Raw genomic sequence first — 72,089 nt, 5'->3', positions numbered from 1 at the left:
TCAGGGGGTTCCCACTTTATCTGGATGGTAGTCCACTGCCTTTGCGAATTGTTATTTGCCACATAGTGATATTCCATTGCCCTGGCAATCACATTGTGAACTGGTATGTGGTACTTTTTGTTGTTGAACAGATTATTGTTCCTTGTTAGCCCATTAATATCTTTTAGTTACCATTATCTATCCAAACTTCTCTTTTTCTTAATTTGACCCAAGACACGAATTTATTTCAATAGTATTTTCAAACGTCCATATATGGTATAAGTACTTTTCTTAAAAGTTGTCTATTATCATTGTTTTTGTCCCACTTAGTTAAGCTTGAACATACTTGATGACTTGATGTTAGTTATCAAGTAATTGCTAACAAATCATTATCGAACAAATTTGGTTGCAATCTTTCCTATTTGTATTTTTGGTAGGATGTGAATAATTCTCAAGCTTAGACATTTGATCTTGAAGTTTCAAACTTCAGATATACGTGCCTGGCGTTGGAGATTGTCAAGCCAAACTTCGCACGTAGATGTTTGAAGTTCCGACCGCACATGTAATGTCAACTTCAAATATTTAGATTTGAAGTTAAGCTGACTGTCGCCAACTTTAGACCCGCGATTTTCAATTTCAAAAGTAGAACTCTTTTTGTCAAAAACGAGTGGATAAAGCATACAACCACAAACAAGGGATGTTTAGTCTCAAAACAGATTCCTTTCTTTTTTTCTTAATGTTACAAGTAGATTGCTTGCATCAATAAACACATAATTGATCATGGCTGAAGTTAGGAATTAAATAATGGCCAAGAGATTCCACTACAGCAAAGTAGAAGTAATGACGCATTGAGATAAAGATACAAAGCAACTGTGCTATACACAATTGGTTCAACATTGCAAGAAGCAAATGTATTCCTCAAGTACCTCTACGTTCTACACGACGTTTCAGAATGATGAAAACCAAAATACAGGATACAAACCAAAGACTTGAACCAAGAATTGTTCAATGACAGTGCAACGGAAGAAAACAGTAAATCAAAAATTAGGAAAATGGTTAATGGGGTACAATGAAACATGCAAATAAAAAGGCTAAGCTACCGAGGGAAAAGGTCAGGTCTTCTTTCATGCTATGAATAATATAGCCAAAGATGCAACTCACCTGCATGTGAAAAATAAAAAAAAAATCAGTAAAGTTGAAATATTTCACTCAATCCTATTAGTGATCAAAATTAAATACTCTCGCCGTTTCAATTTATGTGAACTTATTTCTTTTTTAGTCCGTGCCAAAGAGAATGACTCATTTCCTTATTTGGAAACAAATTACCTTTACACAATATTTTATAGCCACACAAAATATATGTGTCTCATTTACACCACAAGATCCAAAGTCTTCTCTCTTTTCTTAAATTCCGTGCCCAGTCAAATGGGTTCACATAAATTGAAACGGAAGGAGTATGATATTAGTTGTATCAATTGAAATTTTGATAATTATGACCTACTAGTAAGCAAATATTACAACAAGGGTTAACCAAGTGATCTTGAAAAGCTTTTCAAGTTTTAGGGCAAAATTCACTAGGCTCCTCCTGGAAACTGTTGTAACTTGAACATAGTTTGAACCATTAATCCTATAGGGATTGTTAAGTGTCTCACACTGGGAGGCAAGTCAATTCTCTTACAGGTGATATCCTAAATTAAAGGTGGATTATAATCTCAACCACAAAATACTTCTTATCCTAGCAAGATGAATCTTCTGCTTTTCCAAAACATCGCAATGCGTTGACAACACAACACAAATGAATAAATGCCATCTCTTTTAACGTCTTACATATGCATCTTAACGTCAACAAAGAACTGACTTCCTTTCTGTAGACATGTGATTTTTGACCCTCCCCAAGATTTTTCATATTTTAGCACGTAAATATTTAATTTAGGCCCAATATAGCTATTTCAACTCATTTTTACTCTTTTACTTTATTTTACTACAAGAAAATAAAAATTACAAAAAATATTTTTATTTTATGTACCTTTCATAAAGTAAAAAAAATATACAAAAAATAGTACCTTAATTTTATCTTTATATAATCTTGAAAATACAAAAATATATAATAGTTTCATGTTAGCTTTTGCATTATGTAGTATTTTTATCTTATTTTAAAAGGAGTCGATTAAGGTGTTGGACCATAATTTTAAGAGTTTTAGAACCCAGTTCTTGGCTCAATTCGGATTAGTCCATTAAACCTAGGGACCCTTCTAGACTCTTCTTTGGAATAAAAACAAACAAAAAAGACCCTAAGGACCTAATACACAAAAGACCTAGGGACTAATAGGCAAAATACACAAAAATATACCTAAACCTAGACTCTACCTATAAAGTAATGCTGAAAAGGACTGGAAAAAACTGCGCAGCCTTTCACAAGAGCCCCACCCCTCGTCATCGTCTTCTTCGACCTCCCCCCCCACTGGTCTTCGTCTTCCTCATGTTAGGTTGAAGCAGCAACCTAACGCCTAGAAGAAACCCAACCCATCGTTCACCTTCTTCTTCTGAAAAAACCAGTGAACCAAAAACTCCCTTGAACAAAATTTCAGCCGATAAACACACACGAAACACACACTCGACCCCTCATCTCTTCAACGACCAACAGTAGAAAATTCCATTCCCTCTACTGTTTCCTTCTCGCCACAATTCCAGGATTTAGGAGCTTCCATTTTCAGAGAAACTAAAGCAAAGTAGGTGAAATAAGTTCTCTTAATCCATGAGTTCGTTGAGGTTGCTGGTGTGGTCTCCGTCTTGTATCGATTTTTGGCTTCAATTTGGTCGATAACTTGCATTCGCAATTCGTTTGTGGTTGATTCGGTTTAATTGAAAGCTTTGTTCGCAAAGGTCCATTCCTTGCTCCTTTTAACTTAATATTGTGTATGAGGTCTTGTTTACATAATCTGTGATTTTACTCCTCGTTGAAACTCCTTGTTCACGATGTGCTTTGCTATGAATTGTTTGATTTTGGCTCAAGACCGTCACTGAAATGGGTTTTGGAATTACGCTTTGTTAATCTTTCACTTGAAGTTGAGTGATCAAAAATGCTAGTGAAATGTTAGCTTCTAAAATCATCAAGAAAACATTAAGATGGAACTATATTCTGTTAGCAAGTCGATCATTTTCTATGGCGACGAGCGAAGCTGACAAATTTTTTGCCTCTAATCAATATGAGAAGCTAACATGAAGACAATTTTCTATTTGGTTTGTGAAAATAAGAATAGGCCATGGATTTGTTCTTGAAACATTAGTATGGGTTCAATCTAATAAATACAATGTGGCCTATTTTCCGTAATAGATCTCTGTTTAAGTCACATTTTAGTGTTTATTATCAATTAATCTCAGGCTTTAGAAGTCTAGTAATTTATTTAGTTGTAAAATGTTTTAAGATAGATATTTTGTTAATATTTCAAATAGCACTTCCAAGAACTTCTTATCCTTAATTTGGATCTTCAATAATCTCAAAGCTTAGGAAGAATCATGAACACCGTAGTGTGCCTCTGGCGCATTATAATAATTATCATGGCTACGGGTATGGTTCCCGTGACGTAGTTGTGATGCTTGATTCCTAAATTCAGGTGCGCATTTATGTGACCCAAATCCAAATCTCAACAACGTTAGATAAAATGTGTCGTGGACCGCGGGTGCATTTATGTGACGTGGTTCAAGACATGTTTTTAATAATGTTGAAATCCTCCTAAAATAAAACAATTAAATTAAAGCGGGTATAAAATTAAAAATTGCACCATAGGCTAAGCATGTATTAAAATCAAGTAAATAAGCCAATTATAACAGTTGAGCGACCGTGCTAGAACCACAGAACTCGGGAATGCCTAACACCTTCTCCCGGGTTAACAGAATTCCTTACCCAGATTTCTGTGTTCGCGGACTGTAATACAGTGTCAATCTTCTCCTCGACTCGGGATTTTGAACAGGTGACTTGGGACACCATAAAATTATCCCAAGTGGCGACTCTAAATTTTAAATAATAAATAAATCCCGTTTCGATTATCACTTTAAGTTGGAAAAAACTCCCTTTATACCCTTTCCACGGGTGTAGATAAAAAGGAGGTGTGACACTTTCCCTCTTAAGTTTATTCTTATTGTTAAATATAGTAGGCTACTGGAAATAAAGGTCATGATTCATAACCAACCTCCCAACATCAAATATTGTGGTCAAGTTAAGCAATTTGGAGGCAGCATTTACTCAGTTATAACTATGTAATTAGTTGTATGTCTTACATTTTGTCTATTTCTCAGAACTCATAAGTTATCTTAGACTTTTTTTATAGTGGTGATGTCCGAGCCAGCTCGATCATACCTTGACTATTCTGTAGGGTACTTGCTATCTCTAGTGGGTAACTCTGCCACCAATGCAAGCAGATGGAACGAAATCATCAAGCATTCTTTGAACCCTGGTCTACCATGGTTTTCGTCCGACTTCATCGACCACTAGAACATACTTTTGTGTGCTTATAGTTATATTTGACTTGACTATAATCTATACTATTTGTTTTAATAACAATGGAGTTTGGACTAACTTGCGAACACCTCGACTACAATCTATGCAAATTATAAAGGATTACCAATAGTGTTTTGGTGTAACTCAATTGGTCAATCATAGAGCCTCTAATAAATTTTCTTTTAAACAATGCAATTTAAGGGACCTTTTACAGAAGTACAGAACAGTGGTTATATCCTTCTAATTCCAGTTTCCAACTTTATCCCTACTTATATTTTTGTTATGTCAAATGCATTTTTTCGACTCATCAAAGTTAAACCACACATCATTAATGCGCCTAACCCCAGTGAGTGCTTAGCAAGCCGATTATTAATCACTTAAATGAATTACTTCTCACAGTTGTGACTTGATTTTTAAAAAAAATGATAAGGTTGTGACTTCAAAAAACAAGATCAGAGGATTGTAAGTTCACCAACAACCTCCAGATCTGCATTTAGTTTCATTTGAAAAACCAACACACATATCACATTTACTCTCTCAGCCTACAACTGAAGATAAATACATATTTAGAGAGAAAGACTTTCTGAAATTCCCCCCCCCCCCCCCAAATGTTTATGTAGAAACCCTCAAATTTAACCATTCTGCTGTCCTGAAAATATCAAAAAGTGAATCTCCTCTTCATAATGAACTAAAAACTTTCCAAGCAAGAATTGATGATTTTTAAATTTATGGCATATCAAAAGGAAGTTATATCAAAAAAGTTTTGAGCCTCTTCAACCTAAACCTGATCAGCTACTATCTTGCAAGACCCATATAGATACACCTTCTCTAACTCACCAAAATCAAAATCATTCCACCATACAAAGGGGCACAAACCTTGTGCTTTTACTGTCACTTTAATTAAATGTTCTAGTTCTATAAACCAAGCGCTACCATTTTGCTACAAATCGTAGATACAGATCTAAAAGGAAATCGCTAGTTCCAGAGGAGATGCTGGACAAGAAACAATTCTTTCCATCTCTAAGAATCTCCACTTCACTGTGCAATAGAAACTAGTATTATGATTTCCTTGGAGTTACTGATCTGGAAGACCAAAGACCTCTAAAAGCTGTGGCAGCGCATCATAAGTAGGTTGCAGTCTTGATGTTTCCTTAGCATTCACAAGTAACAAATGAACTTGCAAAAATACTATGGAGAACCACGCAACTCACAGGTGAAGCTTCAACATTCACCATATTCTCTCTTTACTAAAATGCATAACCTTAAAAGATTCAAGTAAAAGCCATTTAAAGTTATTGTTCTTCTTTTTTTAAAAAAAAAAAAAAAATTGTGGTTCCCTTAACGTCCACATACAACATATTAAATTTCATATGTATTAAGGAGAACGTCACTCTAGCTTCATATAACTAAGCCACATGAGTTGCAGGTGAGTTGCAGGACAACCATGCAGCTCATAGTTGTTCTCTCAATGTTGCAGGTGAGTTGAAGGATGAAACCTCCTCACACGCTAAATTTTCCCTCTTCACTAATATGTAAAACTTCAAAAAAAAAAAAAAACAGATGCATACTATCTAAAGTTGTTCTCTCAATGTTCACGCACAACAAAAGAAGCTGCATATGTATTAAGGAGAACGTCATTCAAGGTTCATTTCGCAACATCACATGAGCAGAAGGATAACGATGCAACTCTTAAGATGAAGCTCATCTCTCCATTTTCCAACTTGACTAAAATGAATAACCTCGAGAGATCCAAATTGATGCTTATCATTAAAAAGTTAGCCATATTCTCATTCGCTCCAAACACACAAGAAGGCTATTATCCCAAGATCACCCATCTATCCACCTCTTTCATTTTAAACAATGCCCAATATTAGAAAGGAATACTTAAGGAATTAACTAATAAGTTTGGTTCCATACTTAAGGAATCAACTACTAACTTTGGCTCCCAAAGATTTTTGACATAGAATATGTTTCGACATGAAATATTAATACTAAATAAAGTGGCCATTGACAATCAATCCTATAAGGGGGAAGATGGATATAGGAGGGAAAAAAGGGGGGGGGGGTTACGTTATACAACTTGCACCTCATAGTTCAAAAGACCTATGATCAAGAGAAGTTTAGTTCAGGCTCATCTAGTTGTCACACTCTTCTTTCAGGATACGGGTAGTCTCGGAGCTAGATTACGTGCTTCTTGACTATTCTACCGAGTACATGCATCCTCTAGCCAGCACAAGTACGTTAACACTTATTTCCTCTATTTTTTTGCTTTCCGGATATGAAAGTGCGGAGTAGGTACCAGCACAACAACAAAGGTCCTAATTATGCGATTGAAGATATCATTTATGTTTTGTATTTCTTCAGAAACAATAATGTGAAGCACGAACCTTATCGAGTACATTAAGTGTTGATTTCACACAAACTGGTATACATAACCCACGCAAACAACATGAATAATAAGCTTAAACAAAATATTGGAACAAACTCTGCAAGTATAAAACTTTCAGGGGGGTTTTCATCAAATGCTAAAAGATAGAAGGACTCACATGCAAAAATCACTTGGCAACCATCCTAGCAATGAAATCCTCATACCGGATCTTCCCATCGGATCCAACATCAACTTCTCGGATCCACTCATCAAATTCCGCAGGTTCAAGCTTCTCCCCGATACTAGTTAAAATATGCTTTAGATCCGAAACGACGACGAAACCAGTGCCGTCTTTATCAAGGACCTTGAACGCGTCGCGCAATTGGCGATCAAATGGCTCCGGTTTGAGGTGTTTTGACATGAGATCTAAAAATCGGTTGAAATCGAACGGCGCGGTGAGTTTTTCCTCGGCGATTATTGATTTGAGTTGGGCTTGGGTCGGGTTACCACCGAGTGATCTCATTAGGATCCCTAGCTCCGATGGAGCGATTTTGCCGTCGCCGTCGGTGTCAAAGAGAGTGAATGCCTCCTTCATGGAGGATATTTGATCGTTGCTCAGATCTTTCACCATGGCTAGTTGCCTTCTCTCTCTTTCTCTTTGCTTTTCTCCTATGTTTCTCTTTCTCTGTGGATTTTGACGAAATGGGGATTCAAATTTGAGGGGCGTTTCACTTATTTTTGAAAGCTCATATGCATGTTGGTACGGTGTATTGGGGAAAATAATAATATATGTATTAGCTTGGTATTATTAATTCCTATTTGATATATTATTTTTCAATCTATGTATAACCAGTTTAGTTATATATTAGTTATACAACCTAAATATCAGTAATCCTATACATAGTAAATTATAATATTAGCAATACCATGATTTTTAATACATAAATAAGCATGTATAAAGACATAACTGTCATTTCAAAACTTTTCTCATATTCTTTCTAATATTTTTGGAGGGTATTTTGTAAATAAATAGTTTTGAAAAAAATATGTTATGCATATTATTTTTAATACACCAAATTAAACAATCGTTAAGAAATAATCTCAGCATAACTAAATTTAGTATTAATAATACACCATATTCAATACTATTTTTATACACCCTATCAAATGATCCCTAAATAGTTATTTTAACTAAGAATTTTGAACAAGTTTAAATTATGAAAATGTTATCTCGTGCTTCACATTATTGATTTGTGTAAACTCAAATCTAAACTGGATGAATTTAAAAGAAAAAACTTGGATGCGTAAAAGTATGTTTATTTTGCCGAACATCTAGCTTGTTTTGCTAACTTGGCTGCAGACATAGAAAAACTTATAGAGGAGTTGGGTGCTACAGTGAAAGAACGTTAGGGTCAAAGGTAATTTTACACATTTTGTTAACGGTAGGCTGGATCTGGATGAAAAGTATACCGGGAAAAATCTAACCATGTTCCAAAATATTACTATACTCCACTTGAAGGAAATTAGCAGTGGCATGAATTTGGAGCGAGGGATGTGTAGGCATGTAAATTTTATTGGAATTAAACCCGTAAAATATTTTGACTATATGTTAAATTCAAGTTATATTAGTTCAAATAAAGTTATTGGGCTAATATAGTTGGATTAATTATAATGCCAATATATATAGATTAAATAAAGGTCTTAATCCATTGGGCTAACCTATTTAATTGGACTGCAAGTGATGAACCACTTTATTAAGCCCGAGATGACATCTTCCTAGAGGCCTAGTTTGGTGTCACGTGTCAAATGATGTGGCACGCCAAGTCAAACAGAAGAGCCAATATGATCATGCCACGTGTCAAAATGACAAGGCATGCCAAGTCAAATTAAAAGTCCAATGAAATCGCACCACATATGCAAGTGACATGTTCTGGCCAATCAAAAGCGGCATTATCACACTTCAATTTGATTGGTCGGAAAGACTTTGTTCTTATCATAATTCTTCCCTCCCACAACTATAAATAGGGGTCTTCATAACCTAGAAAAGACACCAGAAGTTATAACAAGAAGCAAGAGAGAGTTCGTGGATCAAACGCCGCAAATTTCTCTACAAGTTTCAAGCTTCAAGCAATCAAGTTCAAGTTCAAGAAATCAAGTTCAAGCTCAAGAACGAAGAACAAGTCAAGATTCAAGGAGTACGAGTTCAAATCAAAGTTCGTGCTAGTTGAATTCAAGATCATCATTCGTGACAACAAATATAGGTTCAAGATCAAGCTCAAAGGCCCTGGAATTTATATTGGAAAAGTAGAATCAGAGGAACCATAGAGATTGTAAACTTTACTACGATTGTTGTAATATTTTTCGGTCTTGATTTTATTTTCTTGACGCAATTTTTTGTCTACAAATTCTGGCATGCCCAGCGGGACCAATTCTGCCCTTCATCTCTACCTCTCATCTCAATTTCTCAATCACCAAAGTCCAAGAACGTCGAAATGGCTTCAAAGAAAATCAACTCCAGTTCAACTTTCACCAAGGCTGTTAATTCCAAGTTCTATGCTGATGTGGAAAACATCCTCGATGTTACCTTTGAAAGCTTTGGACCAGTTACGAGGAGCAAAGCAAGCTCGTTAGGACAACAAGCACCCCAAGTGTCGTCCGCATAAACCCCTATTTTCAGATCTTCATCTTCAAAATGAGCAAGATCTTCCACAAACGCACCTAAAGGAGGAAGCAATGTTGTTGAAAAGATCAAGAAAACTCTTATTCTACTTGACCTCTCCGGATCCAAGTGCTCTGCTGTGAAGAAAGATGATGATGCTTCAAGTGATGGATCCTCCCTCGCTTACACCATGCGTGAGCCATTCGAATCAATATGTATGACAATCCATGCTACTCCCCATCATCTACAACAATCATGTAAGCCATGGTGAAAAACACTTCATCTGTGGAAGAGCAGTTGGCAAACTTGACGGAAGCAATCACTGGCTTGACCAAGTGCATGCAAAATCAAGATGTTAGAATTGACAAGCTAACAGTCAATGTGGGAATCTTAATTGAAGAAAAATCCACCCATGCACCTGGCAAGCTCCTAGAAGTTCCAGAGATTGATTCTCCCCCAAGACGAGTAGCATCCGCGAAGGCTATCCATGTCTCATCTGAAGGGATGATTCCCATCGATCAACTGAAGGAGTTCATTGAAGGAACTATTAAGAACAAGTATGAAGTTGCTGCCAAGTCCTCCCTTACATACGCAAAGCCGTACACTACAAGGATTGATATGTTGAAGATGCCTGCTGGTTATCAACCTCCAAAGTTTCAATAATTTGATGGTAAATGCAATCCAAAGCAACATGTGGCGCACTTCGTTGAGACATGCAACGACATTGGGACTTATGGAGATTACCTCGTCAAGCAGTTTGTCTGCTCGCTAAAAGGAAATGCTTTTGATTGGTATAAAGACCTCGAGGCGGGATTTATTGATAGCTGGGATCAACTAGAGCAAGATTTTATAGCTTTTATAGCACATAGCACATTGTGAGCATGGTGGAACTCACAAATACTCGTCAACGGAAGGGTGAACCAGCTATCGACTTTATCAATCGTTGGAGGAATATAAGCCTCAACTGTAAAGACAAGCTTAGTAAAGCTTCTAGCATAGAGATGTGCATCCAAGGCATGCATTGGAGATTGCGCTACATCTTGCAAGGTATCAAGCCTAGCACATTTGAAGAACTTGCAACTCATACCCATGACATGGAATTGAGCATGTCCTCTGCTGGAAATGAAAGGTGCCCATCTATGGACCTCGTAAAGGGAACGACAAGTAAGAAGTCAGGAAGTGGGGCAAGTTCGTACCCAAGTCTGAAAGCAAAGAAGCCATGAATGTCAACACATCACCTGTGAAGTTTACGACGAAGGTGAGCAAGAAGCAGAGTATGAAATGCACTTCTTTTCAAGATAAGCCAAGTGGAAAGTTGACTCTAAAAGAAATGCGAGAGAAACAGTACCCATTTTTGGATTATGATGTGCCAACCATTTTTGAAAACTCCTCGAGTTAAATCTCATTGAGCTTCCGGAGATGAAGCGGCCAAATGAAGCTGGGAAAACTAGTGATCCAAATTACTACAAATATCATCGACTTGTGAGGCACCCTCCGGAGAAGTGCTTTGTCTTCAAGGACAAAGTTATGGACTTGGCTCGTGAAAAGAAGATCGTGCTTGAAGATGAGAAAGCAAGCACAAACCAAGTCTCTATCATATTTGGCTCATTCAATCCAGATGAATTATGTAGTTTTAAAAAACGTAAAGACGAAGAAATATTGGAGAACAACAAAATTGAAGACGATCAACCTGATGATGATGAAGGTTGGACATTGGTGACTCGTCGTAGGCGCCATAAAGGGAGCCCACGAAAAGGATCAATGGAACAACCAACAAGGAAAATGATGGTAAAAAGACCGAGGAGATGAAATCTAGTAAAGCATTTAAAGAAAGCAAAAGTGGAGGTGCACCACCCTCAAAATCCACGACATCCAGTGACTTTGGAGGAGTTTTTACCAAGTTGGTTCCGCACGAAGATTTCCCATGGTGGTATTGATCCTCTTGTTGCCATGCTGACAAAGGAGAAGAAAAGAGTGATGACCTACCATTGGCACCATCTTCGGTAAAGCTCATTGAGTCCACTTCTCAAGAAGTTAATTCTTGTGAGGAAAAAGTTATGTCCACGAATGACGATCTTCTACTGGGTAACACTCTTCACAACCGCCTATTATACCTAGTTGACTATATGTGTGATGAAAGAGTAAATCAAATTTTGGTTGACGGAGGATCCTCAGTGAACGTCTTGCTAGTTCACACTGTGAAAGAACTCGACATTCCCATAAACAAACTCTCGAAAAGTCGTGTGATGATTCAAGGATTCAACCAAGGGAGGCAAAGAGCCACATGCACAATTAGGTTGGGAATCACCATTGTAGATATGCAATCAAGTGTAAGGTTACATGTGATTGATGCAAAGACTTCATCAACGTCTTGCTTAGAAGGCCTTGGATACATGAGAATAAAGTAGTTCCATATACCTACCATCAATGTTTTAAATACTTTAAAGGTGAAGTCGAGAAGAAGATAGTTGCTAATGATGACCATTCACTGAGGTTGAGTCACACTTCGCCGATGCAAAGTTCTACTTGAAGAACCGCATTGTGAAGGAGCTAAAAGCTGATGATGTCATGAAAATCAAGAATGACGAGCCCACAACTAAAAGAGCTGAGGTGACTGCTGGTAGAGTCAAAGCTGTTACTAAGAAGGTACAACCTAACTCGAATAAATGTTATAGAGGGGATACTTCATCTTATGGCAAGACTGTAACTCATGCCCTCCAATATGTCCCTAAAAGGAAAAGGAAGAAAGATAAAGGCGATTCATCTAATCTCCAAATTAACATGCTAAAGGAGTTAACTCTTCCGTAAAACGAATTGAGGCAATAAAGTTGTCCTTAAAGCCACTTGCAGGGTTTGTGGCCTAAAATCATTTGCAGAATGTGGCACTCCCTATAAAGTGAACAGATGAAGTTTTGTTCCTAACGCTTACAAGATATTTGCAAAAGCTGGATACAATCCCAATTAGTCGTCAAATTTAGGGAAGCTCCTATTAGAAGTTGCGATGAGGTAACCACGTGAAGATTTGGGATACAAGCAACCCTCACCAGTGTACATCTCCATAAAAAGAGCGAGCAACAATTATATCACTGTAGAAGATGAATATGTCGCTTCTAACAAGCCTTTTATCTTTGATCGACTTGAAAAATCAATTGTGAGGACTTTCTTGTTTGAGATATTGGGTCCATTAAAGAAAGGGAATAAGTTCCAGAGAAATTATCGAAATACAAGAACACCCGCTTCGCCCAAAATTCAGAAGATCTCTAAGGATTTCCAAAGTCTGGTTCCTTCTAGTATGAGGTGACAAACAAAAGTCATGATTTCATGTGATGAGGTACTAAAGGTAAAGCCATACACTATGTTCTACACTAAAGAACGTGATGAAGATGAAGAAAGTGTGGTTTCTTCGTATCATGTTACTGCACAAGGCGAGCACAATGTTTTATCTCTAATGGAGGATGATGAAAAATTGGAGGATGTTTCACCGCGTTATCACATATCCTTCAACAACGGGGACTCTCAAGAAGATGAATATGCGAAAGATGCTCTATCTGAACTTGAAGAAGGGGTGAAAACAATATTTGATGCCTTAAAAGAAGTTAAACTTGGCACCGATGAAGAACCAAGACCTACCTACCTAAGCCTTTTACTAGAAGTTGATGAAGAAATCGCTTATATTGAGTTACTCAAGGAGTTCAGGGATGTCTTTGCTTGGAGTTACAAAGAGATGCCTAGCTTGTACCCAAAAGTAGCAGTCCATCACCTTGCAGTCAAGAATGGTGCTCGCCTTGTTAAACAAGCTCAAAGGCGCTTTAGGCCGGACTTGGTTCCCTTGATTGAAACCGAAGTTAACAAACTCGTCGAAGATGGATTTGTTCGTGAAGTTAAATACCTAACATGGGTTTCAAGTATTGTCCCTGTAAGGAAGAAAAATAGCCAAATTCGACTATGCATTGACTTTAGGGATCTCAACAATGTGTGTCCGAAAGATAAATTCCCGCTTCCTATTCCAGAGCTGATGATCGATGCTACTACCAGGAACGAGGCAATGTCATTTATAGACGATTCACCGGGCTATAACCAAATTCGCATGGCGCCAAAAGATGAAGAGCTTACTGCATTCCGTACCCCCCAAGGGTATTTATTGCTACAAGGTTATGCCTTTTGGCTTGAAGAACGCCGGTGCTACTTACCAAAGGGCTATGCAGAATATTGTTTATGATCTTCTCCACAAGAATGTCGAATGCTCTGTTGATGACTTGGAGGTAAAATCAAGAGAGAAAAGGACCACTTGAAAGTTTTGAGAATGGTGTTTGAGTTGCTCCGGAGGTACCAACTTAGGATGAATCCATTGAAATGTGCCTTTGGAGTTACTTTTGGAAAGTTTGTTGGTTTCATTGTCCGACATCGAGGGATCAAAATTGATCAATCCAAAGTGGATGCCATTTTGAAAATGCTTGAGCCTCGAGATATTCATGAATTGAAAAGTCTGCAAGGAAAGCTAGCATACCTTAGAACTCAAACCAAACTGGGAGGTGTCAACCATTTAGTCGCCTCATGAAGAAAGGCATTCCTTTCAAGTGGTACCAAGCTTGTAGCAATGCCTTTGAAAGTATCAAAACTTACTTGATGAAGCCTCCAATTTTGGCAGCCCCTATACTTGGAAAGTCGCTGATACTATATATTTTAGCACAAGAAAGGTCTGTTGGAGCGCTATTGGCCCGCGGAAATAATGAAGGAAAAGAAAACTCCCTTTATTACTTGAGCAGGATGATGACACCAAATTAGCTAAATTATTCGCCAATTGAAAAGTTATGTTTGGCGCTAGTCTTCTCAATCCAAAAGATGAAGCACTAGTTTCAAGCTCATATCGTTCATTTGATTTTTAGAGCAAATCCCATCAAGTTCGTCATGTCAAACTTTTCCTTCATGATCGACTAGAAAGGTGGTACCTCCAGTTTCAACAATTTGAAACTTTGTACATCCCTTAAAAGGCTATAAAAGGACAAGCGTTAGTGGACTTCTTGGCAGATCACCCTATACTTGATGATTGAAAGCTAATTGGCGAACTACCTGATGAGGACGCAATGGTCATTGAAGTTCAACCTCCATGGAAGATGTACTTTGATGGGGATGCACACGGTGGAGGAGCTGGTGTATTACTTGTCACTTCTCAAGGTGTAGTTCTGCCCACTCTTTTACGTTAATGTAACTCTGCCCTAACAACGTTGTTGAGTATCAAGCACTAATATTTGGGCTTGAAATGGTTGTCGAAATGATGTGGTTGTAATTGTGAGTCTTTGATGACTCTCAGTTGGTGATCAACCATCTTTTAGGAAGTTATGAGGTCAAGAAACCTGACCTACGCCCATATCATGATTATGCTAAAAAATTAATGGGGTGGGTCGGTGACGTGACTATTCAAGATGTGCCAAGGAAAGAAAACAAAAGGCTGATGCTTTAGCTGCCCTAGCTTCATCGTTAACCCTGCCTGATCAAGCGCAAGTTACTGTGTGCCAAAAATGGGTAGTACCGCCACCAAATAAGGCTGAAGGTGAAGAAAATAAACTCAAGCATCTTATCGCTGTTTCTGAAGCTGAGAAAGAAGAATGACGACCCCCATTATCGCCTACTTAAGCTATGAGATACTTCCAGAAAATCCAAGCAGAAGGACTAAAATCCGTCGTCGTGCACCTTGCATCCTTTACTACAAAGATACTCTATATAGAAGGTCATTCGAGGGAGTATCCCTGCGATGCTTAGGGGAAGAAGAGGCACTCTAAGCTATGCAAGAGGAACATTCTGGGGTATGTGGGTTACACCAGTCTGGACCAAAGCTCCACCTTCATATAAAAAAGATGGGATATCATTGGCCTTAAAAGATTGCTTGGACTACGCTCAAAGATGCAAAGCTTGCCAATTCCATGCAAATTTTATTCATCAGCCTCCTGAAGTGTTTCACCCGATGGTAGCATCCTGGCCATTTGACACCTGGGGATTGGATGTTGTTGGACCACTGCCAAAGTCCTCTGGTGGGCACTTATACATCTTGTCTACGACTGACTACTTCTCAAAATGGGTTGAAGCTGTTGCTCTTAAATAAGTAAAGAAGGAAAATGTTTCATGTTTCGTCAGAGTAAACATTACATATCGCTTTGGTATTCCTCATTACATAACAACGAATAATGGCAAGCCATTCGACAATAGGTTGATGAACAAGATTTGTGAACTCTTTGACTTCAAGCAACGTAACTCTTCTATGTACAATACTACCGCCAATGGACTAGCTGAGGCATTCAGCAAGACTGTATGCAACTTGTTAAAATAAGTCGTCTCCAAATCCAAATGAGATTGGCATGACCATATGGAAGAAGCTCTATGGGCATATAGGACAACTCACCGCACGCCAACACAAGCGACCCCTTATGCACTCGTTTATGGAGTTGAAGTCGCCTTGCTACTCGAGCGTCAAATATCTTCACTATGATAATCTATTCAAGAAGGGATCACTTATGAAGAAAATGCTCGACTTAGACTAGCACAGTTGGAGGCTCTTGATGAGAAGAGGTTGGAAGCTCAACAGAGTCTTGAATGTTATTAGGCTCGATTGTCTCGCGCCTTCAATAAAAGAGTTCGCCCAAGATCCTTTCAAGTAGGAGATCAAGTCCTTGCCATACGAAGACCCATTATTACTTTCCATAAACCTGTAGGGAAGTTCACTTCAAAATGGGATGGGCCATATGTCGTGCAAAAAGCTTATTAAAGTGGGGCTTACAAGCTGGTTGATGCAGATGGCATAAGAATCGGCCCTATAAATGGCAAGTTTTTGAAGAAGTATTATCCCTGGAGTTGCAACGCTCCTTGACGCATGAGCCTAAACTGCATGTTGCTATACTCCTAGCCCATGAGTGTATAAACTGTGTACGGCCAACACAAAAAAAAATTTGCTAGATTGAAAAACCTCGAAAGAGGCAGCCTAGGCAAAAGTTAGGACATAAAAATAATAATAAAAAGAATACTCACCCATTCTAAACTACAGTATGACTTTATCCTCTTCACCGAGGTACGTAGGTAGCTTAGAGTTTCATTCTAAGTTCAGTCGCATAAGTTCAAAACATACATATTGCCCCAATAGTTGTCCGAGTGAAGTATGAAGGAATGTAAAATCAAGCTAAAACACTATCCTCCTTTTGAACTTAGGATCTCATTTGATTTAAAGTGAGCAACCCTCCATGGTAAATTAGTATCTTCAATAGGATGATTTTAAGAGGCGTCAAAAGGGAACACAAGTATAAGAAGAAAGATTGCTTGACACAATGTTTCAAATTCAGTGAGACTTGGACCCAAGATATTCGTGAGAATGGAGCTCTTGAATTTTGATTGATGGAAAGTAAAAACGTCTTCCGATCTCGAGGCTTCCATACCAAGACGTGAAAGCTTTGGCGAACTCGTGCTAATTTAGAACTGTCGGCATATCAAAAACTAAAGTCAATTTCGAAATATTATCTGAAACTATCCTTAAGTCAATAAATTTTATATTTTGGATCTGTTTTAGTTTTCGAATTTTAATTTTTAAAAAATCAAACGGTTCATGATTTCGACGTACCTACATCAAGATACAAAACTTTTGGTTAAAATCAAGCAAATATGAAATCGTCAGCGTGTTAAAATTTTACGTTGACTTTGAAATATTATCTGAAACTATCCTTAATGTTTTAAATTTTATATTTTGGGTATGGTTTAGATTTTGAAGTTTAATTTCCAAAAAATTAAACGGTTCATGATTTCGACATTCTTACACTTAGATATGAATTTTTTTGGTGAGATTGTGTGAATATGAAACTATCAACGAGCCGGAGTCTAAAGTTGATTTCAAAATATTATCTGGGACGATTTTGAAGTTATTTGATTGAGAATTTTGGATATATTCTAGATTTTGAGGTCTAGTTTTCAAAAAATTAAACAATTCATAATTTTGATATTTCTACACTAAAATATAAATTTTTTGGTGAGACTGCACAAATATGGAATTGACAACATGGTGCAATATTAAGTTAAATTCAAAATATTATCTGGGATGATTATGAAGCTGTGTGATTGAGAATTTTTGATATGTTCTTGATTTTGAAGTCTACTTTTCAAAAAATCAAACGATTCATAATTTCAACGTTTCTACGCCAAGATATGAATTTTTTGGTGAGACTACGCAAATCTGGAGTTGACAACATAGTGCAATATAAAGTTTGTTTCAAAATATTGTGTGGGACGATTCTAAAGGTGCTTGATTACTGATATCGAATATGTGTTAGATTTTAAAGTATAGTTTCTACGAAATCAAATGGCTCATATTTTTGACGTTCTCACATTGAGATATATACTTCCTACTGCAAATTTACAAAGGTGATGAACAATATTATCTTTATAGAAAAAGGAGGATGTATATTCAAATACAGAGAACTTCGAGACATGAACCATAGCGATGTTTAAAAGAAATTCAAGTCCTATTTTGTGGATCTTAATACATCATGTAAAAAGCAAATATTGATATTGAAACGCAGGGGAAAAGGGAGGGGGCATCAATAAAACACGCAATATAAAGTAAAACAGATGGAATTTTCATTTCCAAGAATAGTCGCTAGTTAACCAAATGCTAAAAAAAGGCAAATAAAATACTCTATATAGGTTAATCTAAATACAACTTATAATTGACCAAGTCTTTAAGGGTGGCCTCTAAGTGTTGTTTCTTCGTTTCCACTTCGGCCAAGTCATCAGAAGTCACCAAGGAAACATCAAAACAACTACGGTACTCCTCTTCAGTAGATGAGACTCAAGATTCAATCTCTTCAACCTCTTTCTTGGTAGCATCTCGGATAACTCTTAATTGTTTCACCTTCTCCTTGGCCTCTTTGAGAGATTGACTAGTGACAGATAGTTCCTCGACCCTCTCCCCTTTTTCAATCAAGACAAGATTAAGATGTTCTTTGGCTTTTAAAAATGGCTCTGATTTTTCAACGTCCACAACCTTATCAGAAAGAGCTGATCGTGCCTGGTCATATGAAGTGGAAAGCTTAATAAAATCATCAATAGTTATTTTAGAGGAGAAATATCCACACCCTTTCCATCCATATACTCAAGAATCACTTGGATCTCGAATTGAACAGAAGAAGCATTGTCTGCAGTAAGGTCAGAGAGTTTGGTATGAATTTTAGCCCAGGCATTTAAGATGAAATCCTTGCGAATAATCAAGACAACCTTTCTTACGTCAAAGACAGACATCATTGGTGCTAATCATTGGTGAAAATTAGGCCCTAATATTTCTCCAAGACTAGAAATAGAAGTCACCTCTAGGTCCGACTTAGATATCGGAAGTAATTTCCTCGAGTCCAAATTCGCCACAGATTCACTACTACCCTCTGATTTGCTTTGGTGTGACGCTATCGAAATATGATCACCGTTTGGCTGCATATAAAAAAAGATAGATGGTTAGTGAAGTTACCTATATATTATAAGACAATATGAAAGTTTTAAGCATTACCTCTTTAATGACCGTCAAAGTCCTTGAAACACTGCCAATACTGTCAGTAATCTCTACTACACCCAAGCCAGTGTCTCCTTATTTGTTTGAATATGGCTTCACCCGCTTGAAGTTTTGATCGCCATGACTACTATCACTATCATTTTTGGATGGGCATTTGTTGGAGGTAGGGACAGTGGTGCCTAATGGAAAGGAACCCTCATGGACTTGATGAGCCTGAGAAGGTCCCTTCTTTTTTGAGCTTCCCTTGATGTCGAGTGGTGCAACCACTTTGGATTTCAAAGTATGAGGTTTGTCCTCCTTGTTATGCTCTTGAGGCATGATCTCTAAAGGCAAATCAGTGATTGGCCCAACAAAAGTCACCAAAAATTCTAAATGATCTTCAAGTAAGCTGCCATGTACTCTTGTCCACCAGTATCTGCACTGTGACGAAAGTAACTTTTTTGTCGTAGATATAGCGGGGGGAAAGGTCACCCTCGCGTTGGTGGAATTATGTGACACACAAATTTGCCAAAATCTGAGTCCTTATTCTAATGAGGCACGACAAAAGTCATTTCCAAAATACTAGGACTGCTATGATAAAATCCAAATTGACTGCTGAATCTATGTGGACTATATAGTTCAAGAATGAAAGAGTTCCCTCAACTCATAGGAAGATAATTAAAATAGATTCTCATAAAATAATTGATTTTCGGTTCCGATGCTTTATCATTATCCTCAAAATAGTAGGGTTCGGATGCCTCCGGCATGGTAGAAGTCCAAGATGCATTATCCGCTTGATGGATGCGTTTTCTTGGATTTGTATCATCCAAATACCTTGCAACGTCTTCCCCAGTATACGCCACCATCAATAGAACATATTATTCTTTTAGAAGCCCATAGTATGTCCTGAAGTAGTCAACAAACCAACCGTATACATAATGAATGGGAAAAGAGATTTGATATTCTCGAGATGCGAGGACTTGGAGATCTTGTTCAAACCATCGTAGATGCTAGCTAGAACTGGGATTGCAAGGTTGAATTTCCATCCATATGTCATCATGCTCTCCGTTTTAAAGGTCTCGGGTCGAATAAAATCGCCATTTTGAAAGGGAAATACAAACGCACATAACCAACAAGATAAGAATGCTGCCAGATACGTGCCTTCTCTCTTTTCATGTCGAACCCCAAGATTAGCAAACATCATCTCATCCGCGCTAGACCATGCAACTACTTCTGGTATAACTCCAGTGGGGTTGTGCGTTGACTTCAAACGGGTAGACTTTTTCTCCCTCCTTTCTGGAGCAGGTTTATATCTCAAGTCTCTCTTGCACCAAAATTCAATCCACTTGCTAAATAAGACCTTTGGAGCATGACTTTCCCCTTTTTGAAGATGGTTAAAGGCGGTAAACAGGTATCCACAAGATCGAGGAGTAAATCTTTCATTCTTCTCATTAACACCTGTGAGTTCGATAGCTTTGGGCACAACTTCTTCGTAGGGAGAACCTCCAATAGGTAAACCGCCAATTGTATGTAAATCCCAAAGAGATATAAATAGTTCTCTGGCTGATGTTAGTAAAGTATTTGTTGTGGGACACCAAGCTTCAAGAAACACTCGCAAGTTATTTGAATTTCGATCATATGTAAATAAAGAAACATAGACGACATCACAAATTTTTGCTGTCTCCAAAGCCCGTTGACTTCTTCCAAGTATGTCCTCAGTCCATTCCCAATATCTCGGGATATGATGATATTCACCATCAATTTTCAAAGTATCTCCCCAACGTATCTCCGTTTGAATCATACGCCGTCCCAGTCAAGGAAGGGTACTCGTGATATTGAGTTTTCGTTAGTAAAGAGTCTGAAGGGACCACATTTTGGTTGGCTTTTAGTTGTGCTCTAAATTCCAATCTACCATATGGAGGGAATTCTACATATGTGGCCACAATTTTGCATATCGACCAACTAGTGGAGCGTAAGTCAACAACTTGGTTATAACCACTCCATTTTTCGCATCAATTATGAGATACTTGTGCCTGGAGTATGGAGATGTGTAGTCTCTGAAGTGAACCATCTCTTCAAAACTGCATAAGTGAGAAAAAAAGGATTAGTAAATACTAAGTCAACGACAATTGACAAAAGGAGGAGAAGATTTTAGTTGTTTGTGCTTTAGGCAAATTTCTATATGCGATTAAGAATTTTTACTTCTATATGTTGTCATGGGGTTAATATTCTATATGTTGATATGTGATTAAGATCTTGCAGTGTTTATTGTTCTACTCACGGTATTTTCACTCCATATTCTGGAAAATGGCCTTGCGCCTTTTTTCCCGGTAGGTACTCTTAATCTCTAGAATAATGGTCTAAAGAAAAAGAGAGAGGAAGAAAACCAAAGTCAGACAAAAAATAAAAATAAAGTACAACGCACAGAGATTGAAAAGGTCGGAAAGCTTACTCTAAGGTCGAGGCCGGCTATACACTTCATTAGGGTAGCATCGTTCATTTTCTCAAGAGTTCAGCCCTCCACATCGGAGCAAAGAGGACCTAAGGAAGGGACCACGTTCTCTGTGTTCACCATAAGGTCCCGATCCTTAGGGATCACAATGGTCTGTGTGGACCCTTCCAACCTTACTTTAACTCGGGTAAACCTCTCACTCAGTATACAAACCTTATCGACATCAAGATCGGAGCCCGTCTGGTAGCCGTATTCGGCAACACCCTTACTTCTCCCATCAGTAGACGAGGTGGTAACATCAACCGATCGCGAGGATGACGGCTCATCTCGTTGCACAGTACTCGGAGCCTCCACAGATCGCCCACCAAATCCAACATCGGCATCATGGAGGGGCACGCTTTCTACGGCCTCTGCTAATGGCGGGACCTCAGAAGACAGATATGCATCATCTTCGAGCATGACGGTCGCTGACTCGGATCAACCCTTGTTTTATCCACGACTCGAACAATCCCATTGCCGACATCTGCTGATCTCCTTTTACGAGGGACCAAACCTTCCTCGCCTGGCGATGACTCCTCTTCTTCATCTATTAAATGACGTAAAAGGGAAGTAGGGTGTTCCGGTTCTAATTCAGTCAACGACTGAGATGACTTAGCTACAGTAGGAGGCGAAATGGAAGCAGATAATCGGGCAGGCCCAACCGTAACTACTACAGGAGCACATTCCGAAGCAGTTTTTCTCTTTTGAAATGTTGGAGGAGGAGCCCTCGGCCTCCTCGACGATATCGGGCTAAAAGAATGAAGAAAAGAAGAAATGTCATCATTCCCTACAAGGCGGTAACCAGTAAGCGACTAGGATGTCACAACAATATAAATGCAAACGGTCAAACTTACCGATCACGGAAGGCGCGGGCTCAAACTTCTTGAGGAAAGGTGGCCATTCACGAATCCCTGCTGTATAGGGGAGGATCTATCTGACCTAATCATAGATGTCTTCGACCAAGGAAGGGGGTTCAGTCTCGGCTACACAAAAAGAGAACGAGGTGTCAACATAACCGAAACTAGCAAAACCAATATTCTATCAAAAAAAGAGGAGACAAATATACTTACGAGCATAATTCCAAACCTCGGGAAACCCGCTTGTATTGGTCACCACGTCCTCGGTTTTGACAAAAAAGTAGTTGAGCCAAAAATGATGATTCGCCTTATTATCCATCTTCACCACTAAACATTTGCTTCCTCGCTGGCAAAGATGTAACATCGTCCCCTACGGAAATTAGGGGCAAAGAGATGCATTAAGTGGCGAAGCAACACCCTGACCCCGGATAACTCCGCATACTTTGTAAGCATGTGGATGAGTTTGTAGGTATATGGAGAAAGTTGGGCTGGGAAGATGTTGTAATACCGGCAAAACTCCTCAGCCAATGGGAGGATAGGAAAGGAGTAGCCGGCGTGGAAAGGATATACATAGAAATTATCCTTTCTATATTTTGTGAGGACTTTCTTGTTTGAGATATTGGGTCCATTAAAGAAAGGGAATAAGTTCCAGAGAAATTATCGAAATACAAGAACACCCGCTTCGCCCAAAATTCAGAAGATCTCTAAGGATTTCCAAAGTCTGGTTCCTTCTAGTATGAGGTGACAAACAAAAGTCATGATTTCATGTGATGAGGTACTAAAGGTAAAGCCATACACTATGTTCTACACTAAAGAACGTGATGAAGATGAAGAAAGTGTGGTTTCTTCGTATCATGTTACTGCACAAGGCGAGCACAATGTTTTATCTCTAATGGAGGATGATGAAAAATTGGAGGATGTTTCACCGCGTTATCACATATCCTTCAACAACGGGGACTCTCAAGAAGATGAAGATGCGAAAGATGCTCTATCTGAACTTGAAGAAGGGGTGAAAACAATATTTGATGCCTTAAAAGAAGTTAAACTTGGCACCGATGAAGAACCAAGACCTACCTACCTAAGCCTTTTACTAGAAGTTGATGAAGAAATCGCTTATATTGAGTTACTCAAGGAGTTCAGGGATGTCTTTGCTTGGAGTTACAAAGAGATGCCTAGCTTGTACCCAAAAGTAGCAGTCCATCACCTTGCAGTCAAGAATGGTGCTCGCCCTGTTAAACAAGCTCAAAGGCGCTTTAGGCCGGACTTGGTTCCCTTGATTGAAACCGAAGTTAACAAACTCGTCGAAGATGGATTTGTTCGTGAAGTTAAATACCTAACATGGGTTTCAAGTATTGTCCCTGTAAGGAAGAAAAATAGCCAAATTCGACTATGCATTGACTTTAGGGATCTCAACAATGTGTGTCCGAAAGATAAATTCCCGCTTCCTATTCCAGAGCTGATGATCGATGCTACTACCAGGAACGAGGCAATGTCATTTATAGACGATTCACCGGGCTATAACCAAATTCGCATGGCGCCAAAAGATGAAGAGCTTACTGCATTCCGTACCCCCCAAGGGTATTTATTGCTACAAGGTTATGCCTTTTGGCTTGAAGAACGCCGGTGCTACTTACCAAAGGGCTATGCAGAATATTGTTTATGATCTTCTCCACAAGAATGTCGAATGCTCTGTTGATGACTTGGAGGTAAAATCAAGAGAGAAAAGGACCACTTGAAAGACTTGAGAATGGTGTTTGAGTTGCTCCGGAGGTACCAACTTAGGATGAATCCATTGAAATGTGCCTTTGGAGTTACTTTTGGAAAGTTCGATATACAAGCGTTAGTGGACTTCTTGGCAGATCACCCTATACCTGATGATTGGGAGCTAACTGACGAACTACCTGATGAGGATGCAATGGTCAACCTCCATGGAAGATGTACTTTGATGGGGCTGCACATCGTGGAGGAGCTGGTGTTGGTGTATTATTTGTCACTTCTCAAGGTAAAGTTCTGCCCTACTATTTTACGTTAATGCAACTCTGCCCTAACAATATTGTTGAGTATCAAGCACTAATATTTGGGCTTGAAATGGTTGTCGAAATGATACAGTTGTAATTATAAGTCTTTGGTGAATCTCAGTTGGTGATCAACCAGATTTTAGAAAGTTATGAGGTCAAGAAACCTAACCTACGCCCATATCATGATTATGCTAAAAAATTAATAGGGTGGGCCGGTGATGTGACTATTCAACATGTGCCAAGGAAAGAAAATAAGAAGGCTGATGCTTTAGCCGCCCTAGCTTCATCATTAACCCTGCCCGGTCAAGCGCAAGTTACTGTCTGCCAAAAAAGGTAGTACACCACCAAATAAGGCTGACGACCCCCATTATCGACTACTTAAGCTATGGGATACTTCCAGAAAATCCAAGCAGAAGGACTAAAATCCGTCGTCGTGCACCTTGCATCCTTTACTACAAAGATACTCTTTATAGAAGGTCATTCGAGGGAGTACCCCTGCGATGCTTAGGGGAAGAAGAGGCACTCTAAGCTATGCAAGAGGAACATTCTGGGGTATGTGGGTTACACCAGTCTGGACCAAAGCTCCACCTTCATATAAAAAAGATGGGATATCATTGGCCTTAAAAGATTGCTTGGACTACGCTCAAAGATGCAAAGCTTGCCAATTCCATGCAAATTTTATTCATCAGCCTCCTGAAGTGTTTCACCCGACGGTAGCATCCTGGCCATTTGACACCTGGGGATTGGATGTTGTTGGACCACTGCCAAAGTCCTCTTGTGGGCACTTATACATCTTGTCTGCGACTGACTACTTCTCAAAATGGGTTGAAGTTGTTGCTCTTAAATAAGTAAAGAAGGAAAATGTTGCAAGTTTTATCAGAGCAAACATTATCTATCTCTTTGGCATTCCTCGTTAAATAATAACGGATAATGGCAAGCCATTTGACAATAGGTTGATGAACAAGATTTGTGAACTTTTTGGATTCAAGCAACGTAACTCTTCTATGTACAATGCTGCCGCCAATGGTCTAGCCGAGGCATTCACCAAGACTGTATGCAACTTGTTAAAAGAAGTCGTCTCCAAATCCAAATGAGATTGACATGACCATATGGAAGAAGCTCTATGGGCATATAGGACAACTCACCGCACATCAACACAAGCAACCCCTTATGAACTCGTTTATGGAGTTGAAGTCGCCTTGCTACTCGAGCGTCAAATACCTTCACTATGATTATCTATTCAAGAAGGTATCACTGATGAAGAAAATGCTCGACTTTGACTAGCACAATTGGAGGCTCTTGATGAGAAGAGGTTGGAAGCTCAACAGAGTTTTGAATGTTATTAGGCTCGATTGTCTCGCGCCTTCAATAAAAGAGTTCGCCCAAGATCCTTTCAAGTAGGAGATCAAGTCCTTGTCATACGAAGCCCCATTATTACTTTCCATAAACCTGTAGGGAAGTTCACTTCAAAATGGGATGGGCCATATGTCGTGCAAGAAGCTTATTCAATTGGGGCTTATAAGCTGGTTGATGCAGATGACATGGGAATCGACCCTATCAGTAGCAAGTTTTTGAAGAAGTATTATCTTTGAAGTTGCAATGCTCTTTGACGCATGAGCCTAAACTGCACGTTGCTATACTCCTGGCCCGTAAGAGTATAAACTGTGTACGGCCCACACACAAAAAAGTCCGCTAGGTTGAAAAACCTCGAAAGAGGTAGCCTAGGCAAAGATTAGGACATAAAAATAATAATAAAAAGAAAACTCACCCATTCTGAACTACGGTATGACTTGATCCTCTTCACCGAGGTATGTAGGCAGCTTAGAGTTTCATGCTGAGTTCAGTCACATAAGTTTAAAACATACATATTGCCCCAATAGTTGTCTGAGTGAAGTATGAAGGAATGTAAAATCAAGCTGAAACACCATCCTCCTTTTGAACTTAGGATCTCATTTGATTTAAAGTGAGCAACCCTCTATGGTAAATTGGTATCTTCAATGGGATAATTTTAAGAGGCGTCAAAAGGGAACACAAGTATAAGAAGAAAGATTGCTTGGCACAATGTTTCAAATTCAGTGAGACTTAGACCCAAGATATTCATGAGAATGGAGCTCTTGAATTTTGATTAATGGAAAGTAAAAACTTCTTCCGATCTCGAGGCTTCCATACCAAGACGTGAAAACTTTGGCGAAGTCGTGCTAATTTAGAACTGTCGGCATATCAAAAACTAAAGTCAATTTCGAAATATTATCTGAAATTGTCCTTAAGTCAATAAATTTTATATTTTGGATATATTTTAGTTTTTGAATTTTAATTTTCAAAAAATCAAACGATTCATGATTTCGACGTTCCTACATCATGAAACAAAAGTTTTGGTGAAAATCACGCAAATATGAAATCGTCAGCGTGTTAAAATTTTACGTTGACTTTGAAATATTATCTGAAACTATCCTTAATATTTTAAATTTTGTATTTTGGGTGGTTTAGATTTTGAAGTTTGGTTTCCGAAAAATTAAACGGTTCATGATTTCGACGTTCTTACACCAAGATATGAATTTTTTTGGTGAGATTGTGTGAATATGAAACTGTCAACGAACCGGAGTCTAAAGTTGATTTCAAAATATTATATAGGACGATTCTGAAGTTGTTTGATTGAAACTTTTGCATATATTCTAGATTTTGAGGTCTAGTTTTCAAAAAATTAAACGGTTCGTAATTTTGCCATTTCTACACTAAAATATAAATTTTTTGGTGAGACTGCACAAATCTGGAATTGACAACATGGTACAATATAAAGTTGATTTCAAAATATTATCTGGGATGATTATGAAGCTGTTTGATTAAGAATTTTTGATATGTTCTTGATTTTGAAGTCTACTTTTCAAAAAATTAAACGATTCATAATTTCAACGTTTCTATGCCAAGATATGAATTTTTTGGTGAGACTGCGCAAATCTGGAGTTGACAGCGTGGTGCAATATAAAGTTTGTTTCAAAATATTGTGTGGGACGATTCTAAAGGTGCTTGATTGCTGATATCGAATATGTGATAGATTTTAAAGTATAGTTTCTACGAAATCAAATGACTCATATTTTTGACGTTCTCACATTGAGATATATACTTCCTACTGCAAATTTACAAAGGTGATGAACAATATTATCTTTAAAGAAAAATGAGGATGTATATTCAAATACAGAGAACTTCGAGACATGAACCATAGCGATATTTAACAAAAATCCAAGTTCTATTTTGTGGATGTTAATACATCATGTAAACAAGCAAATATTGATATTGAACCGCAAGGAAAAAGAGGGGGGCATCAATAAAAACACGCAATATAAAGTAAAACATATGGAGTTTTCATTTCCATGAATAGTCGCTAGTTAACCAAATGCAAAAAAAAAAAGCAAATAAAATACTCTATATAGGTTAATCTAAATACAACTTATAATTGACCAAGTCTTTAAGGATGACCTCTAAGTGTTTTTTCTTCGTCTCCACATCAGCCAAATCATCAGAAGTCACCAAGGAAACGTCAGAACAACTACGGTACTCCTCTTCAGCAGATGAGACTCTTGATTCAATCTCTTCAACCTCTTTCTTGGTAGCACTCGGATAGCTCTTAATTGTTTCACCTTCTCCTTGGCCTCTTTGAGAGATTGACTGGTGAGAGACAGTTCCTCAACCTTCTCCCCTTTTTCAGTCAAGACAAGATCAAGATGTTCCTTGGCTTTTAAAAATGCCTCTGATTTTTCAACGTCCACAACCATATCAGAAAGAGCTGATTGTGCCTGGTCATATGAAGTGGAAAGCTTAAAGAAAGACATCAATAGGTTTTTTAGAGGAGAAATATCCACACCCTTTCCATCCATCTCCTCGAGAATCACTTGGATCTCGAATTGAACAGAAGAAGCATTGTCTGCAGTAAGGTCAGAGAGTTTGGTGTGAATTTTAGCCCAGGCATTCAAGATGAAATCCTTGCGAATAGTCAAGACAACCTTTCTTCCGTCAAAGACAGACATCATTGGTGCTAATCGTTGGTGAAAATTAGGCCCCAATTTTGCTCCAAGATTAGTAATAGAAGTCACCTCTAGGTCCGACTTAGATATTAGAAGTGATTTCCTCGAGTCCAAATTCGCCACAGATTCACTACTACCCTCTGATTTGCTTTGGTGTGACGCTATAAAAATATAATCACCGTTTGGCTGCATATAAAAAAGATAGATGGTTAGTAAAGTTACCTATATATTATAAGACCATATGAAAGTTTTAAGCATTACCTCTTTAATGACCATCAAAGTCCTTGAAGCACTGCCAATACTGTCAGTAATTTCTACTACACCCAAATCAGTGTCTTCTTATTTGTTTGAATATGGCTTCACCCGTTTGAAGTTTTGATCGTCATGACTACTATCACTCTCATTTTTGGATGGGCATTTGTTGGAGGTAGGGATAGTGGTGCCTAATAGAAAGGAACCCTCGTGGACTTGATGAGCCTGAGAAGGTCCCTTCTTTTTTTAGCTTCCCTTGATGTCGAGTGGTGCAACCACTTTAGATTTCAAAGTATGAGGTTTTTCCTCCTTGTTATGCTCTTGAGGCGTGATCTCTAAAGGCGTAGCAGTGATTGGCCCAACAAAAGTCACCAAAGATTCTAAATGATCTTCACGTAAGCTGTCATGTACTCTTGTCCACCAGGATCTGTACTGTGACGCAAATAGCTTTTTTTGTCGTAGATATAGCGGGGGGAAAGGTCACCCTCGCGTTGGTGGAATTATGTGACACACAAATTTGCCAAAAGCTGAGTCCTTATTCTACTGAGGCGCTACAAAGGTCATTTCCAAAAAACTAGGGCTGGTATGATAAAATCCAAATTGACGGCTGAATCTATGTGGACTATATAGTTCAAGAATGAAAGAGTTCCTGCACCTCATAGGAAGATAATTAAAATAGATTCTCATAAAATAATTGACTTTCAGTTCCGATGCTTTATCATTATCCTCAAAATAGTAGGGTTCAGATGCCTCTAGCATGGTAGAAGTCCAAGATGCATTATCCGCTTGATGGATGCGTTTTCTTGGATTTGTATCATCCAAATACATTGCAGCGTCTTCCCCAGTATACGCCACCATCAATAGAACATATTGTTCTTTTGGAAGTCCATAGTATGTCCTGAAGTAGTGAGCAAATCAACCGTATACATAATGAATGGGAAAAGAGATTTGATATTCTCGAGATGCGAGGACTTGGAGATCTTGTTCAAACCATAGTAGATGATCGCTATAACTGGGATTGAAAGGCTGAATTTCCATCCATATGCCATCATGCTCGCCGTTTTAAAGGTCTCGGGTCGAATGAAATTGCCATTTTGAAAGGGAAATACAAACGCACATAACCAACAAGATAAGAATGCTGCCAGATACGTGCCTTCTCTCTTTTCATGTCGAATCCCAAGATTAGCAAACATCATCTCATCTGCGCTAGACTATGAAACTACTTCTGGTATAACTCCAGTGGGGTTGTGCGTTGACTTCAAATGGGTAGATTTTTTCTCCCTCCTTTCTGGAGCAGGTTTATATCTCAAATCTCTCTTGCACCAAAATTCAATCCACTTGCTAAATGAGACCTTTGGATCATGACTCTCCCCTTGTTGAAGATGGTTAAAGGCGGTAAACAGGTATCCACAAGATCGAGGAGTAAATCTTTCATTCTTCTCATTAACACCTGTGAGTTCGATAGCTTCGGGTACAACTTCTTCGTAGGGAGAACCTCCAATAGGTAAACCGCCAATTGTATGTAAATCCCAAAGAGATATCAATAGTTCTCTGGCTGATGTTAGTAAAGTATTTGTTGTGGGACACCAAGCTTCAAGAAACACTCGTAAGATATTTGAATTTCGATCATATGTAAATAAAGAAACATAGACGACATCACAAATTCTTGCTGTCTCCAAAGCCCGTTGACTTCTTCCAAGTACGTCCTCAGTCCATTCCCAATATCCCGGGATATGATGATATTCACCATCAATTTTCAAAGTATCTCCCCAACGTATCTCCGTTTGAATCATACGCCGTCCCAGGCAAGGAAGGGTACTCACGATATTGAGTTTTCGTTGGTAAGGAGTCTGAAGGGACCACATTTTGGTTGGCTTTTGGTTGTGCTCTGAAGTCCAATCTACCATGTGGAGGGAATTCTGCAGAGGTGGCCACAAATTTGCATATCGACCAACTAGTGGAGGGTAAGTCAATAGCTTGGTTATAACCCCTCCATTCTTAGCATCAATTATGAGATACTTGCGCTTGGAGGATGGAGATGTGTTGTCTTTGAAGTGAACCATCTCTTCAAAACTGCATAAGCGAGAAAAAAGGATTAGTAAATATTAAGTCAACGACAATTGACAAAAAGAGGAGAAGATTCTAGTTCTTTGTGCTTTAGGCAAATTTCTATATGCGATTAAGAATTTTTCCTTCTATATGTTGTCTTGGGTTAATCTTCTATATGTTGATATGGATTTATCCGTGTATATAGTGACGTGGATTTGGTCGTCTATATAGTGATATGGATTTCTCTGTCTATATGGTAATGTGAATTTGTCCGTCCATATGGTAATGGAGATTTGTCAGTCTATATGTTGATATGGATTTATCAGTCTATATGGTGATGAGGATTTATCTGTGTATATGTTGGTATGTATTTTTCCGTCTATATGGTGATGATGATTTGTCCGTCTATATGGTGATATGGATTTATCCGTCTATATAATAATGTAAATTTGTCCGTCTATATATTGCAAGGAATCTATCTATCATCTATATGTCATCATAAATTTATCCTTTCTTGTTTTGCCTACAAAAACACAAAGGATGAAAAAACGAAAGAAAAAAAATAAGTTACCTCGCCTCTATGCTTCACGTGGCTTGCGAAAAACATGAATTGATGTTCAATAAAGGAAGAGCATGCGATTATTTATAGGTTTCTGAAGGTAGGTACCAAAAATTCGTTGTCGATGTGGGACGCAATAGCTGAACTCCTGAAGAGACTCAATTTGGTAAAGACGGTGCAAAGTTTTCCAAACCTATTTGAAGTTGGACAAAAAGCTATTATCCAAGTAATATCCATTAAAGCAGTTTGATTTCAATAGGATACGTGAGGAATCCAAGTAAAACCAAAAAATCATCATTATGAATTTGAGGCTTACCTTGGCTATTTTCATTCAAACACAAACTGAATCTTGAACAACTGACCAAAGAAGGCTTACACCAAGATTTATTAATGAATAAATCGCGTTTTCACTGAAAGGCTAACATCTTTTAAATCCCCATTCTTCTCAAGTTACATTATAGAACAAGTACACGTGGAGATAGATCAACTGAGCAATTGTAAGAATTCAATCAATTGTCTTTTACATAGTTTTAAAAGCTCGACAACCTCGACAAGCCTTGAAGCAGGGGGTATTTATAGGCATGTAAATTTTATTGGAATTAAATCCGTAAAATAATTTAGACTATATTTTAAATTCAAGTTTTATTAGTTCAAATAAATTTATTGGGCTAATATAGTTAGATAATTATAAGGCTAATATATATGGATTAAATAAAGGTCTTAATCTATTGGGCTACCCATTTAATTTAATTGGAGTACAAGTGATGAACTGACTTTATTAAGTCCAAGATGACATCTTCCTAGAGGCCCAGTTTGGTGCCACGTGTCAAATGACGTGGCACACCAAGTCAAACAGAAGAGCCAATGAGATCATGCCACGTGTCAAAATGGCAAGGCATGCCAAGTCAAATAAAAAGGCCAATGAAATCGCGCCACATGTGCAAGTGACATGTTCTGGTCAATCAAAAGCGGCCTTGTCACACTTCAATTTGATTGGTGGGAAAAAGTTTATTTTTATCATAGCTCTTCCCTCCCACAACTATAAATATGGGTCTTCATAACTCAGAAAAGACACTAGAAGTTATAACAAGAAGCAAGAGAGAGCTTGTGGATCAAACACCGCAAATTTCTCTACAAGTTTCAAGCTTTAAGAAATCAAGTTCAAGCTCAAGAACAAAGAACAAATCAAAATTCAAGGAGTACAAGTCCAAATCAAAGTTCGTGATAGTTGAATTCAAGATCATCGTTCGTGACAATGAATATAGATTTAAGATTAAGCTCAAAGGCCCTTGAATTCACATTGAAAAATAGAATCAGAGGAATTATAGAGATTGTACACTTAATTATTTGAAATAAAATACTATGATTTTTGCAATATTTTTTGTCTTGATTTTATTTTCTTGATGCAATTTAATGTCTATAGAATGGATGACGGTCATGGATTTGTTGATGGTGTTTAAGGGTCATATTTTTCCAAAATTAGTTCATTTGGTAAAGGTGACTTTTTGTGCAAATAAACCTCAAGAAACATTTGTGATGTAAGTGGTCCCATTTCTGTTCAATTTGAGAAAGTATCATGCAAAAACTTAGGACAGAGTTTCAACTCGTGCATCCTATCCCACATACTAGTAATAGTATTTATATATCTGATACACAACATTAAAATTAAGAACTGATTGCTTAGGTTACACAAAAGTTGCAATTTTAACCATTAATTAGCAATAACGTTATGAGGTTAATCTTTGACTATTTGGATTTCTTCTTCCTTTTGATATTTCACAAGTACTATTATGATTTTCTTTCCATGTATAGAAATTTACGTATATCTCTCTCATTATTTCTTTATACTTTCAGGCATTCAATTGGATCGCGGCGAATCATTTACTCATATTGGAAAAACAGAAGACTTCACCTCTCTCTGGTATGTTTCAAAAGCTAATATTCCCTTTTCCCCATATCAAATTAAGTTTTATTTTGCTTTACACACAAAAACCTAATATGTAACTGGAGAAAGGTGGAGGGCAAAGGCTTATTTATAGGGAGGGGTTTGAGTTCATTTTAAACATGTTCCTCTTCATAGATCATATATAATAATGTTAATGTATTTTTTTCAAAATTACTTAATATCTATGTGTTCACCCAAGTTCGAAGAGCCTATGGTACAATAACTATTATGTGCACCTTTATAAATGAAGTTGGGATTTCAAATCCCACAACTATCTTATTATTTTTTATTCCTAGAATTGAGCCCGAATGTTGAAATGTCGCATTTATCATGTTGTTTTTTTCTTTCTTTTTCTAGAATTGGGTCCACCCATGGAGATTGAGCATGTTTTGTGTATCCTCTTGTGTTTTAATTAAATAGTACCTTTTTCTTTCTTTCTTTTGTCTTTTCTTTTAAAATCCCCAAGTTTGACAAATTGAAATTTCTATTCTCCGAGGTACCAAGTTTGACATATTAAAATTCCTATTCTCCTGCTGTCATTATCGTTAAATTATATAATTATATCGAATGTCCTTGTTAAGATTAGTAGTAGCGGACGAGGTAGTATATAGTCATTGGGTTCAACTAATCTTAATATTTTTATAAGGAGTATAGATACATATACGAAAATTACTAAAATTGAAAAAAATTTATAATTATAAATCTATAATTTTCAAAGTGTAGTGGGTTCGTGGTAATTAGAATGTAAAGGTTGAACTCGTCAAATATAAAATCCTGGGTCTACCTTTTTTATAAGGGAAATTTTCGTTCCTATACCATATATGAAACTATATTACCAAATATGTTCATAGTTTACATATTACCCTTCATGCTAATAGTATTTCTACATAATATATACAATGCATTAAATAAGGAATCATTGTAGCTGTAGGATTCCTTATTTAGGCGCGCTAAAAAGGGGAATTTAATATTTTCCAGATCTTTCACAACGCAAATCACGCACAGTAATAACTATCGTCGACTTCATTACAAAATTTTCGTACTCTGTTTTAGAGATAGACTCTGTTTCAACTTTTTCTCTGATTTCACAAATCAAAATCGACAAAATCTTCTACAATTCTTCTGCAACAAAAGCAGTTATGGCGAAAATACCAATTATGCTACAATCGAATGGGATTTGGGATAGTTTTGGTCGATTTAGAGAATTCGAGGTCGATGGCATTGTAGTCGATGACGATGCGAGTTACAGTCTATTGATTTCTACAATAGCGCATCAATTAATGATTGATACATCGGAAAAAATTATAGAAATCAAATACATTATCAACGAGCATTGTCCTCCAATGGAAATTAGGAACGATATGGGTGTTCGTGTATACATAGAGACGAAAAGAGAAAACAAAAACTTAGGATCATATCCTCTATGAATAACTGTTCACGATTTCAATATGGAATTGAGTATCACAAATGAGAACACAGCTGCAGGTGTGTGATGTTATTTTTCTATGAAATTCTGGTAATTTGTAAATGAACTACAAATTATTTACATTTTATCTACAAATAAACTACATATATATATCAGTATGGATTTCTGTAATATCTACAAAATTTCTACATTTATTCTACATTAAAACTACAAAAAAATTGAAAAATTAATATGAAATACTGAATTTCAACCTTTCTACAAATTTTCTACAAACTGGTAATAACAATATTTATATTTATTTTCATGCAGGTTCGTCTGGAATACTAAAGTTACTTGTTATGCCAACATCTTCCGTTATAGAGGAATATGAAAGTATAATAATAACAGATAGTATACCAAGTTCTATTGAAGTAGGACAAGTATACCAAGACAAGGAAACAATTGCAACTGCAATGAAACACTATTCTATCATGCACAAGTTCCAATTCAGGGTTAAAAGATCTAGTGCTAGAAGGTATGAACATATGAATAGTCAAAGATTATTATTTTTCTAATTTTGTAGTTTATTTGTAATTTTTTAGTTCTTCAGTAATCCTTGTGATAATGTTTAACAGAATTGTAGTTGAATTGTAGTTATGTTGTATTTATATTGTATAATGTGATTGTTTAAGCTACAACAGGTTTTTTTTAAATCTAAATTTTAACCCATTGTTTAAAAATGTATTTATTTTGTAGCTACTGGCTGATATGTGTTGGTGAAAACTGTACATGGCACTTCAAGGCAACTAGCATAAATGATTCTGCAATGTTCAAGGTCAGAAATTTCGATAACCAACACACATGCTCTTTAATGGACAATACATTCATACAACGCAAACCTACTGCCATGGTAGTTGGTAGCATGGTTATTCCAAAATATTCTGATCCTAAGACAATTTACACCCCAAAAGACATTCAATTTGACATGTTGTCTGAACACGGCGTGAATCTAACCTACATGCAAGCCTGGAGAGCAAAGAAAAAGGCTTTACAGTTTTTGAGAGGTCATCCTGCTGACTCCTACAACAAATTGCCTAGTTATTTGTATATTCTAGAGAAGACTTATCCGGGGTCTGTAGTTAAATTAAAGAAGACAGACGATGACTGCTTCTTGTATGTAATTGTTGCGATTTGTACGTCAATCAGTGGTTGGGAATATTGTATGCCAGTTGTATTAGTTGATGGGACCTTTTTAAAGTCAGCATACATGAGAATAATGCTAACAACCAGTACAATGGATGCAACAGGTACTAAAGTTTTATTTGAAGAAATATTGTAGCTTGTATGTTTTTTTGTAGTACTTGCAGATTAATTGTAGATATATTGCAGATATATATTGTAGAGTAGTTGTACTTTGTATATATATGTCTTCTTCTGCATTTTTACTGCATCCAATTAATTGCTTCTTGCCACATAATGTAGGTACCATATTACCATTGGCATATGTTGTTGTTGATTCAGAGAATGACACATCATGGAAGTGGTTTTTTGAGCAATTCAAGCTCGCATATGGTGAAAGACCAAATATGTATGTTGTTTCGGATCGGAATGAGAGTATCTTGAAGGAAACATCTATTGTTTATCCCGGCATACCACATTATTCTTGCATGTGACATATTTGGACAAATATACGGGCAAAGTTCAAGAAGGGACATCTTAAGCTAAGTGAATTATACTTTGCCACGGCGCGGCCATACACACTTGATTAATTTAATGAAAGGATGTCAAAGATTGAGGAGATTAACCTCCGTGTTAAAGCATACTTATACGATATTGGATATCATAGATGGTCTCGAGTACATGCTACGGTGAACAGAACTTGGACTATGACATCACACATTACAAAGTCGTTGAATGCTGTAACAAAATATGCAAGAGAGCTGTCAATAGTAGAACTATTAGAGTATATGAGGACCCTTCTTGAACTTTGGATGAAAGAAAAATTATTGAAAGCAAAGGGTACATTCACATACCTTGAATACAAATTGAACAAAGAGTTAGATGACAACAGAACATTGTCGCACAAGCTTAAAGTAAGATCTGATTATTTATTGAATCAAATTCATAAACAACACAATGTAGATATTTTGTAGATATTTTGTATATAGCTTGATTTTAACCATATATGAATTGTTTTTTTGTTTGTAATGTACTCGTAGGTGAGGGCTTCAACAGACTACATCCATACAGTAATAGATGGTGTGAGGCGCTATATTGTTTGTCTTTAAAATAAGAAATGTAGTTGTGGGAAATTCCAGTTTGATGAACTACCTTGTCCACATGCTTTGGCTGCTTTAAGACAAAGGGATGAGTCTTTTGAAGAATATTATTCTCCTTATTACACAAGGGCAAACCTCTTGCGTACGTATGAAATACCAGTAAATCCGCTGCCTGATGAGAGCAAATGGAATGTGCCACAACATATAACTGAAGAAGTAGTAAATCCACCTAAAAGAGGGAAAAGGCAGCCAGGAAGACCTCAAAAAGAAAGATACAAAATATATGATGAAATAAATTCAAAGAAGTACAAGGTTTCATGCGGCAACTGCGGAGGAGAAGGGCATAACAAAAGATCTTCCAAAAATGCACCCAAAATGAAATAAAATTTTATGTAGTTAACATAATATTTCATAAAATTTGTTAGTTAGTTCTGGATAACAGATTTTGATGTGTAACATTGTTTTTTTTAAGATCATAATGTAGTTAGTTAGGATGTTTCTATATTGAGATAATACTTCATAGATTGATTTGTTTATGAATGTTTTCTATATATATAATCTATAACTTTTTTACTATATATGAAATCCTTTACATAGTTGTTAATGTGTTTTTGCAGTTTATCTACAATAAAAATACAAAAAATACATTATCTGGAATTTACAGAGTATATATATATTATAAATCTGTAGGAAAGTAGTTAAAAACTTAAAATATTGTAGATGAAGTATTGTTTATATTGAAAAAATGAGTATAAAAGAAACAAAACACACTGTTACAATATTCTACAAATATAACAACAAAAAACTACAATATCTGTAGCTGACATAATATATAGATTAAAATTCAGGTAGAAAGAATCTTTATGGTGAAAATAATATAGATCAGAATAACTGTATAAAGTTTTAGTTGCAAAGGATTTAAATGCTAAAAATAATGAAGATCAAGTACTGTACATATTCAACAAGTGAATATAAACCCAACAAACTGTTACCATTTGTTCTACTATACTGGATAAGAAAAAAAGAAACAAAGGCTACTATAATTGTAGCACAAGTCTGCTACAATTAAAACATAATAAATTGTTCAAAAACTTGTCTACCATCTATCTTATAAACTAGCATCAACTACACAATTGTAATACATGTTCCATTCCAAGCATTACAACTACTTCTTCTTCCTCTGGACTCTTGTTTTCTCATTCAAAGCTAGTGCACCTTTTCTCTTTGCCAATTTGCCTGTCACCTCACTATCACTAACTGCCCCAATCTCCTGCTTCTTTCTAGCATAGTCCCAAAGTAGCGCTCCATAGCGTCTACGGTATTGGTCAATATCAGAAAGGTCTTCTGTCGGAATTGATAATTCTTGTCACACCTCCTTTTTTACACATCCCGAAAGGGGCATATAAGGAGTTTTTCCAATTAAAGGACAATCGGAACGGGATTTATTATTAAGATTCAGAGTCGCCACTTGGGAGATTAATGGTGTCCCAAGTCACCGGTTGAATCCCGAACCGAGGAACATATGACTCTGTTAACAGTCCGCGAACCATAAATTCGAGTAAGGAATTCTGTTAACCCGGGAGAAGGTGTTAGGCATTCCCGAGTTCCGTGGTTCTAGCACGGTCTCTCAACTGTCGCATTTAGCTTATTTATCTGATTTTATTACATGATGAACTTATGTGCCGATTTTAACTTTTAAACGCTTTTTATTCAAATTAAAGAAAGTTGAACGCCGTTTAAAACGTGTCTTTGGATCGCGTCACATGAAATGCACCCGCAATCCTAAACACATTTTATTCAACGTTTTGGGATTTGATTTGGGTCACATGAAATGCACACCCGAGTTTAGGAATGTAATTTTATTAAAATCGCGCCTAAAGTGGCTAACGCATTGTTATCTTTTGGGAAGGCCGTGAAATTCGCTAAACGGTCCATCCCGAATTCTAAGTATTTTAATATAACCAATTATCGAGGGCCCCGCAACTTGTAGTTTTATTTGGCGAGGCTCGTCTCATTTACTATTTTAAAGTACAAGCCTAAAAGTGACCATTATTTTCTATATATACTTTGTTTTCCAATAACAAAACAGAGGTCCTAATTAGTGAGCCTTATTTAAGACCCAGTGCTTTTGAATTTGTGATTTTCAATTAACCCAAGCCTTTAAAGGTGTTGAGATCTCAATATTTGTCCAGAAACGAGTTGGGCCAAACTGCCTTGACATGTTTGCTACATGCATGAGGTCTGGGCCATTTGTGTAATCCATCGCAGCCCACGCGGTCCAACAATGGACTATTAAACTAATACCAGTTCAATCCTAAGCCCTTTTGACCTTTTCCACGTTTTGGGGCTACTGAGATGCACACAGAAATCAAATTACACGGAGGCTATCACAAACATAGCTTAATCACGTATTCATTAGATTTAATAACCTCTACTACTACTACTACTACTACCTGGATGTGCTAGTGAATTAACAAAGTTATGACATAATACCTAATCAGATTTGTACTTGATTGATACCTATTTCGAATTTCATACTGGGTTGAGATAACACCAACGAAATAAAACAAATTCATACGAATCTAAGCTACACTCGACTCTACTTGACAATTTTGTTATACGACATTCCCATTATGTGCTATAATACTACAGCCTTCTACTTCAAATGATGCAATTATATACGATTACACATCTCAACAATTACTACAAACTAAAAATTCAAAATAACAGTCCAAGTAATTTTAAAGTCCTAATTGTAGTCCATATTATGCCGATTTAAACAAGTTCTACTTGTTCAATCTAACATGATTTAAACATCCAGAACGAATATAGGAAAGGGAGCTAAAGCAGTAGTGAGCATTTGCACTTCAAATTCTCCTCAATTAGGCTTCATTCAATCTGAATCTATGCATCACTCAAAGTGGAGATGAATACCTGGAAGCAGAATAGAAAAGGAAGAGAAGAGATCAGCAACAGGTAATCAAACTGACATTCAGCAGTTCAAGCTGTAGTAATAGGCAAGCAGGAATCAACAGCAGCCCAGATATAAGATCAAACGACCTAGAAATGTTCAAACCAAACAGAAAACCCACAGATCAACTCCATACAGCAGCAAACCAACCCAGAAATGAACACCAATGCATAGACAGCCAGCAAAAACACCCAAACTAGACTTAGAACACTAATTTCAACTCGAAATGAACCTCTACACTTCAACAAGTAAAGATAGCAATTGCAGAATGTGAATCAGTAAACAGAAGCTGAAATCAACTTCCAATTTCAGTGGAACAATAGATTTTTTTTGATTTTTTAGTTTTTGTTGTTTTTGGTTTTGAAATTTGAAATTTTCTATTTCAGATTTGAAAAACTAGAGAGAAAGAGCTTTGGGGAAACTAGCTGGCTGAAAAAAAGAACCCCCTAAACAAAGCATTTGTGATGTCTTTTATAGGCAACACAGAAGTGAGCACAAATTTTCAGTTTTTCTCTTAGTCCCTGTGCATTTTCAGTTTAGTCCCTTTGTTTTTTAACTTATTACGCAAGTTAACACCCTCATTTCCTAACTTGTTACTCAAGTTACTACTGCTAAAAAGCTGAAACTTACACCAAGGCCCCCTTCTAGAAGGCCCTAGGGTGTTCTTCTACCTATAGAATACCTATACTACCCTTATTTTGGTTTTGAAATTACTATTCTTAACAAAACAACCCTTTTCCATGCCTAAACTACCCCTGAAAGCCCCCTGAAATTACTGGCCATAATTAAACTTCTAACAACTATACCCAATCACCTAAACTGAGACTAATTAAAAGGGATTGAACCTCAAACTAATGAACACTGAATTGAAGAACACTTGAAACTTGATTAAACTAACAAGACATTAATCTAAACAATTTTAACACAGGTTTGGAACAGAATTAAACTAAAAATCTAAAGGGACAAGAAACAGATTACAAAAGGAAATTAGACTAAACCAATCAGTTTGAACTAATTAAAACTATTACTTAACAATTAAACCAATTAGCTGAACATTTAAACTAAGTAAAATAAAAATCGACTCAGTGTTAGCAAAGATGGAAACTAACCTAAGTATTAACCTACACATCTATCACTAATAATAACAAATAGAAACAAATTGATGCCAAGCTAAACTGTTAATCGGAACTACACGGTAATTGAACTTCATTTAATTAAACAACTAAAAACATGCACCAATCACACATAAAACCAAACAAAATTAAGCAACAGTCAAACATTAAAAATAAACGGAAACTCACTAAAAAAAAATCCGGCCAACTCTCCGAGTCCAAATTCGATCATCTCCAGTGGGAATTGGGTGCTATTGACCGCATATTCTTCAAGAGGGAAGCCCAGGGACCATGTGGTATCAATTTGGGGTAATTTGGTGCAACTAGGGTTTTGGCCGGAAAAGTTTAAACTAATATTCGAACAGTTCCGGCCATGTTCGAGGGTCAGGACCTTGGGGTTTTGATAGAGGAGGTTGTGATGGTCCTATGGTGTAAGTTTGGTGGTGTTTGGGCTACTTTGAGTCATGGCCGGAAAAGCTTCGATCCAATATTTGACGAGATGGGGTGGGATTCGAAGGAAACAGAGGGTGGATTTGTGAAGAGGAGGAGAAGGGGAACAAGTGGTGTTATTTTGGGTGGGAACGGAGTGGTTACCGTCGTCGTCGCCGGCGAACATGACGGAGCGTATAGAGGCGGCGTCTCTAGGGTTTGGGTAGGGGTGAGTTCTGAGAGGCGAGGTAGGGGGGGTAACGTTTGGACATTAATATACTAAACGACCCAAGCTTCTCGTCCGTTGGATTGATTAACCTCGACGGCCCGGATTGATCGACGCCAAACGACGTCGTTTTAGTTATGTAAAGGGGCGGGCCGGGTAGAGGCTACTGGGCTGGGTCATTTCGGATGTGTAATTGGGCTGAAGAAATGAATTGAATGGCCCACTTCATTGTAACAGTCCACTTCTCCCTTTCTATTTGTATTCTCTTTATTTCTTTTATCTATTTTTGTATTTCATTATGTATTTTTGTATTTTTTCTGATTTTATAAAAATGCAAAAAGTAAAATAGAGTCCTAATATATTTCAAAGTTAAACTAATTAACTCCTAAAATTATTTAAAATCTATTTCGTGACAAATTCATAATTAAACAATTAAAAATGCAAAAATGAACTATTTTTGTTATTTTCTTCATATTTTGTTCTAAAACAAATTAACCTCTAATTAATACTAAAATATGAAATTAAAACCTAGATGCAAATGTATTTCTGTATGTTTCATATGAATTAGAATGCACAAATAAAAATGCAACAATTACCAGAAAATGACACAGAAATTCACAAAAATTGTAAAGTAATAAAGAAACTGTTTTATTTGAATTTTGGGAATAATTCATATATAGGGCAAAAATCACGTGCTCACAATTCTCCAATACTAACACACTCTGCAAAGGCAGCAAGAATACACCACAATCACTGCAAAAGATAAAAAAATGTCAATATTTACCAAACCATCAGAAAAAGGGTTAAATATAAAGAAAGAAAGAAGATTTTTGTTACAGTGATTCTTCTTTTTGTTGTGGTATCTCTTCGACGATTCACTGAATGTTAAGAGGGTCGGTAACATGTTTCTCAATGTATGCTTTTGTATTCTTGAAGTTGATGTCTTTACGCTTCCCATAAAACCCGGTGCATGACAAATACAAAGGGATAATAATAGAAAACTTGTCGACACAAGATTCAACAATAGAGTGATTGTGTGAAGAGACCATAGAATCATACGCATAAAAACACCTTTCTGCAATGTCAAAAACAACCAACACCCAGTGGAATTTTTCTACAATGTTGACGGGCATGATGACATAATCAACTTCATCCCATGCGACATTTGCGAGTAGTCTATACCCCAATATATATTCTGCTACAACATCCTGGGGTTTGACAACAGAAAACTTCTTTTCTTGAGGAGAATTTTTGAACTTTTCATAAATCTGATCAATCCTAGTCTTGAACACACAATCTGTTGTAGTAAATCTGGTGTTGTTGTGGAGGCCATACTTGCCTCTTTTTCTCAAGTAATACATTATAACATTAATGTGCTGCAACAAAAACAAATTGCTTTTAGTTTACATGTTATCTCAAAATATTCTACACAAAACTATAAATAACTACAATACATCTACAATCAGAAATATAAAGCATCTATTCATTCAGAATACAAACTATCTACAATTTATCTACAAAATATTTACAAATTAAATACATTGAATCTTACCGAGTCATTAAGGACTTGTCCTGGGTGTGCAAGGGAAAAGAACCACTCCTTCTTGTCAACCTTTTCAACTCCAAGATCCAACCATGGCTTAAATTGGTTGTCCTTTATAGAATACGGAGCCTTCCTCCTATATAAACAAATAGAAATTAAAATATAATTGTTGAATGAAGTGGATGTGTAAAAGATGAATACTGGAATAAAAATGTCAAATTGTGCAACCTAACCTCTTTGGACCTGTGTCGGTACCGTTGTATAACCACTTGTGGAATTGATCCAACAACTCAGGGTCTATATTTTGACCAATAACACTAGTAAACGGGTGCTTGAATTGAAATATTTGAGGTCCAACCGAGGTGCTGCCACCAGAACTGTATAAAGGGAGAAATGGTGATCGGGCATGCTTTCTCGGCTGCCTTGTTCTACCTTGATGCACGGGTGTTGTTTCATCTTGTATAGGCTCGCCGAACTTAACCAACTGGGAGAAGTTATCAGGCAGCTCGAAATCATCAAGCGTAACTCCTTCTTCTCACCTCCGGATTCTTCTGAATCACCTACATTCACATACTCTGCCTCTTTACCTACATTGTCATCCTTCAGATTCTGCTGTTCTGTTTGAGCTGCTACTGTCACTCCGTGAATTAGAGATTGTGCATGCATATCTTCCCTCTCTGAAACACCATGTATATTTAACTTAATAGAATGGTAAAAAAGTTGAAACAAAAAGAAAATATCTCTGAAAACAATTTCAAACCTGCATTCTCTTCATCAACAACCCCTTCAAAATGTGTATATAAATCAATATGTACTGGATGATTTTCTTCACCATGTGCACATTCAACATGTTCTGTTTTTTTAATTAAAAATGTTAAATAATACTGGATAGTATTGGCTTGACAACTTATGAATATATGAAGGTGTGTAATAATATCTAAATAAATCTGTATTGCTGTGTAAATAAGCTGGATTTAATTGTATATGTTGTGTATATATATAATGTAGACAAATTGTAGTTATTTTGTAGATAATTTGTAGATATTTTGTATGTAATTGTAGATATACTGGAGATATATTATAGATACCTATTTTGCTGGGGCTGACCTGCATTGTTTCACCACTATTGAACTGAAATTGTTGATTGTTCTTGTCTTTTGGTTGGTCAGTATTTTTTGTTGAACTCCCATCAAACTGTAAGTTTTATATTGGTTAGGATATATATTTTAGAGGTGACATAAATAGTTTTGCTAATATGATTAAGAATCAAATGTTACCTTTGCATCAACTTGATCATTTAGATTGTTTATCACATGCAAAACAGTCTTGACTGAATCCTTTATTAGGTCTCGAAGGCTACCTAGTTCTTCAAATACATCTTTCCTAAAATTTTCAAGCTTTTCATCGACCTACATAATAAAAAAAATACATAGTTACCTTCAGAAATATGTATTAAAAAACAAATACACTATTATATAAAAATCAGAAAGCTTTTTAGGACTACATGTTTCCTTCTCAACACCTCTTTTTAACTTTTTTATTTTACGAAGAATAAACTCCTTTTCCTCTTTTCCAATTGATTCTTTGGGTTCCAATGGAGGAGCATCAACTTTTGGATTCTCAGAAACATGTTAAACCTATTCAATTGTGTACTCAACTTTATCAGGCAAAGACATCACTGAAAGCTCTTCAGGTGATTCATTTATGTTGGTGAACTGAATGATGAAAAAGATAAATTAGCTTGTTTAAGGCAGAATATGTATACAAAATATAGATATTTTGTAGATAAATTGTATTATCATAAATAAAGACCATTTACCTTCATCCATTCAGGCTTGATCATTTTGTCTTCAATTGCAGCTAACCAAATCTGACCCTTAGCAGCTGACCAGTTTAGTATGCGAGGGGTTGAATTAGAAATCTTTGTAGCTATATCAATGTTGACGGAGGAGCAACACTTATACAACCATACTTTCATGGCTAGTGGGAATCCTTGAATAAGATAAGAATGAACGAAAGGATTTAGCCTGTGCCTAACAGATTCAATCAACTGTCTGTAAGACTGAACACCCCATGGAAATGACTCGTACTGACCGGATTCAACCAAATAAAACCTAAAATGATCTACCAACCCAATATGGTATCTCTCTGAAGGACAAATGAAGTATTCTATGAGATATAGAATACATAACTTGACTGCATCCTCATCATTGATCCAGCTTTTGGTGATTACTATATGTTTTAGGTATGTCTTCTCCACTTTTATCTTGTTTGGAAAGTAACTGCTCATTATCTTACTGACATAACTAGGAGTGTAACCAAAGTCTGTCACCTCAGTATGACATCCAAGACCAGTTATTACTGCAAACTCTCTCAATCCAAACTTTAACCTCTCACCTTTTAACTCAGCTATAAAATAGGAAGCATCAGATGATTTCAATTCATACTTCATAAGAAGATGAATAGCTTGATTTTGCATGCATAAATTGGGAAATGACAGTAAATAACCAAAGCATGTCTTCTTGAACAACTTCAAACCATTTGGACACAAGCGCTTTAATTTGGCTAGGAATGTTAAGGTCACATAATGTCTGGAATCTAAGCATCCCATAATCAACATTATGAGATGCAAAAAAATGTCCATTCTGCAAAATTCAACAAATGTAATCTAACATTAATACAGTAATTAAAAAGCACTGATACATTTGTATGTTTCTACAAAATAACTCCAAAAATATACAATATAACAACAATGTTAAATAGATCAACAAATCTACAATTAAACTACAAAATTAAGACAAATAATATCACATAATTTCATTGCTTAAAAATATAGATACATATGCAATTTATATACAACATTTCTACAAAAATCTACAAATCAAAAAACCACAGATTATGTAGATTTTTAACAACTAAAACAGTCGAAATAAGTAGTGAAGAAATTAAAAAATTCTTACCTCCACCAATGAGTGATTTCGAACATTTTTAGGAGTTTTAACACTAGGTTTTTTTTTTTTGAATTTTTCTTCTTTTTGGGAGTTTTTGAACTGGGAGTCACCTTAACTTTCTTTCCAGGTTTACTGATAGGCACATCTTCTACAAAATCATCATCTAGAACTATCCCTTTTCGTTTCCTATCCGCTTGTTTGATTGGCCTCGAAGATTCTCCAACATCAAAATCATGTCTTTGTTTAGTTCTAACTTCAGCCCTGATTTGACTCAGAGAAACACTATACTTCATATCCACAATTGCATGTGCAGATTTCCCTTGCTTTTGGGGTGAATGTGGTGATAATACACCCAAATCGAAAGAAGGTACATCTGATTCAAGATCTTTTTTAGGGCTGTGTTTTAAAGCTTTGTTCTTCTTCATTGAGAAATTTTGAAGCTAAAGGTAAATGTGTGTATGAACGAAATTGAAGATTTGACTTCAATTTTGACTGGTTTTGTAGAAGAAAAACCTTGATTTTGGACGTTAATGGTAGATGGTTACCTTTGTTTTTCTGGTTTTAGCAGAGGGAATAATGGCTAGAATCGTGTGTGTGTCGTGATACGTGGGTGAGGTTGTGGGTTTAGGAGAGAGAAATGTGGGGGTGGAGGGGGGTGGGTGGGGCGTGGAGATATGGAGGAATATACGGTACCATTAATTTAGGAGTGATATAAGGTACAATTAATGTACAGTTAAAACACCTTATGGTATAGAATTGGTAATTAGGTATACTAAATGTAATTAAATCAAACCTTAAATATTAAGGGTAATATAGTTTCCTATATGGCATAGAAATATAAAAATTTCTTTTTATAATAGTGCACTCATCGTTTTTTGAAATCTTAAATATCCGTGTTGCAGAGGGGCAAGCTCATTATCCATCAAGTTCTATATCATACACTCTCGATTATAAGAGAAATGTTCATGTGATTTATTTATATTTTGAAGCTATAATGGAACTCATATTTTATTTTAGATGCCAGCAAGTTGGAGCCGACACCATAGTAAGACTCAAATTTTGAAACCCACCTTGATGATTCCTGTTCCATTCAGAACTAATGATTGTTTTAACCGTTACTGTAATGGGATTATCCGGGTAATATTTAGTATATCATATATATACCTATATATGTTTATGATTACACCATACTTGATTAAGCTTTTAAGGTTAAAGCATTAAATATGAGATATGATCTGTGTTCCAAAATAATATCTTTTTATGTGTATTGTACAACCAATCCTATGCACACCTGTTCCACATTTGCTGTTAGACCTATAACTTGGAGCCCGAGTTCTTTGTCTATAGACAAAGTTAATGTGGTTCATATGAAAATCTTCCTTTTAAAGCTTTCTCTTTTTATTCCATTTATTTTCCATTATCATGCTTGTCATATTTTCTTTATATACAATCCAGGCAACCTTAAACGGTGATTTATCCTTAAGAAGCATAGTTTAATGTAAAGTAGATGATAAGATGTCAATTTTCTTGTGTTCTTTATTGTTTAGAAAAATAGATGACATGCCAATTGAATCTAGAGTTTGAGGTAGATGAAGAAATCACCTGCCAATTTTTAAACTATCCAAACATATCCGAATATTTGAGCAAATAGGATAGTTTCGTACCACTATTTAAGTTTTGTCCTCATTTAAGGAATTTGTGCAAAAATAACGTTTCTAAGCTTAACGAAAAATATTTTGAAACCCTCCTTCTTCCTCCTTCCTCCTCCTTTACTCCCACTAGTCACTAATGTATGGGGTGTAATTGGTTGGCAACAAGTGGTCGAATGATGAGATGACACGTGGAATCGAAAGCAAAAAATGAGCCAGAAGATAACAGACACCGAGTGCGAAGTATGTAACTAGTGCAGGAAAACTCGAAGGAAGCATAGAAGATAATAGAGATTCAAAGGTTTGTCATCAGAAAGCATTTAATGAGCAGCTGTTATACAAAATATCTGTATTCAAAGCCAGCTGCTATGCACCCATCAATGAAACTTTATTCTCATTTAAGAAGAAACTTGATTCGGGGATATTGTTTCCCTCAATAGGGCTATAAATAGGAGGGTTAACAACCGTTGTAACTTAGGAAACATTCGGCATACAAAGCTTTATTTTCTATTTTACGCTCAAACTAAATAGCTTTATCATTGCTTTATCAAGGCTTTCATTTTCTACTCTCGGAAAGATCGAGTTCGGATCCAGGCTCATTATCTTCTTTAATTTAAGTCGTTAATCTTAGTTTTCCTATTTTTTATATCATTTTTGGATCAAATCGATTCGCTTTTCTATAAACCATGCTATAAATTCAACTGTACCGTATTATGGGTAAACAGTTTAGCGCCCACCGTGGGGCATAGGCAGCTATATAATTGCTTTGATCCATTCGTTTATTATTAAAATGTTTTGGTTCTTTTCTTAGTAAAAATCAGATATGGCAAATAATAAAGTCAATAATGCTCACAACGTTGGGACACACGGTGAACGGGAAGAAGTATCCCAGCGTGATAATTCCATCAGCGAGTCCCGCGAAGAAGGGGACAAAACAACCCCTATTCGTGAAGGATAATATCCTCAGTATGTGTGGGGCCCAAACTTTGATGATGCGGAGGACGAACACGTTACTGAAACAGTTAAACTCCTGAGAGAGTAATAAAGAGCAATCATGGATCACCTTTCGAGACAAGATCACGTGATGACTGAATTGAATCAGGCGTTATCGGGCACTTCAAACAATGCTAATGGAAGGGCCCCAGTTCATTCTAGTGCTCCCACAAGTCAGATGGCACAAAGGACCGATAATAACACTCCACGGGATGAGGCTGGTTTCAACGCAGCCGAAGGTTAGGAATAATAACGTGAATGATCCTTTCAAAATCAAGCTCATGAGATTTATGAGAGATATGAATGAGCGAATGGATCAGAATGCAAATGTGTTTCATGCTCAAATAGATTAGATTTCGAACACGACGTCGGTGTTGAAGGGTCCAAATTCGAAAAAGTACACACAATTACCATTTAAGCTAAGTGCGACACTAGAGTTGATCCTGAAAAGGTTCAAAATGCCAGATATATCAAAGTATGATGGGACTTTAGATCCGCAGGATCACATTACGACCTACACCACGGAAGTGAAAGGAAACGACTTGGCTCAACATGAGATTGAGTCGGTTCTGTTGAAAAAGTTTGGCGAAATCCTCACGAAGGGGGCCCTAACATGGTATTCCCTTTTACCTGAGCATTCAATTGACTCTTTCGAATTGCTCGCAGACTCGTTCATTAAAGCCCATGCTGGAGCAAGAAAGGTCTAGGACAGAAAGCCGGATATATTCAAAATTTTACAAGGAGAATTCGAGCTGCTGTGGGAATTCGTAATAAAATTCCAGAAAAAAGGATGCTGCTACCAGCGGTTCTAGATGAATGGGGAGCAAAGGCATTCATGGAGGTTCCCAATCCAATAAGTTTCGATGCCTCCAAAAATTGAAGGAGAGTTTGCTTGAGTTTCAGGCGACCATATGGGCAGATGTCCACAATCGCTACGAGTCAAAGATAAGGATAGAAGACGGCCAACTTGGTTCTTCAGTGTCATCCAAGAGACGGGGTCGTGAAAAAAATTAGGATAGGTTTAAAAATGATTTTGATACAGATCGGAGGTCCACTAGAGGTCGTTTTTTATCATATGAGAGGACCGATGGGCATAGCAGTAAAGCTTCTGGATGCTACTCAACTGTGTTTCAATTCACAAAAGAGCTCTAGTACAAACAAAAGCACTTTTGAAATTATTGTCGGATAACAACCGCTACTACCACACATTGTGAATGCCCCAAACATGTCAAATCTCCTCGAGCTGCTAGCTTCTCGAATGAATAGAAGCGAAATTTGGAGATAGTGCGGAGCTATCTTGTCAAAGCCCAAAAGCGGATGAAAAAACATGCTGATCAAAATCATCGCTTTATTTAATACAAAGTAGGAGACAAAGTGATGGTAAAAATCCTAAAGCGATACCTCTTTGCAGGGGTACATGACCCTCGCCTATTGCAAAAGTACATTAGACCTTTGTCCATTGAGAAACGCATTGGGAAAGTTGCATACCGGGTGGATACCCAGCCTGGTGGAAGATTCATCCAGTCTTCCATGTCAGCCTTCTGAAACCTTTTCGGGAAGACATGGAGGATCCTTCACGGATCCAACTCATAATACTCAGTATTCGAGGCCCTAATTTAACAGGGAAAAGGCGTGTAGAAGCTATTCTTGATGATCAAGTGGTCCATGCTTCAAGGAAAGATCACCAAGAGTTCTTGGTGAAATGGAAAGGTTGTGATACAGAGGAGATTCTCCTCTTGGGAGAGGGGAGAAAACCTCAAAGCCTACATGATCCTGATCAATGATTATCTTACAAGTATGGCGCCGAGGACATCTCCAATTCAGGTGGGGGAGAATGTTATGGGCGGCTTTCCAGCCATGCCCCATGACCCCTTGGACACGCCCCGTGGTGTTCTAGCAAGCCTCCCAACGCTAGCGCCGTGGATGGCCCGTGGTCTTGTCCGTGCCAAGTGACAAGCGCGCATGTGCCTATGTCGCCTCACCAATAGCCCTCACATGCGCCCAGCTGCAGGCAGATGCCAACAGCGTCGCGCGCGTAGACAACATCGCATTTGCATACTCTAATGCTAAAGACAAGATTGCTGCCAAAGGACCTGCTTTTACCTTATATGAATCTAAGTCCTTTTCATTGTAATTATAGAGTAGTCTTCTTGTATTTCCATGATGTCTCCGTAGCTTAGTTAGTTCAAGTCTTATAACTTTGGTTTATTTTTTTAAACATTATTAGGGGGGGATCAAGCAATCAAATATCTCTCCCCCTCGACACTGTATTTCTTTTCCGAATAACTTTTATTAATGCAATCAAGCTTTCTTTCATTCTCACTCTCTTTTATGTTCTCTTAATTGCTCTTGCTATTAGATTTCTCGTACGACACTGACAGTCTCGTCTAGCTAGGTGTTGGGAGGCTTGCCAGGATGCCATATGATGCATCCAAGGGGTCATGGGGCATACGTAGACAACACCGTGCGTGCAGACTCTGATGCTAAAGGCAAGATTCCTACCAACCGACCTGCTTTTACCTTGTAGGAATCTAAGTCCTTTTCATTGTAAATACAGAGTAATTTTACTTCTTGTATTTACATTATGTCTCTATAACTTAGTTAGATCAAGTCCTGTAACTTTGGTTTAATTTAATTAAAAAATATTAAGGGGATCAAGCAATCAAACTTTCAAGCAAACAAATAATTCTCTGTACTGGTGTCTCTCCCCCTCGACACTGTATTGCTTTTCTGTAATAGCTTTCATTAATGAAATCAAGCTTTCTTTCATTCTCATTCTCTTTTATGTTCTCTTAATTGCTCTTGATATTGGTTTTCTCGTACAACACTGATAGTATCGTCTAGGTAGGTGTTGGGAGGCTTGCCAGGATTCCATATGGCATGTCTAAGGAGTCATGGGGCATGGTTGGAAAGCTGCCACCTGAGTTAGCGATGTCTTCAGCGCCTTACTTGCAAGATAATCATCGATCAGGCTCTTGTAGGTTTTGAAGTTTGTTCCCCTCCCCCAAGTATTCACATATGTATCACATCCCTTCCATTTCACCAAGAAATCTTGGTGATTTTTCCTTGAAGCATGAACCACTCTATCATTGAGAATAGCTTATACACACCTTTTCCCAGTTGAATTAGGGCTTCGAATACTGGGTATTGTGAGTTAGCTCCGTGAAGGATCCTCTATGTCTTCTCGAAAAGGTTTCAGAATGCTAACATGGAAGATAGAATGAATCTTCTACCAAGCTGGGGTATCCACCCGGTATACAACTTTCTCAATGCACTTCTCAATGGACAAGGGTCCAATACTTTTGCAACAGGCGAGGGTCATGTATCCCCGCAAACAATTATCTCTTTGGGATTTTCACCATCACTTTGTCTCCTACTTGGTATTTAATAAGGCAACGATTTTGATCAACCGATATTTTCATTCGATTTTGGGCTTTGACAAGATAGCTCCTCACTATATCCAAATTTTGATTCCATCCCTTTGAGAAGCTATCAGCTCAAGGAGATTTTGACATGTTTGGGGCATTCACAGTGTGTGGGAGTAGCGGTTGCTATCTGGTAACAATTTCAAAAGCGCTTTTGTTTGTACTAGAGCCACTTTTATGAATTGAAATACAATTGAGCAGCATCGAGAAGCTTCACCCAATTGTTCTGCTTTGGACGTTGCATGAGAGAGAGGTGCTAGGGTCCCGAGACCCCTTATATCCCAAGTTATCAGAGTATAACTTTAACATTAGCTTGGTAGAAATGGTATCAGTGGTAAGGAATATCATAGAAGCACGGTTTCCGAAACTAATTCGATTGAATCCTAGCTAGAGGGATCCTAGTTTGTGGTGTGAGTTCCATAGGATTCGCAGCTATAGAACTAGGGACTGCCGACATCTACACGAGGAGGTGGCAATATTGTTAAAGAATGGTCATCTTAGAGAATTTTTGAGTGATCGTGCCAAAAACAATTATGGCTGAAGCCGGGGCAATGCGGAGCCATCGAAGACTGCGGTAGGGTCACCTCAGATGACCATTAACATGATCTTCGGTGACTCACAATAGGAGAGTCCGGGAAGTCTTGGATGATGACATCACCTTTATGGAGGAGGATGTTGACGGACTTCTTCTACAACACATTGATGCTTTGGTAATCTCTCAATATTTTGGTTGATCCAGGAAGTTCGGCTAATATCATACAATGGATGGTTTTAGAGCAAGCGAAGTTAACAGGGAACATCTTTCCGGCAACAAAGTCTCTAGCTGGCTTCAATCTGACAAGTGTGACAATCCGAGGAGAGATTTTGCTGCCCGTATACACCAAAGGAGTAACAAATACCACTTTGTTCGAAGTGGTAGATGGTGATATGAGCTATAATGTAATCCTCAGAAGGTCGTGGATACATGAAATAAAGGTTGTGCCCTCAACGTATCATCAATTATTGAAGTTTCTGACACCTGAGGGAATCAGACAAACAAAAGGAGACCAACCGGTGCCAAGGGTGATGAACACGGTGACCGTTTCGAGCAACAAAGGAAAAAAACCTAGCAAATAGCAATTACAGGAACCGGTGCCTTCTCGCTTACCGATTAAAGATGATTGTAACACATTAAAGTTTTGACTAATATTTTCATTCTCAATTGACCATCCTTATAATGAGGATATATTTTACTTTGCACTTCCTAAACGTTAATTTGATGATATAAGTAAAATTGCCTACTTTAGATCGTGTTAATTTGTGTAAAGAAGTTATGGTGTTGCTATGTTTAACACTTAACATCATTTTGATGAATTGTTATGAAATACAATATATATATATAATGTTTTGGGCAGAAAAACTTCTATAATTTGAAGATATGTAGTAGTTTTGGCAACCACTTTTTTCATACTTATCCAAAGTTCATATATATTACTTTTGTGAGTTGCTTTTCCATAACCTCCTCTCATATTTCCTTCCATAATGCCAAAGTAAATCCCATACCTCTCTCATTCTTATCACATGAAATACTACATGAAAACTATCAGAATTTTTTACTAAACCAACCAACCAAACTAGTTCTTGGGGAAGCTCAAGTTGCTCCTATCTTTTGTGGTAAGTTACTAAACCCGGTTTTACACTAGATAGATGTTAGTGTTTTTGTCATATCTTCTTGTATAGAATTCCATTTTAAACTGAGCCAAGATTTTATGGAATGATATTTCATTAATATATAACTCTTGTTCAGGTACCAAAACCTAGTTTTGCTTGTATTTACCCAAAAAAGGGGTGATAAAGTACAGGACACGTGCTGCTCAGATTTTCCGTTTTACGAACCCTCAATGTACTAATTTTAGTATTTTGAGCATAAAATTTTTTTACCAAAATGATATGGAGGTGATTCAAGATGTACTAAATTCCTAAGACATATATCTATGACTTTTATGAAGACCACACAGTCTGGTTTGTCCGTTTACATATTCAAAATAAAATCACAACACAAGACAGTCGTACTGTCCGGAATTTCTATTTCAACATTTTAGGGTGATTTTCACCAATATCATGTTTATTTAGACATGTTTAAATCACTTAAATATTTGATTATGAATTTAAGGTATATATATAGCCTTGTAAAATCTAAGAGGAAGTGTTTGAGAAAGTGGACGGATTTGGTTGGTCTATAGCGTAGACGATTCGAACGTCCTCAAGTTATGGTTGAACTGTTTTGTGGTAAAACACCAAGATTTGTGTATAAAAATTGTACTCTTTTTAATTGCTGGAATAGTTTGAAATAACTTGAGATTTTGTTCCTCTTATCTTCAATTTATATCGTTGTATTCGTATTATATCAAGTATTGTAAGATATTCGCTAAATCGCTCACTCGTATGAATTGCTTGATCATTTTGCATTCTTGGTGGGACTTTGTCCTTCTTGTGGCAGTGACTTTGTCACTCATCTCGGCATACCTCTTGATTCGGATTTTTTGTCATCTTAACTTTGGATTTGTGGTTCGTCTTAAATTATGGAACTTGTCCATGTTAAGTACGAACTAGAAAACCATTTTAATATGGTTCTTGATTCTTTTGACTATTGAGTTTCGATCCTACTTGATTTGGGGCTTCGGTCCATGTTGATATCTGATTATTCTTAGCGTGATGGTATGGCGTACATATTGGGTGAGAATAGATACTTCACAAACTCTCTTGGTTTGATGTTATACGTTTTCTTGACACTTGAATCTTGAATAGTGATATTGATATTTGGACACTATTTAAGGTTTGATATTCGATAATTTTGATATGCTTGTTACTTTTCTTAAATTCATGGTTCATGAATGAAAAAGGGGAATTTGAGAATCCAATGGCTCAAAGAATAATATTTGTATATCACTAATCTTTATGCTTAGTGATAGTTGTTTTCTATCGTAGGTAATGTGCGAGAAGCGATTTGAAGAAGACCTTTTGGAGTAGACTTTTTGGGAGTTTTTTTGGAGATCACATTTATATATGAAATTGGATTTTTTTATTATAGTTTTGGGACTTATACATGATCTATATGTCACACTTATGTATGTAATTTTGCAGGCTCGATGGATCTCAAGATCATAAGCTTGTAACTTGAATTTGGCAACATGTTTCACCGTTTTAGGGTGTGTTAATAACTCAATTTTTTTGTACTATACTAAATTTACAATTGTCTTGTAATTATGTACAGTGGAGAAGACTATTTTTCCTCTTTCACTTGCTAGTTTGAAATTCATGTACAATATGAACCTGCCGTGACGTTGAATGAAAAATATCATTTAGTTAGGAAGTTGCTTTAAAGTGTTGATTATTCAAGAGGGTTGTATCACATTATCTTGATACTTTGACATTGTATTTTATTTAAGGAATTTTACGAAGAATACAACAAAAAAAATATTGCACTTGAAACCTTTATCGCATAGGCCTATTTCCTCTACTAAATTATTATGAATGTCTTTTTAGATAAATATCTTCTGAACGTTATAAGTAGAAAATTAGATTTGTTTCATAAGTATCACCCTCCCAATGGGGTTGTTACTAGTTTTGGTATTAGAGCTTTAGGTTTGTTGTTCTAGGACTATTGTTGTGACTAGTTAGTGTACTTGTTTCTTTTTAACATTTACATGTCCCGAGAGTAATGTGGTCTCCTTTATGTAGGAATTATGTTATGGCTTATTCTTCTAATGGACCTATAGAAGCTGCTCATGAGGGTTCAGATAACTCTTATGCCCAATCTCACTTACAGGAAGGGGTTGGAGAACACTTTTCTGATCTTAATTCTCCTCGTACTAGTCGATCTGAAGAGGGAAATAATCAGAGTGCAAGAGTTGGGCCACATCCTCATATGAGTCATAGTACTCCTATTGTTGATCCTCCTTTTTAGTAAGTGGCTGATTTTTTTCGTCACTTGTCTGGAACAATGTCCGACCATAGTGAAACGAACTTTGAGAAAATGAGAAAAATGGGTGGAGTTGAGTTTGATGGCACTATTGATTATACTGATGTTGAAAAATGGCTTGAGCGCATAGAGAGTATTTGAGCAATTAGAGTATTCAGAAGCTGCAAAATTTAAGTATGCCATCTCACGGTTACAAAGGGGTGCTTATGACTAGTGGATAAGTGTAACAAATGTCAAAGCAAAACCTCTGGTGCTTACTTGAGATGATTTTTTCAAAGAACTCTGCATGAAGTTATGTCCCACCTGCTTATCGTGATGTGAAGAAAAGGAGTTTTTGGATTTAATGCAAAGGGGTATGTCTATTGCTGAATATCAACAAAAGTTTCTCAGACTTTCTCGTTATGCTGGAGGTATTATCAATGATGAGAAAGATAAGTTCATGCGATTCGAAGATGGTTTGATTGATTCTATATGAAAGTCTGTGGTGGTCCTGCAACAAGAAATATTTTCCAAACTAGTTATATTTGCTTTTACTTGGGAAAGAATTGACAAGGAACAAGCTAGTAGAAGTGAAAATAGGTTCATAAAAGCTAATTCAGATTATGGCGGTCCATCCAAAAATGGTAACTTTGATGATTCAAAGGTTGGTAGCGTTCCCAGGTCAGTTCAACATAATCAAAATAGATCCAATATTTCTACTGGTAGCACTCCAGATTATTGCCAAGGCAAAACTCGTATACCCATATATGCACAATATGGGAAGAATCACTATGGTACTTGCGGGAGAGCTTCTGGTGCTTGTTTTAATTGTGGGAGCTTTGATAACAAAGTGAAGGATTGTCCTAATACTAATCCTCTTTCTTCTACATATACAGAGGGCTCAGTTCAGAAACCTACCACCATCCCTTCTCATGGGAATAGAGGGCAAGATCTAGAAACATCCAAACAACATGTGCATGTGGAGCTAATCAAGCTAGTGGGTCAAGAGCTACAACACGAGCTTATGCTATGAGACAGAGGGATGACCAAGATGGGGTAGGTGTGGTTGTTGGTAAATTTCACTTATTTGGCTTATGTGTTGTTACACTATTTGATCCCGGTTCTATATATTCCTGTGTTTGCTCATCCTTTATTTTCCTAAAAATGTGAAATCTGTGAGACTTGATTGTGGTGTGCTTGTCAAAAGTCCTTTGGGTCATCAAGTTGTTTGTAATCAGATCTATCGAGGTTGTCCCTTCGTGATTCAAAATCTAGTCTTCTTTGCTGATTTGATTGAAATGCCTTTCCAAGACTATGATATCATTATCGATATGGATTGGCTTCACAGATACAATGATGTTGTTGACTGTAGGTCAGAACGTGTGACCTTTAAAGCTCCTACATTTTCACACATTGTTATTCAAGATGAAAGATAATTGACATTTAATATTATATATGCGATTGTGGCAAGAAAGATGATTAGTCAGGGTTGTGAAGCTTATCTTGCACATATAGTTGATACACACCTAGAAAGTCCAAGCCTTAAAGATATACGCGTTGTGTTCATCCAAATATTTACCCTGAAAATCTTCCTAGGTTGCCCCCGAAAGGGAAGTTGAATTTCATATAGAGGTTATTCCTGGAACTACTCCTATTTCTATAACTCCTTACTGAATGGCTCCAGCAGAACTGAAAGAATTGAAAATTCAATTGCAAGAACTTCTTTAGAAGGGTTTTATTCGCCCAAGTTTTTCTCTTTGGGGAGCTCCTGTTTTACTTGTGAAAAAGAAAGATGGCACTCTTTGGCTTTGTATTGATTCTTGGCAATTGAATAAGGTAATAATTAAGAATAGATATCCATTGCCTAGGATCAATGATTTATTTGACCAGCTAAAGGGTGCTCGATTGTTCTCAAAAATTGACTTGAGGTCTGGGTATTACAAAGTGCGAGTAAGTGATCAATATGTTCCTAAAACTGCTTTTAGGATTCGATATGGTCATTATGAATTTTTAGTGATGCCATTTGGGTTGATAAAATGCAGTGTTTATGAATCTAATGAATTGTGTATTCAAGCCTTATCTTGATTAATTTGTGTTGGTATTTATTGATGATATTTTAATATATTCCAAGAATAGTGAAGATTATGATAAACATCTCCAGATTGTTTTGAAAATTTTGGAGGAGAAAAAGCTATATGCAAGCTTTCCAAATGTGAATTTTGGTTTAGTGAAGTGGCTTTTCTGGGGCATGTTGTGTTAGCTGAAGGTGTAAAAGTTGATCCTGGTAAGATTCAAGCTATTATTGAATGGAAACTGCCTAAAAGTCCAACTGAAATAAGAATTTTCTTGGGTTTAGCAGGATACTATAGAAGGTTTGTCAAAGGCTTTTCCATTATAGCCTCTTGTGACGATTCGACTAGTCGTCTCATGAGTTACCGCTCTATTTCCCTCATTTCTACTTCTTATTACTTTTTTTATTGGTTCTATGTGCGACCGGGTTGGTTGGCTCGGGTTCGGAAAGGATTTGGTAAGGTTTGAGACACTTAGTCTCTTTTGAGGAAGCTTAAGTTGGAAAAGTCAACCGGATGTTGACTTATGTGTTAGAGGACTCGGATGGAAGTTCTGATGGGTCGGATAGCTTCGGGAGGTGATTTGGGACTTAGAAGCATGATCGGAATGTGTTTTGGAGGTCCGAAGTACATTTAGGCTTGAATTGACGAAATTAGATTTTTGGCGTTTTCTGGTTGAAAGGTGAGATTTTAATATAAGGGTTGAAATGGAATTTCCAGGATTTGTAGTAGTTCCATTGTGTCATTTGGGATGTGTGTGCAAACTTTCAGGTCATTCAGATGTGGTTTGGTTGGGGGTTTTATCAAAAGCGCAATTTAGAAGATTTTGGAATTCTTAGGCTTGAATCCGATGCGAATTTAGTGTTTCAATATTGTTTTGAGCATTCTAAAGATTGGAAAAAGTTTGAATGATGTTATGGGGTATGTTGGCATGTTTGGTTGAGGTCCCGAGGGTCTCGGGTGAGTTTCGGGTGGTCAATCGGACCAATTCATGTTTTGGAAAAATGCAGAAAACTGTTGTTCAGTGTTGCAGAAAAATGACCTTCGTGTTCATGAGTAGGCCCTCGTGTTCGCGAAGGGTTAGCAAGTGAGGCTGAGGATTTAGCCTTCGCGTTCGCGAGGGAGACTCCGCATTCGCGAAGGGCTGGGGTCTTGTGCTTCGCGTTCGCGAGGTGATGCTGCGTTCGCGTAGAGGAAAGTTGAGCGTCTGGGTTGAGGTTGATTTGTTCTTCGCGTTCTCGGAAAGGGAGTCGCGTTTGCGATGAGTTAGGAAGCTAAGCCTTCGCGTTCACGAGCTGGGTGTCGCAATCGCAATGAAGGAATTTTGGTCAAAGTAAGTTTGTGCTTCGCGAACGCGAGGCGTTGACCGCGTTCGCGAAGAAGGATTTGATGCCTGGGCAGAATGATTAAATAACCATTTGGTCCACGATTTTAGGATTAACTTCCTCTATTTTTGAGTGATTTTGGAGCTTCTTGAAGAGGATTGAAGAGGGATTCAAGGGAAAACACTTGGAGGTAAGATTTATGGACTTAATACTCGATTATAATGTGAATTCTACCTAATTAATCATGGAATTTAAGCCTAATATTGAAGAACTAGGGCTTGCAATTGGAGACCTAAAATTTGGGATTTGAGGGATTGTTTGTGGTTGGATTTTGATGCTTTTGGTATGAATGAACCTGGGGAGTGATAAGGAGTCCATTGATGTAATTTTTATCGGAATCCGAGATGTGGGCCCGGGGGTTGGGTTTGGCCAATTTCGGGATTTGTATTATAATTTGATTTCTTTCGAGTGGGCTTTGTTTCCTTAGCATATTTTGGTGGTTTTGTACTGATTTTGGTCAGATTTGGAGCATCCGGAGTTCGATTCGAGAGGCAAAGGCATCAGAGTTAGAGATTCGGACCTGGTAGAGGTGAGTAATGATTGTAAATATTGTCCTGAGGGTATAAAACCCCAGATTGCACATCATTGTGCTATATTGACCTGGCGCACATGCTAGATGATGAGCGTGGGGGTCGTGCACCGTTAGGGATTGTGACTTAGTCCATCTCGTATGACTGTTTTACCACGTATTTGATTGAAAAACTATTTGCTATCATCATGTTATGGGCTGAATGCCATATTTGGGCCTCGTGCCAACTATGTGACCCCTTAGGGGATTTTTACTGATATTTCCTCACCGCTTTGACTTTATACTTGTACTCAGTCATGTTATATTTTACTGTTTTCATAACTCAGCCATGTTTACTCTGTTTTAATACATTCAATGATATTTTAAATGATAATTTGGGCTGAGCATCATGTTTTACTGTTGCCAGAGTAGCTTATGAGATTCTGACTGAGTAAGGCTGAGGGCCTGTGTTGTGAGGATACACTGATTTTTGATTATGAGGCCGAGGGCCTGAGATTGTACGCCACGAGATGGCTTGATATTGCGCTTGAGTCGTAAGAGGCCCCTCCAGGAGTTTGTACACCCCCAGTAAGCGCGGGTACCCATTATGATGTGAGATATAGCCTGAGGGGCTGGTATTGTTCCATGTGTTGTCCGAGGGGCTGAATCTGTTGGTATTGTGCCAGAGGGGCGGTTCTTTATGTGTTTATCTTTCCTAGTTGACTGTCATTTACTTGCTTAACTGTTAAAAAGGCATTCCAAAGAAGTTTTAACTGACCTAAAGTGACTTTACATATTTTTCACTATTTTATTATTTTTACTAGCTTTTACTGCTTCTTTATAGTCTGTTAATGTGCCTTTACGTGGTTTCTTATTACTCAGTCTGCATTTATTATTATTACTCACTGAGTTGGAGTACTCACTTTACTCTCTGCACCCCGTGTGCAGATTCAGACATATCAGGTCCTGCTTGTGAGGGTTGAGAGCTGTCCAGCAGATTCCGGAGATTCACTAGGTAGCTGCCCGGCGATTCGCAGCCCAGCGCTTCTCCCTCTATCTTATTTTCTTTTGTTTTAGTTATGTAATAGTCGTGTAGACTCTTTTTCAGACTTGTAGTTTTATGATAGATGCTCATGACTGGTGACACCCCGATGTCGGGCTATGTCTATTCCGCAACTGTATTGTTTACCTTATTTTTGGGATTTTTATTATTATGTTAAAGACTTAGTTTTATTACTTAATTGCTTAAAAAGAATTGGGAATGTGTCGGCTGACCTTGTCTTCATGAGAGACGCCATCACGATCGGGTCTAGGTTTTGGGTCATGACAAGTTGGTATTAGAGCCTAGGTTACACAGGTCTCACGAGTCATGAGCAGGTTTAGTAGAGTCTCGCAGATCGGTACGAAGATGTCTGTATTTATACTCGAGAGGCTGCAGAACCTTTAGGAAAAACTTCATATTCTTGAAATTCTTATCGTGCGAATCTGTTGATCCGAGTACTAAACTTCTGTTATTCTATTCTCTCACAGATGGTGAGGACACGCACTACCGGTCAGGATAGACGACCACCAGTACCACCAGCCATGACCACTAGAGGCCGAGGACGCAGTCGTGGTAGGGGCAGGGGTGTGGCCCACACAGCAGCTAGGGCAGCACCTGCAGATCCACCATCCTCCCTAGTTCAGGATCAGGTTCCATCTGTGGATGCTCTAGCAGCACCAGCTCAGGCACCAGCTGTGCCTATTGTGATTCCAGGTCTTTAGGAGGCCTTGGCTCAGATCCTATCAATTTTCACTGGCCTAGCTCAGGCGGTCTCAGTTACAACAGCCGTAGCTACTTCTCCGGGGGAGGCAATTAGACTCCCTCCACCCACACACCTGAGAAGGTCGTGGAGGGACTTCAAACATCGGGGGCACATCCAGCCCAGCCAGTTGTAGCTGCTTAGGACTATGTAGTTCCTGCCATGCCAGAGGACGAGCAACATAGGTTGGAGAGGTTTGGTAGACTTCAGCCTCCAACCTTCAATGGTGCAGAGGGCGAGGATGCCCAGGATTTCTTGGATAAGTGTTAGAGGATGCTTCATACAGTGGGTATTTTGGAGACTAGCGGGGTCGCTTTCACTACTTATCAGTTTTCTAGAGCTGCATTCACTTGGTGGGAGGCTTTTGAGTCTGTTGGTGCAACACCCCTTACCTGGTAGTTGTTCTCCATTCTCTTTTTGGAGAAGTATATACCATAGTCTCGCAGGGAGGAGCTGCGCAGGCAGTTCGAGTGGTTGCGTCAGGGAGAGATGACTGTGATGCAGTATGAGATGAGGTTCTCCGAGTTAGCTCGTCATACGATTTGGTTGGTTTTGATAGATAGATAGAGGATTAGGAGGTTTGTTGATGGCCTCACTTATCAGCTTCATATTCTCATGACCAGAGAGATGGTGACTAGTGCTACTTTTGAGGAGGTTGTAGACATTGCTCGTGAGATTGAGTTAGTTCGTTGCCATGAGCGAGAGGAGAGGGAGGCCAAGAGGACTCGAGGATCTAGTAGTTATGATGGTGCTCCTTCGAGGAGTCAGTTTTAGCACGACAAAGGCCGTCCATTTAGTCATGCTCAGCCAGCTCATCCAGGTTATCGTGGGGCATCATCGGGTCATGGTTTTCACAGTTCTCATCAGGGCCAGTCATCACTTAGTGCCCTTCCAGCTTAGAGTTCGTCTCGTGCTCCATCAGTTCAGGGCTCTTCTATGCCAGGTGCATCAGCTAGTCATTCTGGTGCTAGGGGTTCCATTCAGTCCCCGTCTCCATCACCGGGAGAGTTGTTATGAGTATGGAGAGATAGGTCATATGTGGAGGCAGTGTCCTCATCGTCTTGCAGGTTCATCTTAATATTGGAGTCAGCTATCGGCTTCAGTGCCAACTATTTCATCACCACCCACCCACCCAGCTAGGGTGGAGGTCAGTCAGCTAGGGGTCGCCCTAGAGGGGGAGGTCGATCAGGTGGCGGTCAGGCCCGTTTCTATACACTTCCAGCTTAACTCGATGCTATTGCTTCCGATGTTGTTATTACAGGTATTGTCTCAATCTTCCAAAGAGATGCTTCTGTATTATTTGATCTCGGTTCCACCTTTTCTTATGTTTCATCATACTTTGCTTGTTATTTGGATACGCCCCATGAGTCTCTTGTTTTACATGTTCATGTATCTACTCCGGTGGGTGATACTGTTGTTGTAGACTGTGTGTACCAGTCATGTGTGGTGACTATTGGGGGTCTAGAGACCCGAGGGGATCTTTTATTATTATGTATGGTGGATTTCAATGTTATTCTGGGCATGGATTGACTATCTTCTTATTGTGCTATTCTAGACTGTCATGCTAATACAGTGACATTGGATATATCGGGTGTGCCACGGATCGAGTGGCGAGGTTTGACTGATTATGTTCCCAGTAGGGTAATCTTATTCTTGAAGGCCCATTGTATGGTTGGGAAGGGTTGTCTTTCGTATCTAGCCTTTGTGAGGGATGCCGATGCAGAGACTCCCAGTATTGATTCTGTTCCAGTTGTGAGAGAGTTTCCCAATGTATTTCCTGCAGACCTGTCGGGCATGCCATCGGACAGGGATATTGATTTTGGTATTGACCTGGTGCCGGGCACTCAGCCCATCTCTATTCTGCCGTTTCGTATGGCACCAGCGGAGTTGAAGGAGTTAAAGGAGCAGCTTCAGGAACTCCTTGATAAGGGGTTCATTCGGCCTAGTGTGTCGCCTTGGGGTGCGCCGGTTCTATTTGTGAAGAAGAAAGATGGCACTATGAGGATGTGCATTGATTATAGGCAGTTGAACAAAGTAACAGTTAAGAACAAGTATCCTTTGCCTCGTATTGATGATTTGTTTGACCAGCTTCAGGGAGTGGGAGTGTTCTCCAAGATTGATCTTTGTTCGGGTTATCACCAGTTGAAGATCAGGGACTCGAATATTCTCAAGACAGCTTTTAGGACCCAATATGGTCAATATGAGTTCTTGGTGATGTCTTTTGGGCTGACCAATGCCCCAACAGTGTTCATGTATTTGATGAACAACATGTTCCGGCCTTATCTCGACTCGTTTGTCATAGTCTTCATTGATGATATTCTGGTATATTCGCGTAGTCAGGAGGAGCACGCAGAGCATTTGAGAGTTGTGTTGTAGAGATTGAGGACGGAGAAACTTTATGCAAAGTTCTCCAAGTGTGAGTTTTGGCTCAGCTCAGTGGCTTTCTTGGGGCACGTGGTGTCCATCGAGGGTATTTAGGTCGATCCGAAGAAGATAGAGGTGGTTCAAAGTTGGCCTAGACCGTCCTCAGCCACAGAGTTTCGCACTTTTCTTAGTTTGGCAGGCTATTATCGCTGGTTTGTTCAGGGATTCTCATCTATCGCATTGCCCTAGACCAAGTTGACTTAGAAGGGTTCTTCATTTGTATGGTCAGATGAGTGTGAGGAGAGCTTTTAGAAGCTTAAGACAGCCTTGACCATAGCTCCAGTGTTAGTTTTGCCATCAGCTTCAGGTTTATATACCGTGTATTGTGATGCTTCGAGAGTTGGTATTGGGTGTGTGTTGATGCAGGAAGGTAGAGTTATTGCTTATACTTCTCATTAGTTGAATACTCATGAGAAGAACTACCCCGTTCATGATTTGGAGTTGGCTACTATAGTTCATGTATTGATGATTTGGAGGCATTATTTGTATGGTGTGTCTTGTGAGGTGTTTACTGATCATCGTAGCCTCCAACACTTGTTCAAGCAGAAGGATCACAATTTGAGGCAGCGAAGTAGTTGGAGTTGCTAAAGGATTATGATATCACTATATTGTACCATCTTGGAAAGGCCAATGTGGTGGCCGATGCTTTGATCCGAAAGGTGGTGAGTGTGGGGAGTTTGGAATATATTCTAATTGGGGAGAGACCTCTTGCAGTTGATGTTCAAGCCTTGGTGATAACTAGGGATTTTAACGTGTTTCATACTCTTTCTTGCTTACGCTTTGATTATAAATTATTACAAAATAGTCCCAAAAGGCTCATAAGTTGTGCTTGATTGCAGGTTTGATCGACAAAGTGACAAGGTGTCAAATATCGGCTCAAAAGGAGTGAAACTTGCACAAGTACCAAAGACAAGGCGAACTCAGGACAAACAGGCCTAGTGCGGCCGCACTACACTTTATGCGGTCCACACTACACTTTATGCGGTTCGCACTAGGAAGATTTAGAGAACTGGCAAATCAATTGTTAAAACAGTGTGGCCGCAGTGGAAATTGCATGATCCGCACTGAAGGCTCTGCGATCGCACTACCATTATGTGCGGTCCACAGAGGCGAAGATCAAAGAGATGAAAATTGCCAAGGCTCAAGCTGCGCGGTCCGCTGTCATATTTGTGCGGACCGCATTAGAAGACTCCGCGGTCGTGGTCCATTTTGCACGGTCCGCGGAGCCTGAGTTCAGAGAGAGGAAATTGAAGAGTCAAGAGCCTAGTGCGGCCGTAGTCCATTTTGTGCGGTCCGCACTGACCCCGCAGAGGCATTTTTGTCCAGTTTTTCCAGCTTAGCATAAATAGAATCTTCGTCCATTTTTAGGTTATCAGCTATTTTCTGAACAGAGCTGCGCTCGTGAGAAGACCATCTATAGCCATTTTGGGCATTTTTACTTAGTTTTTATCATTGAATCTTTGTATCTACATTAGCAATTAATTAATATGTCTTTATCTTCATCTATTTCTCTGTTTTTCTCTTCAAGTATGAGTAGCTAAACCTATTAGCTAGGGTTGTGGCTCAACCCTAGTGTGGGTAATTGATGGGTGTTGTGATTTAAGGTTAGATTGACTATGGGTGTTTGTTATTTGGGTCAATTTTATGGTTTAATCTATGAATTGGTGCTTGCAAACACTGGTTTGTGCTCAGTTGACTTGTCTCTTCTTGAGAAAGAAAGCCTAAGTCTCCAAAATTGACCCAACAAGGAATTGGAATGGACTGAAGAGAATTAATAGTCCCAATTAAAGGGTTAAACCTCGAGAGAGTAATTACTCGACTTGAACCCTAGTTGCTTGAGCGAAATTTCCTACCCATTTGGTCTTGAGAGAGTCAATAGGGCAAAATCACTCTCTACTGAGACGTGTGAGAGTGGGTAAAATCGTGCAGCAGTTATAGCATATTTCCCCAATCATGTCAATCATGCCTTAGAAGCAATTACCCGTCAATTGGCCACCTAGGAGGATGCCACTACCCTAGTGCCTTTTTTTATCCATTAGATATAACTTTTAGCAATTCTCGTTTAGCATAATCTAGTTGCATTTATAATTAGTAGTTGATAATAGTAGTTTGTTAAAGAAAAACCAAAAATGATTGGAAGTGATATTTGGAACAGCTACACAATCCCAATCTAAATAGATACTCGACTCCATTCCTAGCTCCCTATGGAAATCGATCCCGACCCACAAATAGGGTAAAAGGTATTGCGACCCTCTCTTCCTACCTTTTAGTAGTGCGGAGTAGGTAGCGATCACTTTTTGGCGCCGTTGCTGGGGAGCTAACAGTTTTGGCTATCTATTTAGTTAGTTTTGTGTATTGTTCTTCTTTCCTTCTTTGTTACTTACTTGTTTGTGTCATTACTCAAGTACCAACATGGCTTTAAACAATGCTAATGACCCTCTTGGAAACGTGATAGCGGGGGAGGAGGTAGATAATCTTGAGCAAGATGAGGTGCCTCTTGCACCTCAAGGTAAACGGAGAGGCCAAAATGCCAATGCTAATCAAAATGACAATATTCCTGACCCTCCCCCGATTCCTCCAAGAGTGGCTCCCAGAGTATTACCGAATCAGGGCTACGCAAGTGCTATTGTCCCACCCCGAATCCGGACAGCCAACTTTCAGATAACCAATGTGATGTTGATCTTACTTGAGCAGCGTGGGTACTTCACGGGCACTGCAAATCAAAATGCCTACAAACATCTCAAGGGGTTCGTAGATACATGCTGGGGGAGCAAGCAGACGAATATGTCCGAGGATGCATTGAGATTGAGACTTTTCCCATTCTCACTTCGGGGAAAGGCATTAGATTGGCTCAAGAGACTCTCTAACCATTCCATCACAACTTGGGATGAGTTGGCGGATATCTCACCGAGTCATATGGCGGCACTTCGGGATGAAATATTGGCCTTCAAGCAAGAGCCAATGGAACCTTTGCATGAAATTTGGGAGCAGCATAGAACGATGGTGAAGGAGTGCCCAAATAATGATATGACCGAGGTCATAATCCAACAAATCTTCTACAGGGGCATAAATACTACAAATCAATATATTATGAACCAACTGGCCGGGGGCAATTTTATGAAGCTTTCTTATGATGAGGCATATGAAGTACTTGTTGAAATGGCGGACACTTCTTCAGCATGGCAGAGTAGAGCAAATGTGCCTTTAGGTGAACCTACGTTTATCCATTTGCACAAGGAATTATATGATCACGGGAAGGCGATAGCTGAGCTTACTACTACTATGAACCAATTGGCTAAGGCACAGTTGCAACAAGTTCAGAATCCTCGCCAAGTGAATGCCATGGAGGGTATTAGTATGCTTGTCAACAAGAGAAGGCAAATGAGGCAACAAAATCAAGGAAATTCTGAGCAATTTGTTGATGAATATGATGGGTGTCAAAATGATGGTTACGATGACCAAAGTGAAGAGGTACAATATGTCAACAACTATCAAGGCAATAGAGGCAACTCTTCAAACCAACAATGGCGACCCCAACGAAATTGGGGCAATCAACAACAAAGTGGTGGCAATTGGAACAACAACAACCAAAACAACAATTGGGGTAATCAAAACAACAACCAAGGGAATTGGAATAGAAATAACAACAATTGGGGCAACAACAACAACCAAGGCGGGTGGAACAACAATGGAAACCAAGGCAACCGGGGGCAAGGCTTTCAAAGGCCCCCAATGTACCAACAACCGAACAATCCACCCCCTTTCCCTTCTCAAGGTCCTAGTTCTTCTGGCAATGATATAAGCAGAATTGAAATGATGTTCGAGCAGATGATGAAGAGGAATGCGAATTCAGATGCACAATTAGCTTCTCACAACACCTCTATCCGAAACTTGGAGGTGTAATTAGGCCAAATCTCCCAGTCATTGAATACTCGCCCGAAGGGTGCTCTACCAAGTGATACAGTAGTGAATCCAAAGGGTGGGAACAACCATGTTATGGCAGCCACAACAAGAAGTGGGAGAGGCAGTGATGTGAATGCCTCTAAGCAAAAACAAGTCGTGGATGATGATGTTGAGTTGCAAGATGATGATTGGTAGTTGAAGATGTGGTTGATGAAAATGTGAACAATGAAGTGAGGATTGATATTTAAGAAGTCGAGGTGGAAACCTAAAATGATGTGAACCCGTCTAGGGAACACATAATTGACATGCCAGAGCTGGTTGTGCCAAAAGCCAAGGCTCATTTGCCAAGGCCACCTCCACCTTATCCTCAAAGGCTCGCGAAGCAGAAGAATGATAATCAGTTTAAAAAGTTCATTGACATGATGAAGAGCTTATCTATTAATGTACCTTCGGTGGAGGCACTTGAACAAATGTCGGGTTATTCAAAATTTATGAAAGACTTGGTTACAAAGAAGCATTCTATGGATTGTGAAACTATAAAGATGACTCACCAAGTTAGTGCTATAGTGCATTCAATGGCCCCGAAGCTTGAAGATACCGGTTCTTTCACCATTCCTTGCACCATTGGGAGTGCTGATTTTGCCAAGGCTCTATATGACTTGGGAGCTAGTATCAATTTAATACCCTACTCAGTTTTCAAAACTTTGGGTATCGGGCAACCTAGGCCTACCTCAATGAGACTTTAAATTGAGGATCTATCGATAAAGCGACCTTTGGGCATTATTGATGATGATTTTTGTTATTTTGGATTGTGAAGTGGACTATGAGGTTCCTATTATCTTGGGCAGACTTTTCCTTTCAACGGGGAAGGCATTGGTTGATGTTGAAGCGGGTTATCTCACTTTCCGAGTGGGAGATGAAAAGGTCATTTTCCATGTTTGCAAATCTATGAAGCAACCCAATAGCACCGAGGTGTGCTCATTTGTAGACCTTGTCACAGATGTGATTGTGGATGATACCAGTGCTATGATCAACGTGGAGGATCCTCTCGAGGCCGTGCTATTAAATCTTGATGTCAATGAGGATGCAAGTAGAGTGGAGTGCGTGAATGCCTTACATGGGATGGGCTCTTATTCTTATAAGCCTAGAAAAAATTCTTTGGATCTCGAAAACCAAAAAACTCCACCAACAAAACCATCAATTGGGGAGCCACCGGTATTGGAATTGAAACCACTTCCTCTACACCTCAGGTATGAATTCTTGGGCTTAAACTTTACTTTACCAGTTATTCTCTCTTCTTTCCTTACTAACATGCAGGTTGAGTCCATTTTGGCGGCGCTTCAAAAGCAGAAAAGGGCAATTGGATGGACTCTAGCTGACATTTGGGGAATAAGCCCCACATTTTGTATGCACAAAATTATCTTGGAGGATGATGCAAAGCCTTCCTTGGAGCATCAAAGAAGATTGAACGGGGCTATGCAAGAAGTGGTGAAGAAAGAGGTGATCAAATGGTTGGATGCCGGGGTTGTGTACCCCATTTCTGATAGCTCATGGACTTCTCTGGTGCAATGTGTACTGAAGAAAGGTGGTATGAATGTGGTGACCAATGACAACAATGAACTTATTCCTACTCGGACAGTCACAGGTTGGAGGGTATGTATGGATTACCGGAAATTAAACAAGGTGACTCGAAAGGACCATTTCCCATTGCCATTCCTTGACCAAATGCTTGATCGTCTCGCAGGGCGTGCTTTTTATTGCTTTTTGGATGGGTACTCGGGGTATAATCAAATCTTAATTATCCCGGAGGACCAAGAGAAGACCACCTTTACTTGTCCATATGGAACCTTCACTTTCTCTCGGATGCCGTTCGGATTGTGTAATGCTCCGGCGACATTCCAAAGATGCATGATGGCTATTTTCACCGACATGATTGAAGATATATTGGAGGTCTTCATGGATGATTTCAACATGATTGGTGATTCCTTTGAAGAGTGTTTGGGTAATTTGGATAGAGTGTTGGCCCGGTATGAAGACACAAACCTCGTACTCAATTGGAAAAAATGTCATTTCATGGTTGAAGAGGGTATAGTGTTGGGTCAAAAAATCTCAAAGCATGGAATTGAAGTTGACAAAGCCAAGATAGAGGTGATTTTAAGGCTTCCTTCCCCTATTTCTGTCAAAGGGGTGAGTAGTTTTCTTGGGCACGCGGGTTTTTAGCGGAGGTTTATAAAAGTTTTTTCAAAAGTGGTACACCCCTTGTGGAAGTTGCTAGAAAAGGATGAAAAGTTTGTGTTTGATGAGGGATGTATGCAAGCATTCGAGCTTCTCAAACTTAAGTTGACCACTAGCCCTATCATTACCGCACCAAATTGGAGCTTGCCTTTCTAGCTCATGTGTGATGCAAGTGATGTTGCGGTTGGGGCTGTTTTGGGTCAAAGGGTTAACAAGATGTTTCATCCGGTGTACTACGCAAGCAAGACCATGAATGAGGCTCAAAGGAACTATACAGTCACCGAGAAAGAGTTGTTGGCTATAGTGTTTGCAATGGAAAAGTTTCGACCATATCTTATGGGGGCCAAAGTTATAGTGCATACCGATCATGCCGCCCTTAGGTACTTGATGACAAAGAAAGACTCCAAGGAAAGATTGATGAGATGGGTGTTACTACTTCAAGAGTTTGATCTAGAAATTGTGGACGAGAAAGGTAGTAAGAATCAAGTGGTGGACCACTTGTCCCGTTTGGAGGAGGAGGAGGGGAGGCCTTGTGATGGCCTTGAGATCAATGATTCATTTCCAGACGAACAACTCCTTGCGGTGTCAATGAATGATATGCCATGGTTTGCTGATGTTGCCAATTACCTTATGATTGGAGTAATCCCGTGTGAGCTCTCTTCTAACCAAAGGAAGAAGCTCAAGCGGGATAGTTTGGATTTCTATTAGGACGAACCATACTTGTTCAAGATTTGCACGGATGGTGTGATTTGTAGATATGTCCCGGAGGAAGAACAATTAAGTATCTTAGAGGCTTGCCATTCTTCACCCTATGGGGGCCATCAGGGTGGGGTGAGGACCGTCTCGAAAGTTCTTAGTTGTGGATTCTATTGGCCCACCTTGTTCAGAGATGCGGGTGATTTTGTGAAGAGGTATGACAATTTCCAAAGAGCGGGCAGAATTTCAAAAAGGGATGAGATGCCTCTCAATACCATTCTTGAAGTGGATATCTTTGATGTTTGGGGCATCGATTTCATGGGTCCATTTGTTAGCTCTTGTGGGAATACTTACATTCTCGTGGCAGTTGACTATGTCTCAAAATGGGTTGAAGTCATGGCTTTGCCTAACAATGAAGCCCAGAGTGTTGTTGCGTTTCTTAAAAAGAGCATCTTCACAAGGTTTGGCACTCCTCGTGCGATTATTAGTGATGAGGGGTCTCACTTTTGTAATAAAGCTTTCGACACATTGCTTTCCAAGTACGATGTCAAGCATAAGGTTTCGACCCCTTATCATCATCAAGCTAGTGGTCAAGTGGAAGTCTCCAATAGAGAAATCAAAAGTATCTTGTCAAAGACGGTCAATGAAAATAGGATCGACTGGTCGAAGAAGTTGGATGACGCTTTATGGGCTTATCGGACGGCTTACAAAACCCCGATTGGTATGTCTCTATATTGGTTGGTGTTTGGGAAAACTTTCCATCTACCGGTTGAGTTAGAGCACAAGGCCATATGGGCTTTTAGGAAGTTGAATTTGGAATGGGATATTGTAGCCAATCTTCGTGTTGAATAACTCAATGAACTTGACGAATTTAGATTCTATGCCTACTCCAGTTCGTCCTTGTATAAGGACAAGATGAAGTACCTTCATGACAAA

The 72,089-nt window shown here is 38.3% G+C and overlaps 3 protein-coding genes across 3 annotated transcripts; 1 reads left to right on the top strand and 2 right to left on the bottom strand.

The window, feature by feature from the left end:
- Nucleotides 1–7,032: 7,032 nt before the first annotated feature.
- LOC107816741 (putative calcium-binding protein CML13) lies at nucleotides 7,033–7,476 on the bottom strand. The gene has a single exon (XM_016642481.2). It carries the CDS (start codon nucleotides 7,474–7,476, stop codon nucleotides 7,033–7,035), a length of 444 nt encoding a protein of 147 aa, XP_016497967.1.
- Nucleotides 7,477–34,656: 27,180 nt separating this feature from the next.
- On the top strand, nucleotides 34,657–37,276 carry LOC142172619 (uncharacterized). Its single transcript, XM_075236284.1, has 8 exons — nucleotides 34,657–34,693; nucleotides 34,944–35,148; nucleotides 35,249–35,263; nucleotides 35,370–35,920; nucleotides 36,096–36,201; nucleotides 36,460–36,706; nucleotides 36,833–36,889; nucleotides 36,932–37,276. The coding sequence occupies exons 1-8, from the start codon at nucleotides 34,657–34,659 to the stop codon at nucleotides 37,274–37,276; spliced, it is 1,563 nt and encodes a 520-aa protein (XP_075092385.1).
- Nucleotides 37,277–42,505: 5,229 nt separating this feature from the next.
- Nucleotides 42,506–46,549, bottom strand: LOC142172618 (uncharacterized). The gene is made up of 10 exons (XM_075236283.1): nucleotides 46,235–46,549; nucleotides 44,993–45,841; nucleotides 44,832–44,888; nucleotides 44,451–44,582; nucleotides 44,262–44,367; nucleotides 43,934–44,026; nucleotides 43,713–43,850; nucleotides 43,407–43,470; nucleotides 43,183–43,309; nucleotides 42,506–43,006 (listed from the first exon to the last, which is right to left on the bottom strand). The coding sequence occupies exons 1-10, from the start codon at nucleotides 46,547–46,549 to the stop codon at nucleotides 42,506–42,508; spliced, it is 2,382 nt and encodes a 793-aa protein (XP_075092384.1).
- Nucleotides 46,550–72,089: the final 25,540 nt, after the last annotated feature.

This window comes from Nicotiana tabacum, chromosome 18, assembly GCF_000715075.1.
Source record: "Nicotiana tabacum cultivar K326 chromosome 18, ASM71507v2, whole genome shotgun sequence".
Taxonomy (NCBI): domain Eukaryota; kingdom Viridiplantae; phylum Streptophyta; class Magnoliopsida; order Solanales; family Solanaceae; genus Nicotiana; species Nicotiana tabacum.
The sequence above is the reverse complement of the archived record's forward strand: the minus strand, read 5'-3'. Positions and strand labels throughout refer to the sequence as shown.

What these genes read in the sequence shown, in the direction of transcription:
- LOC107816741 (XM_016642481.2), bottom strand. Translation starts at nt 7,476, where the DNA reads ATGGTGAAAGATCTGAGCAACGATCAAATATCCTCCATGAAGGAGGCA.
- LOC142172619 (XM_075236284.1), top strand. Translation starts at nt 34,657, where the DNA reads ATGGAATTGAGTATCACAAATGAGAACACAGCTGCAG. An exon ending in AAATGAGAACACAGCTGCAG is followed by an intron (nt 34,694 to 34,943) that starts GTGTGTGATGTT and finishes ATTTTCATGCAG; the next exon opens with GTTCGTCTGGAATACTAAAG. An exon ending in CATTGTCGCACAAGCTTAAA is followed by an intron (nt 36,707 to 36,832) that starts GTAAGATCTGAT and finishes ATGTACTCGTAG; the next exon opens with GTGAGGGCTTCAACAGACTA.
- LOC142172618 (XM_075236283.1), bottom strand. Translation starts at nt 46,549, where the DNA reads ATGAAGAAGAACAAAGCTTTAAAACACAGCCCTAAAAAAGATCTTGAA. An exon ending in AACCTGGAAAGAAAGTTAAG is followed by an intron (nt 45,842 to 46,234) that starts GTGACTCCCAGT and finishes TATTAATGTTAG; the next exon opens with ATTACATTTGTTGAATTTTG. An exon ending in GGTCAGCCCCAGCAAAATAG is followed by an intron (nt 44,027 to 44,261) that starts GTATCTATAATA and finishes TTAAAAAAACAG; the next exon opens with AACATGTTGAATGTGCACAT.